Source organism: Pelobates fuscus, chromosome 5 (genome assembly GCF_036172605.1).
Source record: "Pelobates fuscus isolate aPelFus1 chromosome 5, aPelFus1.pri, whole genome shotgun sequence".
Taxonomy (NCBI): domain Eukaryota; kingdom Metazoa; phylum Chordata; class Amphibia; order Anura; family Pelobatidae; genus Pelobates; species Pelobates fuscus.
In genome coordinates, this window is record NC_086321.1 from 202,601,375 (window position 1) to 202,673,463 (window position 72,089).

The following is a 72,089-nucleotide window of genomic DNA, read 5'->3' on the forward strand; positions in this document are numbered from 1 at the left end:
CAGTATGTTATAAAAAAAAGCAGACTTTTACCACTGAACAGTACTTAGATTAGATTTAGCTGACAGAATATTTTTCTATACCTACTGCAATATATTCACACACTATACCAGAAGCATTTACGTTTCAGCAAACATTTTTGCTATTATGCTCTTTAAGAATAATCTAGTTTATGATCATGGAAGATGTTTTATTTTGCAATTTGTTGTGCATGATACACCAGTATACAATACACAATAATAAGTCAATTTTTGGCTTTCTTGCTAACATTTGTATTTTTTCTAATTTCAAATACATGGTTAATAAATCTTAACAAACTGCATTTATGTTCACATTTTTTTTTTCTATATTAAAATATCCTTGGCTATTCCCAAGATAAGAGTGTGATAACTATTGGTCAGTCTAAGCATATTTCAGTATTGACTGGATTTATGCTTTCCATCTATAGTAAAAAAAAAAAGATGCCACAGGCATTGAGCACTGTGGCATATATGTATGGTGGCAATAAAAGGTTAAGCTGTCCTTTTGGTTCAAGTGAAGGAAAGTTAGTGAAAGTTCATGACCCCTGGTTAGGTTGTTGGGCAGAGTAGGACAAGTCGCTGGGCAGATTTTATGACACAGCTGTTGCTGGGGACAAGAGCTGGCTGGGGATTGGCTGCTGGCAGCGAGCGATCAAAAGAGCGGGAAGCCAGGTAAGCATAAAAGTGGCAGCTTGAGCGCACTCCTTGTCAGCGTTTTTTGAAGACAGAGAAGCACAGACGGACCCCCGCCCTCCCCTACTTGCTAACTTTCTTTATAACTATTGCCGTGGTTTTGGAAAGCATTGGGGCAAAGTCTTCCTCAGGTTCAAGTTCTGAGGAAGGATATGTGTTAAATGGTTATATATAAAAGGCTATGACTGACTGGCAATTAAGTGATGGTGAAAGTTAAATTTTTTTTTTTTTAAATAAAGTGAAACATTTTTTTTTTTTTAAATAAAGTGAAACATTTATGTAAATATGTTACTGTTATCAAGTTATGATCGTATGCCCCTTTTAATCTTTAACCCCTTAAGGACCAAACTTCTGGAATAAAAGGGAATCATGACATGTCACACATGTCATGTGTCCTTAAGGGGTTAAATAAACACCACGGCCAAGCCCGTTGAAACATAAACTGTATCTGTGTTTATTGTGTGGTCTAATTTATTCATGGGAAATATTGGCTACCATACATATAGAAACAAACATTCAAAATGAAAAAAATATTTGTATGCATAAATGTCATGTCTACAAAAAAATTGGAAGAATTACTAAAAAATATTTCAGTTCGGGGCTAGATTTGCCTGTCTGCAATGGATGTCTACACTTACAAATTAAAGATTTTTTATACATTAGGATAAATTATTATATTATTTTCATTTTGTTGTATGATAATTGTGTTATATATATCATTATTATGATTATGTTTTTAAATGTAATTTTTATTTATTTATCCAAAATCCAAATTCTGAATATCCAAACCAGTGCCAACTATTGTTTCTTGATTTTTGGCTTTGGCATTCATTTTTGTGATTATCTAGAATCCTGGCCCAAAGAGACTCTGATCACATTGTTGATTTTTGGCATTCTGTGCTCTCAACTCCCTTGAGGTATTCCATAAAGATCTAAAGCTCTAAGGTTTAGTAATATGTCTCCACAACTATATTGTTCTTAACTAGCTCTGTACTGTTATATTGGACAATTGTAATTCACAATATAAGCACTTACACATTTTTGCAAGTTATAATATTTCAGCTACTTTTGATTGAAAGAAGGTGGAGGAAGGCGGCTGAAGCTAGTAATGCTGGTGGACAATGATAAATGAAAATGCGATCAGATGCAAGCTTGTAAGGCTTACTCCTTATCCTTAGCGTGCAGAGCATATGTCATTGGAGCATGCGCCAGGACATATTTTGTAAGGATCATTTCTACTCTAACTACAATATGTACAAAACATTTATATTCCAATTATCATATTAAAACTTATAATCCACATTTTTTAAAAATGAAACAAAAAAATAACCATAATTTACAAAAATATTTATCTTCACTTTTAACAAACTAGCACATAAGCAAGTGCAAGTAGGGCCCCAAATGGGGGACAGCGTGGACAGTATGGATTTCTGAATTAGGGTTTACCAGGGCCTATGTTCTTCACTGCACAGGTAAGAGCATGAGCTCTTCTTCTACTACCTCAAAACCCAGGGCGGCCATCAGGGGGTGACAACCATGACAGCCGCCCGTGCCCGACGTGGAGCGTCGAAACTGCCGCAGGTGCATTTAGGGCCACCCGATGAGCCCTATATCTTCAGAACCCGGTCAGCGCTGCGGCCATGTAATAGCGTGACCGGGCCCCTTTGAATAAAATTGTGGCTGCACCGCAAGGGCTGCTGAGAGGAAGTGACGGCCGGTCACTTCCTCCCAGCTTACTCCGCCTGTGGGGAGAGACAGCCGATGATAGCAGAGGAGAGGCATCCGCTCCCATCATCCCCAGCCACCCTCCTGCAACTTAAAGGTAAGGAAGAGGAGGGTGGCTGACAAATGAGGTGTGTGTATATGTATGTGTCTGTATGTATGTATAATGTATGTATGTATGTATGTATATATCAGTATGTATGTCTGTGTGTATGTATGTCTGTATGCATGTGTATATCTATCTATCTATCTATCTATCTATCTATCAGTATGCATGTATGTCTGTGTATGTATGTCTGTGTATGTATGTGTGTGTGTGTATGTCAGTATGTATATATGTCAGTATGTATGTATGTCAGTATGTATGTATGTCAGTATGTATGTATGTCAGTATGTATGTATGTCTGTGTGTGTATGTATGTGTGTGTATGTCTGTGTGTGCATGTCTGTGTGTGTGTCAGTATGTATGTGTGTGTGTGTGTATGTATATATCTATCAGTATGTATGTGTGTATGTGTGTATGTCTGTGTGTATGTCAGTATGTATGTATGAATGTATATATCTATCAGTTTGTATGTGTGTATGTATGTCAGTATGCATGTATGTCTGTGTGTATGTCAGTATGTCTGTATGTATCTTTGTATGTATATATCTATCTATCAGTGTGTGTGTGTGTGTGTGTGTGTGTCTGCATGTATGTGTATGTATGCCATTATGTATGTATGTATGTCCGTATGTATTTATGTGTATGTATGTCAGTATGTATTTGTGTGTCAGTATGTGAGTATGTATGTATGTCAGTGTGTGTGTGTCTGTATGTCAGTGTGTGTGTGTGTGTGTGTATCTGCATCTCCTTATGCATGTGTATGTGTCTATATGTGTGTATGTCTGTTTCAGTATTTGTGTCTGTTAGTATGTGTGTCTGTGTCCTTTTGTGTCTGTGTGTGTAGTCCTGTGGGTGGGATTTGGAGGCGGGTCTTGGAGACGGGCGCCTAGGGGCCCAGGCCTTGAGCTGTGTTAGGGGCCCCACAGTTTCTGATGGTGGCCCTGTCAAAACCCATACTATATACTATAAGTTTGTTTTATTTACATGGATCAATAGAACAATTCCCAAAACAGTATTATATTTTGAGCTCATCTGCAGTTTTTGGAACATTGCAATATGGCTAACTAAAATGTATTTTACAATGCATAGATTTTCAGGCCAACCCAAAAATATTGAAACGCTGGTGAAGTTTGAGATCCTTTTATCTCCTTACTCTGTAATTTTGGTTATGGTATTATAGCTAGAATGTTTTCTATATCTAGAACATCAAGGGGTGTTTTATGCTAGTTGAGCAACTGAGTATAAGTTCTGCTGTAATTTCAGGAACCTTTTTGTACAGCTAGCTGCTTTTTGTATTTTACCAGACAGTGATTATCAGGTCATAAAACATACATTAAAATCTTTTAAACATCTTTTTATTTTGAAGATGCTGTGCTGGCAGAGTAATGAGTGTGAGGTTTTCGGATGCTGACTCAGGAAACTTGCAGCATAGCTCATTAGCATTTATTTTTGCATATTGGGCTTCGAGCACAACCTAGCATTGTTATTTGATTAATAACATTTTCAAAATGTGTGCAAGTATTGTGTGAATGTTATCAATGTGATCACAATCCTAGAATCGCAAACTATTTTCTTGCAATTAATACAGCCAAAGTCAGAAAATGTTATCTGTTAAAAAAAAAAAAATGAAAAAAATCTATTGTTCTTATTATTAATGCAATTTCAAGCTTGATAGGGCATCCTTGCCATGTTAACAAACAAAATGGCAATTTTGCTGACGTGATTACATCCCACATTGAAGTTAGCGACAGCAGTAGTCATGATAATAATAATAATAATATGTGATGACATGTGTGGCCTTAAAGGAACACTACACTGCCGAAATACAAAATACATACAAATCATTGTTTAGTATATATATATATATATATACACTAAATGAAAACTTGCATCAATTTAATTAAGCACTTTTTCACTGGTCATTTATCTAAAAACAGCTTGCAAAACATGCAGTTCTCTTGTATCCAGCCTTTGCAAACCCTCCCCTTCTTCCCCAGCCCAGACTTCCGTTAAGTGTCCAATCACAGACTACCCAATGTAGCTCAATGAGAAGTCTTTGCAAGGCAGGTGCTCTGAGCAATTGCTGCCTCCACTGAGCTAGCCAAACCAGGAATTAACAGGACCTGTTGTCTGCTTGATAGTCAGTGGGGATGCAACTAGGTTCATTTATTAAAGTGACATTTTCTACAGAAATCTGCACTTTTTATAAAATGAAAAATGGGACACATTCCTCATACATAAAGCGTTTTAGCAAACAAAAGTGCTCCAGGGATCATGCTCCATTTAGCCATTGCTATTGATGTGTCTGTAAGGTTTTTATAAAACGTTTATAGTGGTATAGAGGACTTTTGTTGATGTCACTGTTATATTGTTACAGTGTTTATGTGCCCTTTAATTGTTTAAAAAGGAACTGCCACTTCTAGAGGAGTGACAGTTTCTTGTATCTTCACCCCAGTAATCACTACTTCAGCATTTACTGGGGTGAATAGAGCAGCAGAAATAAGTTTAAGAAAATAATTGGCTAAGTATGCATGCTAATATCTTAAGAAAGAGAAATGCATTTTAACAGTGTTTAACCAATATAAATTGGTTGTTCTATAAGTGAGAAGGTGACCCCTTTAACTGATTAATTAGGGGTAGTTATTAAAGTTTTTTTGTTTTCGTTGCTTATAAATATCTTCATGTCACGGCGTGGGTTCATGGTGTTCGTTCTGTTCATGCACAAAACTTTGCAAAATGTTCAGGGTGTTGCTTAATTAGCTGAAATTTTTTTTTGTAGTTTACTACTTAGCTAAACAGTGTTTTCAGAAGTTTAACAAAATCCTTTTTCGTGTTGAAGTTGAAAAGTGCATAATGGTTCTGAAAATATGACAACAACTCTGCTGGGTCAGGCAGATGAATTTCTTTTGCATTTGGAGGATCATCTTGATCCCTGCTTAAGTTTCACGGCTGATTGCCTTCTTGGTGGCCTTGGCTTGTTGCTGCTGTCCTAGTCATCTGTCATACTAAACAATCTGCAGTTACTCCAATATCTCTGGTTCCTTGAAATTAAACATTTAAAGCAAGAATGTATGGAGAATTACATTTCACCTTTCTCTGCTCTACTGTGAGGAAATAACAATAACAAAGTTTGAAACAGAGTGGAATAACTAGAAGGATAATGAAAAAAAAGGGGTCAAGGAAATGCTAATTCTTAAAAGGTTTTAATGGAAAAATAAATTGAATAAACGTTCTGTTAGGTAATGAAATCAGCTATTATTTGCAGGTAACATAAGATGTTTTTATATAAACACATTTTCTTGAGCACTTACGATTCAGAAACACTGCAGCATCCTTTGGGTAAAATATATGTGCAAATTAAGGCGTATGAAGTGAATAATGATGAAGCTGAACTATCTAAACAAATATATTTGAGAATTATTTAAAAACAAGCTTTGTTGAGGAGGAGCACCTTGAACAGGTAATAGGAAGGGGGAGGAAGGATAAATAGTAGGTACATATTAAGGTTTTTAGATATCACCGATGGGTCGGGAGGGAGTGACTGGGGCTGCCTCAGAGGGATCCAGAGAAGATCCAAATACACTATAGATGTACCTAATACTATCATCAAACACCCCAAATTATTCCATAGGCTTATCCTATGCATTGCAAGAACATCCCTGCAACCTTGAAAATCCTGATGGCATGCAACTATAGCACTGACAGTTGTATCCATTAATGCTAAGGGACTAAACAACTCCAATAACTTAACGGTTGGTGAGACGTCAACACTGCATCACTTCCTACTTCACACGTTCCTGTAAGGGGCTAGACTGATCAATGTTTTGAAGGTGCAACACTCTAATACCTGGGACTAGACATTCTACTCACATGACACCTACTCCATGATTGATCTCCTACTGGTCAATCCCAAAATGATGCAAATAATAGTCAACTCTGAGATTAAACAGATAACTTGGACAGATCATGCCAACATAGCATGTACTATGTGCCCACAACAAGGAAATTCCTCATGGACACGGAGGATGAAAACCTCCGTACTTAGGGCTAAGCAAGTGGTAGAGGAGGCCACTAAGGTTCCCATTTTGAACAAAATGGGAACAAGGGGCTGTTAGGCTCTACTGTGTGGTCAGCACATAAGGCCATAATTAGAGGTAATTTTATAGCAGTAGCATCCCACAAAAAGAAAGGAAAGACAAAGCAGCTGTTGGACTTTCAGGCTTTTATCAAATTCAAGGGTATGGGACCTTTAACAAATTAAGGGGTCTTTACAAAATTATGAGGCAACTTAACCTATATGCAGCACCGGGAATGGGATAGGGGAGGGTGGGGAATGTTTTGGAAGCAGCTTGTAAAGTCTCGATTTGTGTGAGCCTCCAAGAGCAGATGTTTAAGTTAATGATGCACTTGTACACAACTCCAGTGAAGTTGTGTCGAATGGGAAAGGTACCAAACATACGAATGTTGGAGAGGATGTGGGCAGAATGGCACATATTTACACATGTGGTGGGAATACCCAAAAGTGAGAAAGTACAGGGAAATGGTTTACATGCTGCTATTTCAGGTATTTCTTCAAATGTTTAATCTGGACCCCTGAACTTACCTCCTCTTTAGGCCCATTGATGGTCTCCCATTCTTTGAAACGTATTTAACATGATAATGCTAACAGCTTGTTGAGTATTGGCTTCAGGATGGAGAGATAGTGTCCAAACCCTACAATATTCAAAAGTGAAAAAAAGAGGACAACCATATGATGGATACATTTACAGTTATAGTCTGAAACTGTATGGATAGATATCAAAAAGTTTGTTCTCCCTGAGAGTAATACCTGGGCTATGGGAATGGGCAGGGTGAGATGAAGGGGCACCCTGCAGGGGGTGACCATAAGCGATACAAAGGCCAGGAACGTAGTCTCAAGTTTACAAGGAATTCTCTGTTACTCATTTTATATTGTTTTTCACAAGATGTCTTCTATATACTAGTTTTGAGCAAGAAAATACTGAAGTGAATTGTATTAATAAACTAGTGTTAACTAAAGAAAGCATTTTGTGATGTAATTTGCTATAAAATAATGTTTAAAAAAGGGGGGCCAAAATGTCTGTTTTGAATATGATACTGATGTTAATACACAATGCCTATTTGAATAAACAAGAAATGTAAAAAAACAAATAAACAAGCTTTGTGACTACAGGATAGGATAGGGCCTTGTGATTATGTTTACGAATCGTGACAGTATAGAAAAGAGATGTTCGCCTGGTTTATCAAAGTAAGTGCATAGAAATGGGATCAAATCAAAGGTAAATTTTTTGTCTATTCAATCAAAACATTAGCGACACTAAAAAACATATTTTCCATTCACTTAAAATATTTAGTTGATGCATATTTAAGAATTAAGTGAGATAAACAACTGACAGAGTTCATCTGGGTCATGGACACAAAAATGTTTTGCCAAAATTAAGCCTGACAGACAGTGAAGATATATATATTTTTTAAATGTAATAGGTTTTATTCTGGAACAATGCGGAAAAGCATTTTCACCTGACCGGTTCTATCATCTCTGTGCAGCAATTCACAACATCCTGGCAGAAGAAATTCTGTATGAAATGAAATGATGTTTCTATCAGTTTACCGGTACTTTTCACGGTTAGGAGTAGAATGGTAAATAGTTTTGCACATTGAAGGTAGAATAAAAAAATGTCAAGTAACACAAATGAACTATGCAAGACTTCAACGGTAAACCATTGATCACAGTTGCTTGTGTGCTATAAAGAATACAATATCAACAACTCCTAGTTTCATTTACTTAGAATGCTGGGCAGGTATAAGGGGTATTTAATCAATTAAATAAAACCACTTGTTCTTATATGTGTTACCTAGTTTTTCAGTGAATGAAAAACCACCTGCATTATAATGTTTTCTACAAGAAAATTCTGAGCAAATGTGCAGGTAATAGAATATGACTAATAGGAGATCTAATCACCAATGAGAATTGGAATAGAAGAATCTCAGGGAAAACAACATAGAAAAACATTTAGAAGGAGGCATCCATCTTATTTTTTCATTTCAATTTTATAAAATGCTATGCAAATCCACCCTGGGGTGGACATTCACATCCATGACTCTATGTTCTCATTGGCTGAGAAAATGATATCATAGAAGGTTACATTAGAATGAAGAATGTCCTGCAGAGTTGAGAGACCTGAAACAGATGGGAATGCCTTAGAAACAGATGACAATGCTGTGATTCCATTTACTGAATATCACCAGGGTTATTCACTAAAGTGACAATTGTTTGGATTTCTAACTGGAAGAAGAAAAGAAAGGGGAAAAAAAGGCAGCACACAAAAATCACAGAAACCAATCTAAAAAGAAAGAGTTTTGGCGTGTTTGGTGTGCACCAAAGGGTGTATGTATTGGACAAAAGTAAAATATCCAATGAATAAATAATAAAATTTATATATGGGAAAGAACATAGAATGCTTGATTGTAATATCTATGAACAAAATACATATGAGAAAAAAGAATGTAAATATGATAGAGAAACATTGTGCAACAGCAGTACACTTATAATAAATGTGCCACTGTCGATCTTATAAACTCTACCCAGGTATTAAAAGAGAACTCCAGCATACTGTAATGGTCCAGATCAGGGGTAGGCAACCTATGGAACATGTGCCATGCACGGCCCGTGAGGTGCTTTTGCACGGAACTCAAGGCTGCTAGAGCCAGGCTCTGTCCTATCAGGAGTCCCAGTGAAGCTTCAGATAACTGCTAATACGAAAAGGTGGTGAAGGACAATCCTCAATTTATGCATTGCAGCACGTAGAAGAAGGGATCTCAGATCAATTCCTCCCAGCACTTGTGAATGGGCATCCACACTATAGTAGAGCAGCCCTCGACAGCTATCGCAGCTCCTGCCCTTGACATGTATATGGAAGCCACACGCATTGCTAGATATACACAGAGTTGTGGAATAACCTTCCCCTCATACAAATAATAGCAGCCCACATAGCAACACAACACAATCTCAACCCCACTGACCATCCATATACATGCACACAACCCCACATGCAGTCTCTGACACGCAATACGCCAAACAGCCCCAACACATACACACTACAAAACACACATTTTGATATATCCATCCACACACACACACACACATTTCCACAATTAGCCCCCATACACACCTCAATTTAAAAAAAAAAATAGGACCGGCACGCTACGGGACATCACAATCTTATTTCGGCACAGTGCGGCTAAAAGGTTGCCTACCCCTGGTCTAGATACTAGTTCAATACAGCAGAAAGCACAACCTAGTCTCAAGCTAAAACCAATTACCCAGGCTACCGTTCCCTCCCACACAGGCATAGAAAGGGTAAAGCCCAAAGTATCAACTCCGGTCTGTCTCTTTCAATAGCTTCAATCATTGTGTCTGTAAAAATCCAGCTTGGAATTAAAGACTATTTTATTGCTTCTTGTTTTTTCACTCTATTGGTCAGTTGTCACATAGTCTGTGAATAAAATAAACATTTATTAGCTGTCTCCTAACCATCAGCTAGCCTTTTTTTTTGCTACCCTTTGATTGGACTTGAGATTCAGCCCACATTTTGTAAAGACCACATGTTTATCATGTGAAACCAAGATGCTTATTTGATCCACTCCCCAAAAATATTCTTCTCTCTTTTCCATCCCCCTTTTTTTCTTGTGAAGGAATAGCACTGAAAATCAAGAACCACCTGAATGCTCACATTAGTCAGTTCTCAAGATTCTGGTATTTGATACACAAATAAAACATACTTTATTTTTGCCATTTTCGTGTGCAAATGGATTGCCTGGGCTTCTGTGATAAGCTGATTTGTTTCCCATGATATGCTTTTCTGCGTTTTGTATTGAAAATGCTTGTGTTTTGCTACTTCCTGCAGTTTCATCTCTTCTTACTGACTCTTCATCGAGATGTACTATAACATAGTTCAGAGAAGGATCCTCTTTTGTATTTAGTGCATTAATTAATAATTGACTGAATTCAAGCTTTCAGGAAGACTTGACAAAATTAGAATCACTTTGTCTTCTTCATTAAACTCTCATTACAGGCTGGTTGATGGCCCTGCCAGGAGTTACACCACTGGCAGCAAAGTGCTATGTGCAATATTTCAAACTGAAATGCTGCAAATACAGACTCTAAGCAACATGCCCACTTCAAATCTCTGACGTGGTAATGGTGCTTGGAGTAATCCTTTAAAGATTGCTGCATGTACCCCACAAGAAGCACCAAACATAGATAGCACCTGTTGGCCTCCCTTGCTCGATATATTGCATATTTTGAGACAAATCTAAATTACTTATATAAACTGTTCTCAGAGAAAAAGGCATATGGGTTCTATTTATTAAACTGCAATTTCGAATCAACTGACTTAAATAATTTATCCCGATATTGCAAAAAATGCTAAATCAGGTATTTTGCTAAACTTAGTTCATATTTTCTTAAATAAATAAAATCACTGTATAATAAACAACTCACTGTATAGTCAGTAAGCTCTGAAGAGTGCTTCCTTTTACAATTTGTTTTATGATCAGTGAGCTGTAGTGATGTACCGAACTGTTCGCTGGCGAATAGCTCCCGGCGAACATAGCGTGTTCACGTTCGCCACGGCGGGCGAACACATGCGCGGTTCGATCCGCCCCCTATTCGTCATCATTGAGTAAACTTTGACCCTGTGCCTCACAGTCAGCAGACACATTCCAGCCAATCAGCAGCAGACCTTCCCTTCCAGACCCTCCCACCTCCTGTACAGCATCCATTTTAGATTCATTCTGAAGCTGCATTCTTAGATAGAGGAGGGAAAGTGTAGCTGCTGCTCATTTGATAGGGAAATGTATAGCTAGGCTAGTGTATTCAGTGTCCACTACAGTCCTGAAGGACTCATCTGATCTCTGCTGTAAGGACAGCACCCCAAAAAGCCCTTTTTAGGGCTAGAACATCAGTCTGCTTTTTTTTCCTGTGTAATCTAATTGCAGTTGCCTGCCCGCCAGCTTCTGTGTCAGGCTCACAGTGGATACTGTGCCCACTTGCCCAGTGCCAGCACTCATATCTGGTGTCACAATAGCTTGCATTTAAAAACAAAAATAGTTTTCACTGTAATAGATTGAATAGCAGTTAGTTGTCTGCAAGCGTCTGTGTGTCAGGCCTACAGCGTGTACTCTGCCAACCTCTGCCAGTGCACAGTGCCACTCATATCTGGTGTCACAACAGCGTGCATTTAAAAAAAAATGTTTTTTCACTGTAATAGATTGAATAGCAGTTAGTTGTCTGCAAGCGTCTGTGTGTCAGGCCAACAGCGTGTACTCTACCAACCTCTGCCAGTGCACATTGCCACTCAAATCTGGTGTCACAATAGCGTGCATTTAAAACCCAAAAAACTTTTTTCACTGTTATAGATTGAATAGCAGTTAGTTGTCTTCAAGCGGTGTGTCAGGCCTACAGCGTGTACTCTGCCAACCTCTGCCAGTGCACATTGCCACTCTTATCTGGTGTCGCAATAGATTGCATTTAAAAACCCAAAAACTTTTTTCACTGTTATAGATTGAATAGCAGTTAGTTGTCTGCAAGCGGGTGTCAGGCCTACAGCGTGTACTCTGCCAACCTCTGCCAGTGCACATTGCCACTCATATCTGGTGTCACAACAGCGTGCATTTAAAAAAAAATGTTTTTTCACTGTAATAGATTGAATAGCAGTTAGTTGTCTGCAAGCGTCTGTGTGTCAGGCCTACAGCGTGTACTCTGCCAACCTCTGCCAGTGCACAGTGCCACTCATATCTGGTGTCACAACAGCGTGCATTTAAAAAAAAATGTTTTTTCACTGTAATAGATTGAATAGCAGTTAGTTGTCTGCAAGCGTCTGTGTGTCAGGCCAACAGCGTGTACTCTACCAACCTCTGCCAGTGCACATTGCCACTCAAATCTGGTGTCACAATAGCGTGCATTTAAAACCAACAAAAACTTTTTTCACTGTTATAGATTGAATAGCAGTTAGTTGTCTTCAAGCGGGTGTGTCAGGCCTAAAGCGTGTACTCTGCCAACCTCTGCCAGTGCACATTGCCACTCTTATCTGGTGTCGCAATAGATTGCATTTAAAAACCCAAAAACTTTTTTCACTGTTATAGATTGAATAGCAGTTAGTTGTCTTCAAGCGGGTGTCAGGCCAACAGCGTGTACTCTGCCAACCTCTGCCAGTGCACATTGCCACTCATATCTGGTTTCACAATAGCGTGCATTTAAAACCCAAAAACTTTTTTCACTGTTATAGATTGAATAGCAGTTACTTGTCTTCAAGCGGGTGTGTCAGGCCTACAGCGTGTACTCTGCCAACCTCTGCCAGTGCACATTGCCACTCATATCTGGTGTCACAATAGCGTGCATTTAAAACCAAACAACTTTTTTCACTGTTATAGATTGAATAGCAGTTACTTGTCTTCAAGCGGTGTCACAATACCGTGCATTTAATACCAAAAAACTTTTTTCACTGTTATAGATTGAATAGCAGTTAGTTGTCTTCAAGCGGGTGTCAGGCCAACAGCGTGTACTCTGCCAACCTCTGCCAGTGCACATTGCCACTCAAATCTGGTTTCACAATAGCGTGCATTTAAAACCAAAAATTTTTTTTCACTGTTACAGATTGAATAGCAGTTAGTTGTCTTCAAGTGGGTGTGTCAGGCCTACAGCGTGTACTCTGCCAACCTCTGCCAGTGCACATTGCCATTCATATCTGGTGTCACAATAGCGTGCATTTAAAACCAAACAACTTTTGACAGGTGGTGCCGGAACTGCCGAGGAGAGCGGTCGCAGAAAACTAGAGCTCCAGACACAACACGACAGTAAACTGCTTAAACTAAACAAAAATTAACCACTGACCCCCCCAAAAGGCTGCAGAGACCCCCCCAAAGCAATATGGGAAATAAAAACAATAAACCGGGGCCAGCAAAACCTACCTCTGGGCTGACGATCGGAGATATGTGGAGGCAAGCACGAGGCCCGACGGAGCCCAATATGGCGGCCCTCCATGGCGGCTGCTCTGATTTTTCTGATGATCTCTCCGGAGACGCAGAGGATGACTACCTACCAGCCCCATCCATGCCACAGAGGGCCAGACTCCAAGGGACAGGTACCGACGCTGAATTGGTGACCACAGGGGTACTGATAGCCCTACTGGCAGATCTTCAAAAGAATATACTGACTGATGTACATGCCCTCAGGGGAGAAATACAGGGCCTGACAGGCCGCATCAACACGCTGGAGACGTCCTCACAGAGCCACCAGCAGAACCTGTCATCCTTACAAAAGGCAGTACAGGACTTACAACGGCAGAACCGGCTCTATGAACGCCGATTTGCGGCACAAGAGGACACCAGAAGAAGGCAAAACCTGAAAGTTAGGGGGCTGCCAGACGAAATATCGGAGTCCGAACTACCGCATGTTATTCGGCGCATGATAGCAGCCATATTGCCGCATGGACAGCCTGAAGCCATCACCCCCGTGGACATATTTCGGATCCCTAAACCCCCCAGGGCACCACCTTCAGCCCCAAAAGACACCATAGTCACGTTCCGCACTGGGAGAGATAAATCTGTGATCCTCATGGCCCTACGGGGCAAAACCCCGCTACAGTTTGACAACAGGGGACTGACCTTCTTTGCCGATCTGTCTAACGGCACCTTGGCCTTGCGTAGGTCGCTTCGACCACTCACCTCCCTGCTCCACCAAAACGGAATCAGCTACAAATGGCAGAACCCCAGGACTCTCAGCGTACAACAAGGAAAGGACTCCCACCTGATCCACGACATCCAGGACGCACCAGACCTTCTGCGGACTCTCGGCATCCCACAGGACTCCCTCACCCAAGAAGGACTTCCTCACCTGACCACATCAGATCATAATTGGGACCTGACAAAAATCAACCCGCTCATCCCGAGAGGCTCAACCCCTGTGTCCTACGCTGCGGTCACTACCTAATACTCGTGACACACCGAGGACTGTATAATCCTTAGAAACTGCTAGAATGACACCCCAGCAGACACCCCTGAGACACCTACAAGAAACACCGATTTCTCCTTGGACTTGTAATGTATATGCCTGTTTTACAGAATGGCGCCCCCCACCCTAGGGCACAGCGGGGCCTTGACCCTCCCAGACCTCACGAGACCCATAGACAGACCCATTTCCACATGAGGAGCCATATAATAGCTTTACTACCTCTCTAACACCTACCAGCAGGGACCAGCAATAACTCACTCACGCACACCCACTTCACAAACGACCAGACATGGACGAGCACCATTCAAGGAGCTGCCGGGGGACACGAAAAATACACACTACCACACACCACGCCACACCTGACCACACATTCACACTAGATCACCCAACTTATACACCTCAACACACCTCCAGAAACCAGCCTGCCTCGCAGCAATAGGGTACTGACCAAGGGAGGACACGACGCACACACAAGTCCCAGGCTAGCGTCAGCTAAGATAGGTACGGTCCCCCCTCACACACCCTCAAGACTTACACAATGTTTGGCACAGCGCTTATCCCCGAGCGAACCATGACAGACCTTTCACGACAGCTGGTGGACCTGCAAGCTACTATTCCCTAACCTCCCACACTGAATAGCACAACACAACTAAATTGCTTATACAATGTTTGAGATGTGCGACTGACTTGCCTACTCTCGTAAACAGTAAGGAAGTCTCACCATGCAGTCTATTTCTGTTAAGAGTTTTGTATATATGTATATATGTTTGTAATTTAGTTACCTAACTATCGTTTTGAGTAATGCGCAGAACAAGCGTACCCCTTTTCAGACCTTCCCTGATCTCATCCAACGTAATACCTAGACTAGCAGGTCTGATAGTTACCTTTAAACTTCACAATCTCTCACACACCTAGCATAACCTCAAGCGGTAACCACTGAGGTACTCTATTGTTTAATTAAAAGGAACGAAATCAGAAAATAGTAGGCAGCTTAAACTGTGCAATGTACACATGGTGCCAGGAAACTTAGGAAGTGCTCACAATAATCCCTAGTATGCCGCCGCTCTGTCATTACTACCTGGTCACTGCTAGTATTCAGGACTCTATCTCAACTCTTTAGTTCTCGTAAATGCATTATGTTAGGAAAGTACCTCAGATTTGTATGCAACGATATCGGAAAACTATGTTAAAACTATCGGCTGGTGACCGCCGATGAGGTGACACGGGCCCTGTTTATATTCTTACTAACCGCACGGTACTAATCCTTGCACTGACACCATGTCACCCCTCGCAGAGTTACCATAGTTGACTATAGATGCCTCCCTCACGAAGCTAGCAATGTATAGGTATATCGCATGTAAACTCACAGCATAGCTCCGCTAGCTGCCGGGTACGACACACAACGTCACTACCCAATGTTACAAAATCCGCAAGTGTAATGTTTACCACCAAGTACCTCATCGGGCTTCCCCTAATTGTCAAGCCCATTTCGATGCACTTCCACTAGCTCTAAGGCAGGTAACTGGTACATCCGTTGATAAAATTGTGAACTAATTTAACTGTTCTGTTGGAGCTTAATGGGCACATATTTCTAACTGCGTCCGCTTGCCATGTAATATGCTCCTGCACAGTTATCGCAGGTTTGATATTAATCCATTATACTCCCGCCTATTACCATAGCGGCTACAAGCTGAGAAGCTCCATGTAAATCAAACCTAATGAAGCCCTGTTTTAAGATTCGGAAATTGCAATAGGGCCACCAGAAAAATCCAGGCCACACGGTAATGTTGCATCAATGATAGAGGTCGGCCCGTTCACATATACCACTAACCGTTTTAGTCGTTATGTTTCATGTTTTATACCTGTCTCTCCTCAATGGTAAAACTTAAGAATGTTACTTACATCAACGAACCATCTGGTCTTACCATGATCTGTTATAAGAGTTTAACAATTTAAAAATATAAAATTGTGCATGCATATCTGATCCACCCCATTGTTATATATGTTGCAAAATGGCCTGAGGATTGCCGTCGGGGTACCTCAGGTTTATGGTTTACTTTTTTTTTAAACGCACTACAAAAATAAAGAATATAAAAAAAAAAAAAACTTTTTTCACTGTTATGGATTGAATAGCAGTTACTTGTCTTCAAGCGAGTGTGTCAGGCCTACAGCGTGTACTCTGCCAACCTCTGCCAGTGCACATTGCCACTCTTATCTGGTGTCGCAATAGATTGCATTTAAAAACCCAAAAACTTTTTTCACTGTTATAGATTGAATAGCAGTTAGTTGTCTGCAAGCGGGTGTCAGGCCTACAGCGTGTACTCTGCCAACCTCTGCCAGTGCACATTGCCACTCATATCTGGTGTCACGATAGCGTGCATTTAAAACCAAAAAACTTTTTTCACTGTTATAGATTGAATAGCAGTTACTTGTCTTCAAACGGGTGTGTCAGGCCTACAGCGTGTACTCTGCCAACCTCTGCCAGTGCACATTGCCTCTCTTATCTGGTGTCGCAATAGATTGCATTTAAAAACCCAAAACCTTTTTTTACTGTTATAGATTTAATAGCAGTTAGTTGTCTTCAAGCGGGTGTCAGGCCTACAGCATGTACTCTGCCAACCTCTGCCACTGCACAGTGCCACTCATATCCGGTCTCACAGTAGCTTGCACGCATAGTACCACTAATCCAAAAAAAATGACAGGCAGAGGCAGGCCACCCCGTAGGGGCCGTCATGGTCGTGGTGCTGTGATTCCCTTTTGCCCTAGAATAATGCCCAGTTTTCAGAGGCCACGTACCCTGAACTTGAAAAGTTCTGAGGACATAGTTGACTGGCTAACACAGGACACCCAATCTTCTACAGCGTCCGCTAGGAACCTTGACGCACCATCCTCCTCCAGCTTAGCTTCGGGCACCTCTCAAGATACCACTCATCCGCCTGCTGCCACCACCAACACTAGCACCACAGCCACTTCACTTTATCTGTCAGAGGAGTTATTTACACATCCGTTTGAAGAAATGAGTGATAGGCAAACCATTATTGCCAGAGGATGTAGATAACAGGGAGATGTCTCAGTCAGGCAGCATTTCACACATTGACGTACGGTGTGACGATGATGATGTTGTACCTGCTGCTGCTTCCTTTGCTGAGTTGTCAGATACAAGTGAAGCGGTTGATGATGACGATGCGTCCATGGATGTCACGTGGGTGACCACTCGGCAAGAAGAAGAACAGGGCGAAAGTTCAAATAGGGAGAAAGAGAGGAGGAGGAGACGAGTCGGAAGCAGGGGGAGGTCATCTCAAGGAGCTAGTGGCACAGTCAGACAGCATGCATCGGCACCCGGGGTCAGCCCGACAGCATGCCAATCAACTCATGCTGTGTCCAACACCAGAATGCCGTCATTGCAGAGCTCAGCAGTGTGGAATTTTTTTGTGTGTCTGCCTCTGACAACAGCAATGCCATTTGCAACCTGTGCCAAAAGAAACTGAGTCGTGGGAAGTCCAACACCCACCTAGGTACAACTGCTTTGCGTAGGCACATGATCGCACAACACGCCTATGGGATCAACACATGAGTACAAGCAGCACACAAACTCAAAGCCGCCATCCTCCTCCTGGTCCAGCATCTTCAGCCACATCAACCACTGCTGTCCTCCTTGCCCCCTCTCAACCATCCGCCACTCCGTCTCTCGCCTTGAGCAGTTCCCGCTCATCTGCCCACAGTCAGGTGTCTGTCAAGGACATGTTTGAGCGTAAGAAGCCAATGTCAGAAAGTCACCCCCTTGCCCAGCTTCTGACAGCTGGCTTGTCTCAACTATTAGCCCGCCAGCTTTTACCATACAAGCTGGTGGAGTCTGAGGCGTTCAAAAAATTTGTAGCTATTGGGACACCACAGTGGAAGGTAATCGGACAAAATTTATTTTCACAAAAGGCAATCCCAAACCTGTACTCGATTGTGCAAAAGGAAGTAATGGCATGTCTGGCACACAGTGTTGGGGCAAGGGTCCATCTGACAACTGATAGCTGGTCTGCAAAGCATGGTCAGGGCAGGTATATCACCTACACTGCGCATTGGGTAAACCTGCTGACGGCTGCCAAGCATGGAATGCGTGGCTCTGCAGAGGAGTTGGTGACACCGCCATGACTTGCAGGCAGGCCTGCTGCAACCTCCTCTACTCCTCCTACTCCATCCTCTTCCATAACCTCCTCGGCTGAGTCCTCTTCTGCTGCTTCGTCTTGCTCCACTTCAATGGCACCCCCCAGCTCCCCAGGTACTATTCCACATCCCGGATACGGCAGTGTCACCCCATCTTGGGTTTGACTTGCTTGAAAGCAGAGAGTCACACCGGACAAGCACTCTTGTCCGCCCTGAACGCACAGGTGGAAAAGTGGCTGACTCCGCAGCAACTGGATATCGGCAAAGTGGTTTGTGACAACGGAACAAATTTGTTGGTGTCATTGAAGTTGGGCAAGTTGACACCTGTGCCATGCATGGCACATGTGTGTAATCTGATCATACAACACTTTGTGCATAAGTACACAGGCTTACAGGACGTCCTGAAGCAGGCCAGGAAGGTGTGTGGCCATTTCAGGCATTCCTACAGGGCCATGGCGCACTTTGCAGATATCCAGCGGCGAAGCAACATGCCATTGAGGCGCTTGATTTGCGACAGCCCTACACGTCGGAATTCAACACTCCTAATGTTTGACCGCCTGCTCCAACAAGAAAAGCTGTTAATGAATATTTGTATGACCGGGGTGCTAGGACAGCCTCTGGGGAGCTGGGAATTTTTTTGTTGGCGGCATTGAAGTTGGGCAAGTTGACACCTGTGCCGTGCATGGCACATGTGTGTAATCTGATCATACAACACTTTGTGCACAAGTACACAGGCTTACAGGACGTCCTGAAGCAGGCCAGGAAGGTGTGTGGCCATTTCAGGCATTCCTACAGGGCCATGGCGCACTTTGCAGATATCCAGTGGCGAAACAACATGCCATTGAGGCGCTTGTTTTGCGACAGCCAGACACGTATTCAACACTCCTAATGTTCTACCGCCTGCTCCAACAAGAAAAAGCCATTAATAAATATTTGTATGACCGGGGTGCTAGGACAGCCTCTGGGGAGCTGGGAATTTTTTTGCAACATTACTGAACGCACATGCGCAATGCCTGTAGGCTCATGCGTCTTTTTGAGGAGGTGACAAACCTAGTCAGTCGCACCGAAGGCACCATCAACGACATCATACCATTTGTTTTCTTCCTGGAGCATGCCCTGCAAAGTGTGCTGGATCAGGCCGTAGATGAGCGTGAAGAGGAAGAGTTGTGGTCACCATCACCACCAGAAACAGCCTTATCAGCATCGCTTGCTGGACCTGCGGCAACGCTGGAAGAGGATTGTGAGGAAGAAGAGTCAGAGGAGGAATGTGGCTTTGAGGAGGAGGAGGAAGACCAACCACAACAGGCATCCCAGGGTGCTTGTTGTCACCTATCTGGTACCCGTGGTGTTGTACGTGGCTGGGGGGAAGAACATACCTTCATTGAGATCACTGAGGAGGAGGAGGAGGAACTGGAAATGAGTAGCTCGGCATCCAACCTTGTGCAAATGGGGACTTTCATGCTGTCGTGCCTGTTGAGGGTCCCTCGTATAAAAAGGCTGAAGGAGAACGAACTGTACTGGGTGTCCACGCTACTAGACCCCCGGTATAAGCAGAAAGTGGATGAAATGTTACCAAATTACAACAAGTTGGAAAGGATGCAGCATTTGCTAAATAAATTAAAAACTATGCTTTACACAGTGTATAAGGGTGATGTCACAGCACAACGGGAATCTAACAGGGGAAGAGGTGAAAGTAATCCTCCTCCTCCCACGACCACGCCGGCAAGGACAGGACGCTTTAAACACGTGTTGTTGATGGAGGACATGCGGAGCTTTTTAAGTCCTACGCATCGCCACAGCCCTTCAGGATTCACCCTCAGAGAATGACTCGACCGTCAGGTAGCAGACTACCTCGCCTTAACTGCAGATATCGACACTCTGAGGAGCGATGAACCCCTTGACTACTGGGTGTGCAGGCTTGACCTGTGGCCTGAGCTATCCCAATTTGTGATAGAACTTCTGGCCTGTCAGAAAGGACCTTCAGTGCAGCAGGAGGTATTCTCACTGAGAAGAGAAGTCGCCTAGGTCAAAAAAGTCTAGATTACCTCACCTTTATTCAGATGAATGAGGGATGGATCCCGAAGGGACTGACAGTGGGCGATACATTCGACTAAAAAAGGCCTGATGAGATGAGCTGCCTTGGGCTAAAAATGGTGAACCTTTGTAGGGGGAACAGTCCCTATTCTGCTCTGTGTCAGTGTGTATCAGGGTCCCTGAGGACAGGTGTCAATCCATATCTGCCAAGTGACCCTATGTAGGGGGAACAGTCCTTATTCTGCTCTGTGTCAGTGTGTATCAGGGATCTTTAGGATAGGTGTCAATCCATATCTGCCAAGTGACCCTATGTAGGGGGAACAGTCCCTATTCTGCTCTGTGTCAGTGTGTATCAGGGTCCCTGAGGACAGGTGTCAATCCATATCTGCCAAGTGACCCTATGTAGAGGGAACAGTCCCTATTCTGCTCTGTGTCAGTGTGTATCAGGGATCCTTAGGATAGGTGTCAATCCATATCTGCCAAGTGACCCTATGTAGGGGTAACAGTCCCTATTCTGCTCTATGTCAGTGTGTATCAGGGTCCCTGAGGACAGGTGTCAATCCATATCTGCCAAGTGACAATATGTAGGTGGAACAGTCCCTATTCTGCTCTGTGTCAGTGTGTATTATGGTCCCTGAGGACAGGTGTCAATCCATATCTGCCATGTGACCCTATATAGGGGGAACAGTCCCTATTCTGCTCTGTGTCAGTGTGTATCAGGGTCCCTGAGGACAGGTGTCAATCCATATCTGCCAAGTGACAATATATAGGGGGAACAGTCCCTATTCTGCTCTGTGTCAGTGTGTCTCAGGGTCTCTGAGGACAGGTGTCAATCCATATCTGCCAAGTGACCCTATGTAGGAGGAACAGTTCCTATTCTGCTCTGTGTCAGTGTGTATCAGGGTCCCTGAGGACAGGTGTCAATCCATATCTGCCAAGTGACCCTATGTAGGGGGAATAGTCCCTATTCTGCTATGTGTCAGTGTGTATCAGGGTCTCTGAGGACAGGTGTCAATCCATATCTGCAAAGTGACCGTATGTAGGGGGAACAGGGCCTATTCTGCTCTGTGTCAGTGTGTATCATGGATCCTAAGGACATGTGTCAATCCATATCTGCCAAGTGACCCTATGTAGGGGGAACAGTCCCTATTCTGCTATGTGTCAGTGTGTATCAGGGTCTCTGAGGACAGGTGTCAATCCATATATGCAAAGTGACCCTAAGTAGGGGGAACAGTGCCTATTCTGCTCTGTGTCAGTGTGTATCAGGGATCCTTAGGATAGGTGTCAATCCATATCTGCCAAGTGACCCTATGTAGGGGGAACAGTCCCTATTCTGCTCTGTGTCAGAGTGTATCAGGGTCCCTGAGGACAGGTGTCAATCCATATCTGCCAAGTGACGCAATGTAGGGGGAACAGTCCCTATTCTGCTCTGTGTCAGTGGGTATCAGGGTCCCTGAGGTCAGGTGTCAATCCATATCTGCCAAGTGACCCTATGTAGGAGGAACAGTCCCTATTCTGCTCTGTGTCAGTGTGTATCAGGGTCCCTGAGGACAGGTGTCAATCCATATCTGCCAAGTGACCCTATGTAGGGGTCCCTATTCTGCTCTGTGTCAGTGTGTATCAGGGTCCCTGAGGACAAATGTCAATCCATATCTGCCAAGTGACCCTATGTAGGGGGAACAGTCCCTATTCTGCTCTGTGTCAGTGTGTATCAGGGATCCTTAGGATAGGTGTCAATCCATATCTGCCAAGTGACCCTATGTCGGGGGAACAGTCCCTATTATGCTCTGTGTCAGTGTGTATCAGGGTCCCTGAGGTCAGGTGTCAATCCATATCTGCCAAGTGACCCTATGTAGGAGGAACAGTCCCTATTCTGCTCTGTGTCAGTGTGTATCAGGGCCCCTGAGGACAGGTGTCAATCCATATCTGCCAAGTGACCTTATGTAGGGGGAACAGTCCCTATTCTGCTCTGTGTCAGTGTGTATCAGGGATCCTTAGGATAGGTGTCAATCCATATCTGCCAAGTGACCCTATGTAGGGGTAACAGTCCCTATTCTGCTCTATGTCAGTGTGTATCAGGGTCCCTGAGGACAGGTGTCAATCCATATCTGCCAAGTGACAATATGTAGGTGGAACAGTCCCTATTCTGCTCTGTGTCAGTGTGTATCATGGTCCCTGAGGACAGGTGTCAATCCATATCTGCCACGTGACCCTATATAGGGGGAACAGTCCCTATTCTGCTCTGTGTCAGTGTGTATCAGGGTCCCTGAGGACAGGTGTCAATCCATATCTGCCAAGTGACAATATATAGGGGGAACAGTCCCTATTCTGCTCTGTGTCAGTGTGTATCAGGGTCTCTGAGGACAGGTGTCAATCCATATCTGCCAAGTGACCCTATGTAGGAGGAACAGTTCCTATTCTGCTCTGTGTCAGTGTGTATCAGGGTCCCTGAGGACATGTGTCAATCCATATCTGCCAAGTGACCCTATGTAGGAAGAACAGTCCCTATTCTGCTATGTGTCAGTGTGTATCAGGGTCTCTGAGGACAGGTGTCAATCCATATCTGCAAAGTGACCCTAAGTAGGGGGAACAGTGCCTATTCTGCTCTTTGTCAGTGTGTATCAGGGATCCTTAGGATAGGTGTCAATCCATATCTGCCAAGTGACCCTATGTAGGGGGAACAGTCCCTATTCTGCTCTGTGTCAGAGTGTATCAGGGTCCCTGAGGACAGGTGTCAATCCATATCTGCCAAGTGACGCAATGTAGGGGGAACAGTCCCTATTCTGCTCTGTGTCAGTGGGTATCAGGGTCCCTGAGGACAGGTGTCAATCCATATCTGCCAAGTGACCCTATGTAGGGGGGGCAGTCCCTATTCTGCTCTGTGTCAGTGTGTATCAGGGTCCCTGAGGTCAGGTGTCAATCCATATCTGCCAAGTGACCCTATGTAGGAGGAACAGTCCCTATTCTGCTCTGTGTCAGTGTGTATCAGGGTCCCTGAGGACAGGTGTCAATCCATATCTGCCAAGTGACCCTATGTAGGGGGAACAGTCCCTATTCTGCTCTGTGTCAGAGTGTATCAGGGTCCCTGAGGACAGGTGTCAATCCATATCTGCCAAGTGACGCAATGTAGGGGGAACAGTCCCTATTCTGCTCTGTGTCAGTGGGTATCAGGGTCCCTGAGGACAGGTGTCAATCCATATCTGCCAAGTGACCCTATGTAGGGGGGACAGTCCCTATTCTGCTCTGTGTCAGTGTGTATCAGGGTCCCTGAGGTCAGGTGTCAATCCATATCTGCCAAGTGACCCTATGTAGGAGGAACAGTCCCTATTCTGCTCTGTGTCAGTGTGTATCAGGGTCCCTGAGGACAAGTGTCAATCCATATCTGCCAAGTGACCCTATGTAGGGGTCCCTATTCTGCTCTGTGTCAGTGTGTATCAGGGTCCCTGAGGACAGATGTCAATCCATATCTGCCAAGTGACCCTATGTAGGGGGAACAGTCCCTATTCTGCTCTGTGTCAGTGTGTATCAGGGATCCTTAGGATAGGTGTCAATCCATATCTGCCAAGTGACCCTATGTCGGGGGAACAGTCCCTATTCTGCTCTGTGTCAGTGTGTATCAGGGTCCCTGAGGTCAGGTGTCAATCCATATCTGCCAAGTGACCCTATGTAGGAGGAACAGTCCCTATTCTGCTCTGTGTCAGTGTGTATCAGGGTCCCTGAGGACAGGTGTCAATCCATATCTGCCAAGTGACCCTATGTAGGGGTCCCTATTCTGCTCTGTGTCAGTGTGTATCAGGGTCTCTGAGGACAGGTGTCAATCCATATCTGCCAAGTGACCCTATGTAGGGGGAACAGTGCCTATTCTGCTCTGTGTCAGTGTGTTTCAGGGATCCTTAGGATAGGTGTCAATCCATATCTGCCAAGTGACCCTATGTAGGGGGAACAGTCCCTATTCTGCTCTGTGTCAGAGTGTATCAGGGTCCCTGAGGACAGGTGTCAATCCATATCTGCCAAGTGACCCTATGTAGGGGGGACAGTCCCTATTCTGCTCTGTGTCAGTGGGTATCAGGGTCCCTGAGGACAGGTGTCAATCAATATCTGCCAAGTGACCCTATGTAGGGGGAACAGTCCCTTTTCTGCTCTGTGTCAGTGTGTATCAGGGTCCATGAGGACAGGTGTCAATCCATATCTGCCAAGTGACCCTATGTAGGGGGAACAGTCCCTATTCTGCTCTGTGTCAGTGTGTATCAGGGTCCATGAGGACAGGTGTCATTCCATATCTGCCAAGTGACCCTATGTAGGGGGAACAGTCCCTATTCTGCTCTGTGTCAGTGTGTATCAGAGTCCCTGAGGACAGGTGTCAATCCATATCTGCCAAGTTGCCCTATGTAGGGGGAACAGTCCCTATTCTGCTCTTTGTCAGTGGGTATCAGGGTCCCTGAGGACAGGTGTCAATCCATATCTGCCAAGTGACCCTATGTAGGGGGAACAGTCCCTATTCTGCTCTGTGTCAATGTGTATCAGGGTCCATGAGGACAGGTGTCAATCCATATCTGCCAAGTGACCCTATGTAGGGGGAACAGTCCCTATTCTGCTCTGTGTCAGTGTGTATCAGGGTCCATGAGGACAGGTGTCAATCCATATCTGCCAAGTGACCCTATGTAGGGGGAACAGTCCATATTCTGCTCTGTGTCAGTGTGTATCAGGGTCCCTGAGGACAGGTGTCAATCCATATCTGCCAAGTGACCCTATGTAGGGGGAACAGTCCCTATTCTGCCTGGTGTCAGTGTGTATCAGGGTCCATGAGGACAGGTGTCAATCCATATCTGCCAAGTGACCCTATGTAGGGGGAACAGTCCATATTCTGCTCTGTGTCAGTGTTTATCAGGGTCTCTGAGGACAGGTGTCAATCCATATGTCAAGGTGTCAATATGTCATATGTCAGGTGTCAAAACAACAGCACATAGAGAGACAAAACAATATAAGAACAGCCAGGTGCAAACCATATAAGCACTCCCTCAAGTGCTTTAACCCCTTAAGGACCGCTGACGGTTCAGGACCGTCAGCGGTAAAATGTGCGTTTGGACCGCTGACGGTCCTGAACCGTCATAACGGTCAGGGGCTACTTACCTGATCGCCGTCGGTCCCACGGCGGCGATCAGTGCTCCTCCCGGTCCAGGGGGACTGCCTGTCTGCCCGGGCAGTCCCCCCTTTGGCAGATCAGGACCCCACGGCCATGTGATCACTCGATCACATGACCGCAATAGGGGTCCATGTGTCTGCCTGCAGGGGGACTGTCTGTGCTGACAGGCAGTCTCCCTGCAAGTGTAAAATCAAAAATAAAGTGTAAAAAAAAAACAATCAGTGTAAAAAAAATAATAATATGTGTATATATATATGATATATATACATGTATTATATCTATATATACCTATATATAATATATGTATATATATCATATATATATAATGTCATACTAAGTGTATTTTTATATTTATATATACGTATATTAATATAAAAATACACTTATATTTATATTACACACGAATATATACAATATATATAATAACTATATATATGGTATATATATATTATTATAAAATACAAATAATATGTTAATAAAAATAAACAACAAAAAATAAAAATAATTTTTAATAATTAAAAAAAAATTATATATATATATGCAATTTTATTCTAACAATATTTTGATATTGATATATATATATTTATATCAAAATACACTTAGAATGTAATGATATATATATATCTATGTATAAATAAATAAATAAAAATAATACGAAATATACATATGTCCACATACATAATTACATAAATAATTTCATAAATATACACGTAGACGTCAAATATATAAATATGTATATATATTAAAATTCTACATGCATATTTATGTAATATTTTTACCTAATTAAGTAATTTTAATGATTGCAATTTGAGGGACCTGCCTGCCAACCCAGGCCAAAAGTCCAGATAATTTAATTTCTAGCACTGTGTTTAACCCTGTAACTTTCTATGACACCCTAAATCCTGTACATGGGGGTACTGTTTTACTCGGGAGACTTCGCTGAACACAAATATTAGTGTTTCAAAACAGTAAAACATATCACAGCGATGATATTGTCAGTGAAAGTGAAGTTTTTTGCATTTTTCACACACAAACAGCTCTTTCACTGAGGATATTATTGCTGTGATATATTTTACTGTTCTGCTACACTAATATTTGTGTTCAGCGAAGTTTACTGAGTATAACAGTACCCCACATGTAGAGGTTTTATAGTGTTTGTGAAAGTTACAGGGTCAAATATAAGGCTTGATTTTACTTTTTTTTTTTTTATTGAAATTTATCAGATTGGTTAGGTTGCCTTTGAGAGCGTATGGTAGCCAAGGAAGGAGAATTAGCCCCATGATGGCATACCATTTGCAAAAGAAGACAACCCAAGGTATTGCAAATGAGGTATGTTCAGCCTTTTTTAGTAGCCACTTAGTCACAAACACCGGCCAAAGTTAGCGTTTTTTGCATTTTTAACACACAAACAAATATAAATGCTAACTTTGGCCAGTGTTTGTGACTAGGTGGCTACTAAAAAAAGACTGGACATACCCCATTTTGAATACACTGGGTTGTCTACTTTAAAAAATATGTACATGTTAGGTGTGTTTCGGGGATTTATGACAGATAACGGTGTAACAATGTCACTATTGATACATTTAAAATATATATATATTGAAACCGCAATTTCCTACTTGTATTTATAGGCCTATAACTTGCAAAAAAAAGCAATAAAGCATGTAAACACTGGGTGTTTTTAAACTCGGGACAACATTTTTAATCTATTTAGCAGTTTTTTTCATTAGCTTTTGTAGATAAGTAAAAGATTTTTCAAGTAAAAGTCCAAAAACATGTTTTTTTTTATATTTTTCACCATATTTTATTATTTTTTTTAAATACAATATATGACATAATATAAATACTGGTATGTAAAGAAAGCCCTTCTTGTCGTGAAAAAAACAATATATAACTTGTATGGGAACCGTAAATGAGAGAGCGGAAAATTACAACTAAACACAAACACCACAAAAGTGTTAAAACTGCTCTGGTCCTTAACGTACAAACATCGCAAAAACAGGCCGGTCCTGAAGGGGTTAAATATTCAATATAGAATATAGAATATAGAATGCACACCATAACAATCTCAAAAAAAAATTACATTTTATTGTGTACAAAAAAGTACCAGAATGGAAACATATAAGAAAAAATGAATATAAACAAAGTAACAGAAGTAAAGGCAGATACAATAAAATAATAGTAATAAATGACCACAAAAATCCTTACAAGCCTCAGACAGAAACAAGCCTCAGACAAAAATCCTTACAAGCCTCAGACAGAAACCAACCCCCCCCCCCCCCCCCCCAAACACCCCAACGTTTTGGCACCAACTGGCTGCCTTTATCCCTTGATCAAGGGATCAAGGGATAAAGGCAGCCAGTTGGTGCCAAAACGTTGGGGGGTTTGGTGACTCGTGTTTCTGTCTGAGGCTTGTAAGGATTTTTGTGGCAATTTATTACTATTATTTTATTGTATCTGCCTTTACTTCTGTTACTTTGTTTATATTCATTTTTTCTTATATGTTTACATTCTGGTACTTTTTTGTACACAATAAAATTTTAATATTTTTTTGAGATTGTTATGGTGTGCATTCTATATTCTATATACATATGTCAGGTGTCAATCCATATCCATTGTGATTTAGGAATGTTAGGTGATTCATGCCCTTTATGGATTAAAACGAGACTCAGCATCAACTGTGTAATTTTCCATGGGAGTTTTGCCATGGATCCCCCTCCGGCATGCCACAGTCCAGGTGTTAGTCCCCTTGAAGCAACTTTTCCATCATTATTGTGGCCAGAAAGAGTCCCTGTGGGTTTTAAATTTGCCTGCCCATTGAAGTCTATAGCGGTTCTCCCGGTTCTCCGGTTCGCGAACGTTTGCGGAAGTTCGCGTTCGCCGTTCGCAAACCGAAAATGTTATGTTCGCGACATCACTAGTGAGCTGTGAAAAGAATTGCAATCTCGCTTTGCAAAATAGATTTAATGGAAGAATACAATAATCCAAGCAGTTAATGGTTACATTTTACTTCAAAATGATACGTTTACATAAAATCAAAAAGAAAAATCCCAACTTTGATAATATATTTTCTTTAAATACAATTTTCACTGATAAAGATAGTATGATTATACTGTTGACAGCTGTTTAAAATACTATTACTGTTCACGAGCAGTCAAAGCAAGGTTCAACATATCAACAAGCTGAATGGTATGGGACAAGACTCGTTCTTTAAAATAGTCTATGTCACTCAATCCACAACAGAGACAGAGGTGGCAAATGAAATGAAGATAAGTCACTCCCCTGTGCTACATAGGACTTATAACTGAACATCCTTTCCCCTCTAATCCTCATTTACTAAGCAGACTCAGGAGTTAAGCAAGACAAAGAGCTCAAAACGTAAGATTAATATCTCTTACTTAAACCAAATCATTATTATATTTGCTTTAAAATATTGTCTTTCTTTTTATTGAATAATACCATGCAGATATCATGTATACAATCTTCAGAAATATTACATCTTGTGACTCTTTGGGGAAAAAATAACTGTTAATCCTATAAGTCCTCAAGTCATGTCCACAATTAGTCTAGCACTCTACGGGTTTACATTTGGCAGCATTTTAAAGAATTAAAATGTTTCAGGGGTATTTTTTTCACATCTCAAGGTAAAGCCTCTACACTAAAAATAGTTTTTCGCTTTTATGTTATTTAGTTATCAGCATCACCAATGGGGTTTGTTCACTAAACATTGGCTTGAGGTGAACTGGCAACCAAACTGCAAAACATAGATGAAAATTGCAAAACTGAGAGTTCTCGTAACTCAGAATCATGTTTAAGCAAATAAGCCCACTTTGATTGAAGCACGGGTGACTTCCTACTAGCCACGTATAAATAAAATGAATTGTTTTATGTATTTGATGTTTATTTATATATATTGTGTTAACCCATTTCTTGCAAGAAGGGCATTTAATGTTTTGCATGAATTATTAGCCCCTTTGAGTATAAGGGGTTAAAAGTAAAATAGAGCTGAAAATGGACCTCCTGAGACTTTGTATTTCATTCTTTTTTTTTCTTCACTCTCTGACAACTACTTGTCCTCATATCCTTCATGCTTATATGTCTAATTAAAGGGAAAAAAGCTGTAAAGATGCGATTTAGGCATTCCAAATGAATATACATAGGAGTAAAATGAATTTTAAAGTTTTGGCAATAACAATTCCAGATTTATCTTTATACTGTAGCTAAACAGACTTGAATGTTATTCTCCAATAGCTCTTGCCCTGCAGATGGATTACAGAAAGGCTAGCCTGTTATTATATAATGAGAATATATATTCTCTACGCATGATGAGACAAGCTGTTCTTTTCTTCTATATTAAACAAGATCTGCTTAATGATTGATATTAGTGTCTATACACGGGTTGCATTTCACTTTATAAAAGACATGTGTTTGTATTTTGCATCACCCGGCATAATAAATTATCTCTACGTGGTTTGTGGCATCTGTATTGTAAATGGAGGGATTGTCTGTCTGTCTGTATGGAGAGAAAGATGACTATATCTCTGTACAGTAATGGGATTCTGTCTCTCCGTATAGTGATAAATAATATGATGTATTGAGTAGCATAACTGGCGTGTGAAAGTTTGAGCAATTTCACGCTTGAAAACCGTATTTCCATAACAAACAAAAGAAAGACACAAATCCTCAAGTCCCTTTCGTATATGTCTAGTGTGGCTGATATCTCGAAAATACACACTATTTGTCTGCCTGCTCTTGAAAGACTTCTTTAATATCGGTTTAATTCTCAGTACAGTAATTGTAAATACACACAAAGTGACAGTACGTGGGGAAAGTACATATTGAACTGTTAGGTTAACCAATGGGTCATTTAAATCCAATATTTTCATTTAAGCTAGTCATTTTAAACTGGCCCTTCAAACAATATAACCACTACAGGTCACTGTATGGCTACAGTGCTTGAAGGTTATAAGTTAAACTTCTTTTTAATTTTTTGACACTTACCATGAAGACCCTTCTGATTAACAGAACCCACTTAATATTTTCTGTAATATACACGCCCTCTTTAACTCACTGCACATTTGATAAGGGACCGTGAAAATGCTGTGGCAGCACTCCCTCTTTTCTGTGGTCTTGGGGACCACTGCATCACTCCTGGCTAATTTATAACAACTGTACTCTGCCTAAGCATCAGTCAGGTCAATTTAATAATTGAGGACATAGACAAATTCAGATGGATACATTGTTTCATTTAATCAATTTATGTGATAGCACATATTGTGCATTTTATACAGACTGAAGCCTCCTAATGATCCAGATGGTTTCAGCCAAATATGCTCCTTCTTAGGATAAGTAATACTTTTATAATCATCAATATTGTGGTGCTAATGCTGGCACCATTATAACCTCCGTGAATACACATGCATGTAACATGCATGGTGAAAATGTACATGTGATAGCTTTTCTTATGGCAAACTCTTGTTTTTACCCTTACTTTCAGAGCATTGTAGCTCTGTTTAAACTGTTAATAAAAATGTATACGTACACTATATATTTTTGGTACAGTAAAACAATACATGCAGCATGCATTATGGAACAACAATTTCAATTTTTTTATACGTTCTCTTACATCTAGTTTGAAACTTCAGTTTCCATTTATTTGTACATAAACTTTTCAATACTCAACTGCATTAATGGTTATTACATAAAATGAAATTTATTATTTATATCCTCTACATCTGGCCTGCATAATTAATAATGCCTGACCAGTTTTAGAGCTACCTTAAAACTGTAGGGGAATTAAATTGATGGGACTCTGATTAACATAATCTAAGTCTATCAGTGTAAGACTATTATGAGTTAAAAAAAAGTCATAAACATCTATACAATCCTAAATTCAGTGGCTGTAAAAATGCCTACTATTTTTAACAAAGAATACATAGACAACTGGCATGGTCATGAACATGATTTACATGGGCTTGGGAAATTATCTCAAGAGCCTGTCCCCCAGCTGACATATCTCACAAGGCTTGTTTCTAGACATAGTTACATTCCATGCTTTCCATAGGATGTAAGGACATCTATACAACATTGTATCTATAATAGCCAACTTATTTTTCTTTCATTTTCCTCATCTTTAATAACTTTAGAACTGTCCTATTAGCATTAGTTAATATTGCATTGGGGGTAATTTAAAAAAAAATGATGGTTTCCTTTATATTCCTGGTTCTTTGTTTTGTGGCCCACAGCATTTTATATTGTTCAAATAAAGTGAATATAAACTACACAAGACAACCTTTATTATGCTTGTGCATGGTGGACAAAATTAGTTTGGCCCAACCACTATGTCTGAAAACGCAAAAATAGGTCACTAGAATTTAGTCCACTCCATGGTAGGGTTCAGCAGAATTTCCTTACAGAAAAAAAATCAGGAATGGGTATCTTGTTTGCTAATACCTTTGCCCTAAAACGACCACTATAGGAACCCAGACCACTTTACCTCAATGAAGTGGTCTTGGTGCCAGGTCCCCCTAGTTTTAACCCTGCAGCTGAAAACATAGCATTTTCAGAGAAACTGCTATGTTTACACTGCAGAGTTAATCCAGCCTCTAGTGGCTGTCTCCCTGATAGCTACTAGGGCCTGCTTCCACGATTTATACGGAGTAAATTGCACTTATTTGATGCTGGACGTCCTCACGGAGTCCAGTGTCAACAAAGATCCCCATAGGAAAGCATGGAGTAATGCTTTCTTATGGGCCGGTTGGAATGCGCACGCGCCTCTGGCCGCACATGCACATTCGGCTCCACTCGGAAGCTGACGTCGATGGAGTAGGAGAAGTCACTAGTGCCGAGGGAGCCCGGCGCTGGATTAAGGTAAGCAAAGAAATGGTTAATTAATCTTGTATTCGCTGCGGAACAGGGCCCTAGTCACCTAAACGGGGACTAGGGCTCTATGGCGTTAGGAATACATATTTGTATTCCTAACGCTTTAGGGTTCCTTTAATACTACTAATAGTGTTGCTGGCAGCAGTGGAAGCAGTGATGGTGGAGGGAAGAGCAGCAATTATGGCTGAGAAAGTTGTTTAGACTCTCAGGGGCTATGGTACTATTGCTAATGGAAGATTGTGAAGCATGACTCCTTCCTCTACCCTCCATTAATCACTTCTTTAAATTAGGGCATAATATTGATTGAACGGGGAGCTGTTTTTTCTTATTTTCTTTACATGTGGGCTATGTATGATTGTGTATTGTTTAAATTAACACAACTTTATTCAACAAAAACAGGTGTTTGTAAGGCAAAATGGTGTGTTGTTTGGTGGACTTACTACTGAAACCGTATTGTGTTTGACATTACACTCACACAGCACACACTGGACTAAAAACACACAGAAAAAAAGGTCTAGTTATTTCCTTCTTGTTTAGCTCAGTGGAGCTAAGCTCAAGAAGCAAGCTCAGAGCATCTGCATTGCAAAGACTTCTCATTTAGCTGTAGCTGGAAGTTGTGATTGGACAGGCACAGAAAGTCACGGCTGGGTTAGAAATGGAGGACTTGAATAGGCTTCAAACAAGAGAAATGCAGCTTTTGCAGGCTTTTGTCGGATCTATAAAAAAATACTAATTAAATACATGAATGTTTTCATTGATGGTACATATACTAAACAGTAATTTTGTTGTATTTTGTTAGTGGAGTCAGTTTAACAAAAATAAAAACTTAAAAAAAAACCTCTACATTGGTGATTCCAAGTTGGTGTTATGTGACACTGGTTAGCAGTAGGACACTACACTAACCGTAACCATCAGTGTCTCACTAGGATGAATGGAGCAGGCTAACTACCTCTCAAACTTTGTTTATGGCAGTAACTAGACAATAAGATTTAGATGTTATGATGAATAACATATTCCCTAAAAAAAAAAAAGAAATATTCTACTAACAGTTAACAACAAAGAAAAAAATGTAAATTGGTAATGGTAACCTAGGCTCACACTATGAAACACGACGCAATTTAAATCTCCTATCATTCAATGTTGTTTTAATGACAGAAGCTAAATGTTACATACAGCAGTGAGCAAAACTTAGTCTCACACAAAAATCAATGCTACAGGCTATCTTCTACTCCCACACAGGCACAGCAAGGATAAAAAAGACAGTATCACGGCTTGTTTATATTCCTCAGTAGCTGCAGTCAAAGTGTCTGGAAGAATCTTGTTTGGAAGTATATATTATTTTACTGCTACTCCTTTTTTAACTCTATTGGTTAGTTGTTACTTGATCTGTGGATAAAATCAATATTTACTGGCTGTCCCCTGAGCAGGCCGTCTTTAATGCAGGGCAAACAGAGCAGCTGCCCTGGGCCAGTTACTTCTGGTGGGCCCAAAGCAGCTGCCCTGGGGTCCCTGCTGCACGCAAAAAAAATATTTTTCTGCCCACCGGTGGTGCGGCTGCACCGGAAGGCCACATACTAAGGGGGCCCATGGTTATTTCTCAAAAGGGGCTCAGTCGGGCGCTGTAGCCCTTTAACACAGCTGTGAGTCACTTCCTCCCAGAGAGAGTGAAGCTGCAAGAAAGGAAGGAGGAGGCCGCCAGGAGAGGGCACTGATGTGGAGTGCCAGAGCCACTCACTCCCAACTACCTCAGCCTGCCATTGGATCTCAGGGAAGCCACCCTCCTGTACTAATGAGGTAAGAAACTGGAGGGTTGCTTTAAAAATTTAAAGTTTGCATGTTTGTCAGAATGGATGTCTATCTGTGTGTCAGTATGTCTCTGTGTGTTTATGTCTGTGTGTATCAGTGTTTGTCAGTATATGTGTCTGTCAGTATGTCTGCCAGTGTGTGTTCTTATGTCAGTATGTCTGTCAGTGTGTCTGTGTGAATCAGGATGCCTGTTAGTGTTTGTGTCAGTATGTCTGTCAGTGAGTATCTACATGTTGTCAGTATGTGTATCTGTGTGTGTGTGTCAGTGTGTATATAGGTGTATCTGTATTTAGTCAGTATACAGTACACCCCTCACAATGTTTTAAATATTTTATTATATATTTTCATGTGACAACACTGAAGAAATGACTCTGCTACAATGTAAAGTAGTAAGTGTACAGCCTGTATAACAGTGTAAATTTGCTGTCCTCTCAAACTAACTCAATATACAGCCATAATGTCTACCATTGGCAACTCATTGACGTGCAAATCAATTTATAACTTTTTTGACATGCGTTTTTCTGGATTTTTGTTTGTTATTCTGTCTCTCACTGTTAAAATACACATACCATTAAAATTATAGATTGATAATTTCTCAGTGGACAAACGTTCAAAATCAGCAGGGGATCAAATACTTTTTTTCCTCACTGTAGAGGGTTAAAGGGTTACTCCAACCACCATGACCCCTTAAGTGATTTGAAGTGGTCATGGTGGCATGAGTCTGGATGTACAGTGATTCAGCTTGAAACAATGCTCATTCTGAGTACTTGGCATCTCTGTGCTAGGGGCTAGTGGCATCCCCAGCACATGTGATTTTGCCAGTGTCAACTCTGTACATCAGCGTGCACACAGCATGCTGCTGACAAATGTAAAAATCGTCCCCTTACAGCCAGAGAGCCTGCAAGGGGAAGCTAACTTTCCCCCCTCCCTCCCTGTGGGTGCACTCTCCTACCTTTTTTAATTATCAACTGATAAAAAGTAGAAGTCATAAATAATGGAATTACTTAAACATTCTTGAACCATACATATAAAATGTAATAACACTTAAATATGAACCGTGAATGTAAATAATGATGAACTATGTCAGCTGTGATTTTAACTTTAACAGTCATTCCCTGTAACATATTGGTAGCATTACTTATTATATCCTTAAGTAAAAAGGTAAGCCTGTCAGAGACGCCTGTCAATATGCCCATTATTCTTAGGTAGTGTGTCAACAGTGGCAGGTTTTGTTAAAATTGGCTACAGCACAATCAATGTTTATCCAGTTGCCGGGTGACTGGGTCAAAGACTGGATGGATGCCTGGGACCGACAGCTTTGTAAATTTGAAGACAAGCAGTTACCAAATTAAGGTACTGTCTGACTGAGCAAGGTTGTCTACACTAATCATTGCTACATGTTCTTCTTTATATTATTGTGACTATGTGACATCACGGGATGTGGTGAAGCTGGCACTTATTAAAAGAATAGATAATAATAAAGAACTACAATGTTTTTTGCAATTTGTTCTAGTAGTAATGTATTTCAAAATAAAAAGTATTTTTAGATTGCACAATCAGAGTTATTATCGCAAAATGGCTAACCTCATTAAGTTACCTCATGCTTCATAGAAAATTTGGATTTTTGTAGTCTATTCATATGCTGCATTCTATATTCTCTGTTGTTGCTATTGCTAAGTTAGTACATATTCCCTTGTACATATTTTTCTATCCCTTTCTTCTAATAAAAATTCATAAAAAACAAAACAAAACAAAAACATGATAACCGGAGTGTGCATGTTTCATCCCTATTTATAACAACAATACAATTCAATTTGCTATATTGAGTTTTGGTGGTTAAAGCACAAATTAGAAAAATTAGGTGCAATGATTAGCATTGTAACTGTTTTACCTTGCCATCCATTGAAATCAAAATGATTCTATATGTTAGTTAATGCCATGTATAGTGTCTGCGAATTTTAGTAACAATAACCTACATTTTCTAAATTGTTTTTCAAGTCAATACAATACAAGTCAATTTACTGATTAGTGAATAAATCCCTCACTCTAACTTTACATGAGTATTTATTGAAATCTTTATACACCATGCCTATTAATTATTATGCTTTAGTAAATAAATGTACTTAAATAAGGATTTTTTTTTTCCTGATGTATTGGGAGTTTGCACTTTCCTTTTGTGAGTTGGCAATTGCAACCAATCTATTGTTAATGTTACCGGCCAGCTTGGAAAACTGTTGTTAGAATTTCTTGTGTTCTTCACTTTGAGAAATGCTAAAAGTTACAGTAGCAGCTATTTACCAGTCACTGTGAAATTTTGAAACAGCCACATGTTGAAACTTCATTGATTTTAAACAGTACCAGCTTGTTGGTAACTGATTGCGACAAGCACAGGAACGAGCTGATGGTGTTAAAGATGGGGTTGCTCCTGAGCAGTGAGAGATTACTATGAATCAGCAAAGGTCTCCCGATCCCAGCCTATTCAGCGATGAGGCAGGTAGGAGTAGGTAACATTAACACTACATGATGTTTTCTCAACATTCTAAGAGGCTTTTTTGTTTGTTTGTTTTGTTTTTAAACTGCCAAATTCTTTTCTGTCTGCTCATTGGTGGAGATTTATCAAAGTGTTCTCAAAACGGTCTCTTTCAAGTGGCTCAAAATTCTGTTCACATTTATAAAACATTTTTAAATGTAGTCTAGTATAATAACAGCTTGCACCATAATTATGTCCCACTAATATCGTACACATGTTCTGCCTCGTTTTCTATACCAAGATAAAAGCAGACTAAAAACTCGCCATTTAATAGACTACTTTACTTGTGATTAAATAAAGGCATAAAAAAATGAATAAATTAAATATGCTGTAGAAAAAGTAACAAAAAAAAGAAAATTATGCAAAAGGCACGAAAGTAAAATAAATAGTGCAACAAACAACATGATGATAAAAAAATTATTGCATTTTGCACAGTGGAATTTGTGATCAAGTATAGTTATTATGACTGAGGAGGGGAGAATAATTCTCAAAAGCTTGTGTTTTAAATATTATGTAAGTCCAATAAAAAGGTATCATAACATACTGTAATACTCTGGTTGATTTGGGGCATCTTGTCTGCTGGACTAATATGGATGATCCAATTGATTGTGTGTGTTATGCCTGGAGTTGTGGGAAGAATTTTTTTGCAGCCTGTATCTACCTCTCAGCTTCCTCCTGATGTTCTGCCATTTTGGTACCTAGCTGCTAGGTTCCCACAATCAACTTCCAGTTTGCGGGCTTCCCAGCTTAGGATGGCATTCGATATTGTACATATGGCTTTCATTCGGCCATGCTGCATAATCAATCTTTTTCAATACATTCGGCCTTCATTCATGCACCTTACATAGTCACTGTGTTTCAGTACTTTGTTTAGCCACGCTACATATTCTCTGTGCTTCGGTACTTTCAGCCTATGTTCGGCCACTCTACATATTTAGTGAGGTTCAGTACATCTGGCCTACTTTCAGTCACACTACTTATTTACTGTGTTTCAGTACATTTAGCCATGCTACATTTGCAATCTGCTTCCATACATTCAGCCCACATTTGGCCATGTTATACATTCACTGTGGTTCAGAGGATTTATGCCTACATTTGACCATGCTACATATTCACTGTGGAGCACTTATGGTATTCACACAGTGGACGTGATACCTTATATGAACATGAAATACCTTAATGAAAGAGCTTTAAATAGAACCCCTTGATATAAAATAGTGCTGTATACTTTTAAAAAAATTAAAAGAAAACAATAGTGTAAAAACAAAACAAAAAAAACAATACATATGAAGAAGTGACAATTGCACGCTTACATGCTGCAGAGCTCTGTTAGCTTGCTCTCAGTTTTCTACATTCTGCACTGGGTTACGGTGTCATTTTAGCCAATCTTACCAATTAATTACATCTTTAAGTCATTGCTGTTACCTTCCTAATGACCTGGGAAGTTTCGGTTGTATTTACAGTTCCTTTATCAATCAAGGTACAAGAATGTTTACTCATTAGGAGGCGTTGTTTTATATAATTACAAGTTTAGGTAGTTTCATTTTTTGCCTCAATTTTTTCAGGCCTACCCTGTTTGTTGGTTTCGGCACACCACAAGTGACTTGCTATTACTGGTATAGCTCACACTGTATGGTATGCCTCAGATGTTTTGAGGTTTAGTAGATTTTAAACCTTGCTTCTAATGTTTAATATCATGCAAACAAAATGGACAAAAACAACAACAAACAAAATCAAACTGTTTATTTACAAGAAGATTAATTATTATTGTTCCAGAGGGATCAAGAATGCATAGTTATGATGCAAACAAGGTAAGCAGAATGGAACATTGTCATCTGCAATGAAGTGGTTACAGTTTATTGATGCTCATAATGCATACAGAATTATAGCAAATAATAATTATGTGTAAACTATGACAATTATTAACAATGACATTTTCTTGCAGGTCATTATCAGTATTATCACATAAAACAGATTAATCATCCAGTTAGTCCAATTAAGCACTGTATTACTACCACGTCTCATTTTAATTAGGCACTTCTGCATTTTTTAAAGGTCATCCTGGAAAAATAAACATGCACTTTTCAAACATTAAACACATAAAACCTTGTAATTTTACATGACTTGTTTGACAGTTACAAGCTATTTTGACCTTAATGTGACACTTTTGAAATTCATATACCATTGGCACAAAACTCAGCATGTTGACTATTTCATTACACTCTGGCTTGTAAGTCTAACTATGGCAGCTAATAAAATATTTAAAGGTGAAATACTTGATACCGTCGTCTTAAAACTACATATTTCTGCCGTACATTGGTTTTAACAAGGGCTTAATGCTTTAAGTGTGAATTCTTAGCTACTGTTTTTAAACCATAGATGCATGCTACTTGTGTGACTTAAATTTCACACAAGAACGATACTATTTCAGGGGTATTACGTTTTATATGTTTCATTACATAATCTGTTAAATGATATACTAGTGTGTGAAGTCTGTATGTAGTAAATACTCAATAGGTCAGGAATAAAAATACAACCAGACACAAAAAAAATTCAGACAGACTAAAACAAAATGGATACCATTAAAAACGGTGCAATAAGGATACAAGGGTACAAAAAATGTAATAATCTCATGTTATGGCTCCTTATTAATCTACAAGAGAAACAACATTTTTAAATGTGTAAATTGTTATACAATCAATGTTAAAAACAAGCTGCTCCATTAAAAATATCCAATAGAAGCAGCATTAGGAGTGCTGTCATCTGCCCCTTGCAACTCCTGGGATTCTTTCTTGACCTGCTTTGTACTCTTGCACTCTGCTTGATTATTGTTTCATTTAGTTTCTATGTTCAAGTGTGTGTTTTTTTCTCTTGTAGACAATGAATAACAAACGTACCACTAGTCGCCGTGAGATTTTGTCACATGATGCTGATGGACTCAAAAACTTTTGGGAGAAGAAAATTGAAAAACAAACGGTTGCATACAAGTATGAAGATGCCAGAAGGAACAAAAGTGCTCTTTCAAAGTGAGTAAGAAAAATAAGCAAATACCAATAATAAATAAATAAACATGTCAAACTGATTGATGTTGGCTAAATTAACTGACAACAGTAGCTGAAAGTTAGAAATTGTATATTTATGTTTTACATACTAGATAAATACAACATACACTTTAACGGGACACTCTACTCACCAAAACAACTTTAGCTGGTAGTTTTGGTGTATAGATCATGCCCTTGCAGTCTCACAGCCAAGTTTTCTGCCATTTAAAATTTGAATTACCTTGTTAATGCAGATAGCCACACCTCTCCTGCATGTGACATACACTGTCTCTACACACTTCTTGTAAAGAGATAACTAATCTAAACATCATTTATTGCAAAGTGTGTTTATTTTAGAATTTTCTGCTCTTTTAATACTCTGCTAAAGACTGCTGAAGCATAGTGCATGTGCTTAATATTCAATTAAAAACAGGAAATACGAACTTCTAAAGTAAGCAAACTGTGCTGTAAAATGTGATTAAAAATGAATCCTTTTTTTTTTTTATGTTTACTGTGTGAATTCCAGCCAGAGGAGGTGTGGCCAGAGCTGCAAAAACAGAAACAAACAAAAAACAAGGTTTAACTGCTAAATGGCAGAGAATTGAGCAGTGAGACTGCAGGGACATGATCTATACATTAAAACCGCTTTATTAACCTAAAGTTATTTTGTATTGTTTTAGCTCTGTCTTATATACCTGGTTTAATGCCACAAGTTCGGTGGTGAGTCCATAGAACAACATTCACTTTTTTTTTTTATATAAATTCTTTATTTTTGTAGTGCGTAATCTTTGAACAGACGCGTGCGAGGTACCCCAAAGGCAATCCTCCTGCGTATTGTAAACAGTTGAACATAAAGGTACATGGTAGAGCTAGCACATTTTTATATAAGGATAGGTTAGGTGATAAACATTTTAGGTTTTCATTGCTTAGGTTGTTCTCATAATACTATGTAACTTATTAAAACAGGCTAGGTACATGTTGGCTAATTACCTTCGTCATAATGAGTTACCTCTTCGTTTGGTGACAGTAGTTTAAGGTTAATATTTATATAGCTTGTCACCGCTTTAGTTTCCAAACTTTAGTATGATTAATCTTAGATTAGCTTGAGTGAGGGATCTGCATTCCGTACAGTGTCAGCCTGTCTAAACAATCATAACATAACATATGGTAAGCAAATCATTTAAATCACACTTCGAACTTTGTTAGACTATTCAGTGCAGCTTAGAGAGGGATATGATGTTCTATTCATGGTGCCTCCTGTGCTGCCTGTCAGGAGGGTCTTGTACATGCTAAGCGGTGTTACCCCTCAGTGTAGTTGAGAAATCGTTTCGAGGTGGTGATTGTTTGGCCCAGAGCTTTTAAAGGACCACGGGTGTCAGCCCATGCTGCGTGTGAGGTTGCCGCACCGGTCGGCAGGTATGCCCCCTGAGTGTAGTGCCGTGGGGTGTGAGTAGTTTGGGTGCAGCTATTTGTGCTGTCGTGTGATTGCCTGTGTGTGCTTGATATGTGCCTATTCCGCGTTGTGTTTTTTTAGTGGGTCTGTGCGTGCGGGTGGGTATTTGAGTTCACAGTGGGAAAGTCCCTTTGGTTACTTTAGGGTGCCGCTCTCTGCTCAGACAATGCCTCTTCTTGGCTTCTGGCTGGTGGGGTTGCATTCCGCGGGGTGCTGTGTTCCGGTGGCTCGTCGTTGGTACCTCGGGTATTTGAGAATTCCCACTCCCGGAGGCCGTAATGATGAGCCCGCACATGCGAGGTATGGGTCCTCTCTGCTTGGGGGTGGTAGGGTGACCGGGTGTGGTGGTACTGGCTGTGATGGCGTCTCAGTTGTAGCGATGGCATTCGAGCCAGGTACTTCCCTCCGGTGGTCTGCAGCCTTGGTGGGCCCTCTGAGTGCATCAGTGAATCAGTGTTGTGAGGGTTGATCAGTGGAGTCCTGCTCATTTTTCTCCCCATTTGTCCTTGAGTGGTGATGGTGGTTTGTGCCTTGGGCTGCTCAGAGTTGTCCGCCGTCATCGCCCTGGAGCTTGTTATTGTGATGAGAAATGGTGGTGCTGGCTGGTCTCTACTGTGTGCAGCATCCTTATGCTGGTGGGTCGTGCACATTGCTGGCGTGTGGTGGCCATCTTGAGGGGCGCTGCCCCGCGGATTTTCTGTGGCAGGGCGGCCGTTGGAGCCCAAGTTGGCGCTGCAGTAGCTGCCCGTGGGGACCGGGATGACCCACCCGGTCCGGGGGGGGGGGGGTAAGCGAGACGCCATTTGGAGACCCAGGAGGGCGGCAGTCCCATCCCAGCTCAAGCTCCAGCAAGCTTCGGGCCCTGTCGGGTTACAATGGATGCCATGCAGGGTCTTGGGAGGCATCTCCGTGTACCCCAGCAGCTGGAGGTCACTGTGAGCACCGATATTGACCAGTGGTAGATTTTGGCTCCTAGTTAGCGCTGATTATAAGGCCCTGAAGCGGAAGCTCAGACATCCCATCGGCGGTCAGGCCCCGCCCCCAACATTCACTTTTTATTCCTTCTTTGATCTATAGGGAGATCACTTTGGAACTTTGAGCCTTAACTCAGTACTTATTTAATTCATACACCTCTCTACCTTTATATTTGCCACAATAGTTTCCACTTACCTATTCTATAGAAGAATCTAGTAGTGCTTAATAAACAAAATTAATTGTAGATTATGCTAGCTTTAGTGTACCTATAATCTTAATTTTATTAATGACAGGAGGCGAGTAAGTCTCTCTTTACTAGAACTCCACAGCAGCACAGAAAAAACAACCAATCAGAAAAAAGTTAGATACTATAAAACTCCCCTCCCCATGCATCATTTCCTCTTTCAAGCTGCGACAAACCAGAATAAAAGGCAGAGAACATCATGGGGAAGAAATAAAGTCCTAGATACGATGAATATAACGATGTCCACCATCCGAGAGAGTAACTGTCAAACTTGATAGTGTTGAAGGACTGTAAACTGAAACGAGAGAAAAACAGAATCGAACGGGTTGATTATCCAATGAAATGTACTCTGAAGAAATATGTAGGTACCTAATGTAGTGACCAAAATTAACCTTAATATGTACATATCCCAACCCTACATGTGAAAAAACACAGACATAAGAAACAAGCGACAGGTAGCAGAGACAACAAACAGAGTTGCATACGTACCTGATAATCTAAAGCATAACAATAAACAAGGGAGGGACAAGAATGGGTGGGAAATACTCGCCTCCTGTCATTAATAAAATTAAGATTATAGGTACACTAAAGCTAGCATAATCTACAATTTTATAACATGACAGGAGGCTTCGTATTTGCTGTTTCAACGCTCAGTTCACCAATCCAACGCTGTTTGTGTCGCTGGTATCCATTCCAGGAAATATCGGAGTAATCCTAATTGGACATTCCAAGTGCGATAAATGACAGCAGACGGATCAAAGACTTAGGGTCGTGAGAAGAAACTGCCACATGTCTCAACTCATGATCCGTAAGGCGGCTCTTCCGAACGTGCCAGGGTAATTCGGCGATGCACCCTTGCAGGTAGATCTCCAATCTCAAGGAATGCGCCTAAGTCCGCCTACAAAATCGCAAAAGAAAAACTGAGGAGGATCTTCCGTTCCTTCCTGTCCCACCCGGTGAGATGTCTCATCCGAGGATAAATTCATAATGCAGGCAATAGTGTGGCCAGACCAGCCGTATTCTAAGTGATACCAATATTCCAAATGGACGGTGTAATCCTCGGACGCAGTAGAGAAAAGACTCCAAAAGACGTCCATTCAGGGATCCGAACTGAACTTGTGTGGAGGAAACGGTGGTCGACTACTCCGGGAATAGTGAATCCCAGAAATCTTCAAAGGAATGGGAAAAGCAAACCGGAACGCAGGTTTCCATCCAGAAATGCCCTCGTCCAAGAGTGAAAGATGTCTGTGTAGGAGTCGGGGCACACCAAGTACCTCCATAAAGTCTCGGAGGTCTCCTCGACGGTAGTTGAAAAATAGGTTAGCGCGAATCACACAAAACGGCTCCCGTGGGGGATAAATAGAGCATAGACGGAGGGTCCTCTATCTCCGAACCATGTTCACCAGGTACGTGCTCCGAGGAGACGGGGCAGTCCTGCCATCTATCCCAAGATCATAATGACCGGGGAAGTCAAGACAACTGGGGTTTCCGGTCTTACCATGTGATCCATACGTACGGTTTTACCTTCAGACCGGGTAATAGGCCTCCCATAATATTGTTACCCGAGCAAGGCAGTGCCTGTTTGCTCCATGAAGGTCTCCGTATCTCCTGACCTCTTGACATGGGAGAAACTGTCTGCGCAGTTTGTTCGTAATGGTCTGAATATCCAAACAAAAAGCAATCTCTGTATCAAATGGCGCAGAATATGCCAAAAACCTGCACTCTCATAATACCGGCGAGCCATCCGTTAGCCGTACCATCTCCAGGAGAGTGTGTAATTAAGTGTGAGACTCCCCCCGTTATACCTCTGAGTATTTCTTGCATGATTCACAGCGGTCCGGATCCAGTAGATCCATTACAGGAGATAGAATAGAGGGATCTAGTCTAAACATTCAATTCTTGCAAGATCAGGCAGTCCTCTAGAATGAAGTCAGTAGCGTGGATGTCAGCTCTAATTGAACGCAGGAGGGACGCCCCTCTATGTAGTCATCAATGTCATGCACAGGTACAAGCCAGTGTGATGAGCAGATGGCCGGTACTGTAGAGCGCCGAGTGCATGAGAGAGCCGCGCTCTCTACTACTGTGATCGCATACCGCAAGAGTGTCCGGCTGTTAGCCTGAGCGGGCCGCGCCCGTTAGTAACCAACAGCAGAGTCTACATCCGTGACCGGTTCTCTCTATGATAATGGGTCCTCCCAACCTGTCCTCTGTATCCAGCCCAAAATCTGGTTGAGGACGAGTGAGGGGCTGCGCCCTCTAATAACGAATCAGTATCCGGTTCTGTATGAGAGTCTTCGCCCTCTGTTCCTGAAAGTAAATATACTCGGATCGAGGTGATGGAGGGCCGCACCCTCCCGTGGTGCAAACTAGAGTCCCTAGAGATTCAGGGTGGTCAAACTGTAGGGCGCACCAATTATTAACATCAGCATAAGGCTGAGGACAATCTATAGAAACAACGGTGGAAAAAACTATCAACCGACTAACCAGATCCCGTGCGCGCGCGCGGGGTCCAGGTAGACCGTTGGTAGCCTGAGGAAAGCTGGAGACGTTCTCCGCAATCCACGAGTGCCCGAGAGGTCGGAAGAGGTCAAGCCAGGCCTCACGACGACCCGAGCGAAAAGGAAAAGGGAAGTCATGAAAAACCAAAAAAGGCAACAATTAATGTAGACAAGAGAAAATACACCAATTCTATCCGGATAGAAGGCAAACAGCAGGCCGGAAGGTAAGAAAAGTAAGTCCCACTGGACAGGGTCAGGAGCTAACCCAACGCAGGAAAAAACTACTGAACCTATAAGGAGTCCGGGAGGCAGATACGGAGTAGCTGGTAAAGACAAGGAAAAAACCTGCTTACTCCTGTAGGAGTCTGAGTACCGGTCCTTGCCTGTGCGAAATCCTCTTCGGAGATGTGCCGTCGCCGGTTTGGAGTAAACCCTGGATGCGTCCGGGTCTTCATAAGAAGAACTTTGCCCTGCAGACATGAGGTTTAGGGCCTTCACCCTTCCCACCATATTCAGATGGCCGTACACTGGTGTCCTCTTGGATAGTATGGCAATGGTGTTTGTCTGGACACCTGCCTATCTCCATGTCACTGGTGGGCACTGGGTTTTCCTCAGTGATATTCCCCCAGGCCTGTGACCAAAAGGGGTTTGGTACCAATAGTGCAGGCCCGTCAGTAGGGCGCAGGCCAAATGAATGGACACAGAATAGATATCCCGGCAAATATGCACAGACATAGCAGGCCGTTTTAATGGGCACAGACATAGCAGGCCGTTTAAATGGGCACAGACATAGCAGGCCATTTTAATGGGCACAGACACAGCAGGTCGTTTTAATGGGCACAGTCACAGCAGGTCGTTTTAAAGGGCACAGACACCGCAGGTCGTTTTAATGGGCACAGACACAGCAGGCCGTTTAAATGGGCACGGACACAGCAGGCCGTTTGAATGAGCACAGACACAGCAGGCCGTTTTAATGGGCACAGACACAGCAGGTCGTTTAATGGGCACAGACATAGCAGGCCGTTCTTATGGGCACAGACATAGCAGGCCGTTCTTATGGGCACAGACATAGCAGGCCGTTCTTATGGGCACAGACATAGCAGGCCATTCTTATGGGCACAGGCATAGCAGACCATTCTTATGGGCACAGACATAGCAGGCCATTCTTATGGGCCCAGACATAGCAGGCCATTCTTATGGGCACAGACATAGCAGGCCATTCTTATGGGCACAGACATAGCAGGCCATTCTTATGGGCACAGACATAGCAGGCCATTCTTATGGGCACAGACATAGCAGGCCATTCTTATGGGCACAGACAAAGCAGGCCATTCTTATGGGCACAGACAAAGCAGGCCATTCTTATGGGCACAGACATAGCAGGCCAATCAATGGGTTGTGAATTACCACGATATTATTATTGCCATGTATTTATATAGCGCCTTCCAATTCCGTAGCGCTTTACAATGGGTACTAAATGAGCGACGGGGACCTCTGCGTCCGGGTAGAGGTCCCTAAAAATTGCAGATCCACAGGGCAACTTGTGACATGGGACCCTTAGACACCAAACCTATTAGACAGTGTAATGCCGTGTGGGTAACCTGAACCGGGACTGGCAGCCCCTAAATGCCCAGCAGGCAAACAGTGGTATTCCAGCTCTAGTGGGTAGAAGCGGGAGTTGTTCCAGTGACCCTCATGTCCATGAATGTAAGATACGCTGAGCGATACTTACCTTAAACTGTGAATCGGTAAGCACATGCCCACACGGGACCGTTTGAAATTTTTTAGCATCATTATAGGTTACCATCATCATATCACCTGAAGGCTATTGTAACCCTGGACACTCCCAGGAGCAGGGCTAAGTAGCCAACTCAATGGCTCTCCCCAAGAACCTGACTAAATCGTATAGTAACAGCGTAGACTGGTCTCCCATACCAGGTAGTCAGAGCCCGGTCCAGTCATGTCTATATGTGCCATGGACAGGATATCCAAACCAGAGTAGACTCATCTGAGTCCTCATAACTGGGCCAGAAAAAAATATATACTGAGAAGCACACGAATAGCAGAACTCGCAGAAAAACAGTGATATACACTGTAGCAAACTCACAGCGATCTGTGACGTAGACTGTCAGGAAAGACTCACAGTAATTTGTGATATACACTGTCCGCGCAACTGTCAGCAATCCGTGATATACACTGACAGCTAAACCCACAGTAATCTGAGTGACATAATAGGTCCTGGTGTACCATGCAATAATGGGCCAGACGTAGGCCTCTGGTACAGTAGATATGGTGCATGCAGGGTACCGGCCCCCATAGGAAGTAAGCGTATGAAGTACGCCTACAGTGGCAAACTAAGGTCTGTGTCACAGACAGAGCAGTATATGGTATACTGCCTATAGGCATGTACTCCCAGTAAAAAATCTAAATATACACAACTCAACATCTATACACACACCTGCACACACACACAAATCTACATAAATACATAAATACAAGTACATACACCCACATATACATCTACCTGGATATAATATCTCAAGGGAAAAAGTCTACATTGTCCCCTAAACCGAAGGGGCAAGCACAAACTGCATGTAGTCAGTTAATGAGAGAAATAAACTGACATGCAGCAGGAAAACTGAACTGGGTGGAGGCAGACCTCCAACGAGCAAATTAATGAATTGTACCGATGGGGGGGGGGGGATGCGAGTGGTTGCACTCCCTCCCGGTCGGACTCTCACCCGCCCGGTCGGACACACGAGGTCCGCGGGCGGAGGCGGCCGTGGCGAGCGGCCACGTGGGAAAAGAAGATCCGGCCGCTGGGCACTAGGGGAAGCGCACGCGAGTACCCCTGCGGCCGGCAAAGTACATGGGACCGCCGGAGATGAAATCCGCGGTCCCGGAGCTCGGGGGTCGAAGGAGGCAGATGTAGTAAGCCTCCTGAAGCCCCCGAGCGGCGCACACACCGCCAGGAAAAGGCGGAAAAACATTGCATGAGAAAAACGGGCATACACAATCCAAGGGAAAACGGGCAGGGGGGGCACAAGTCCAAGAAAAAAAGCAGTAAGGACCCCAATGACCCCCCACAAATATATAGGAAACTACAGCGAAGTTGCAGGGGACAAAGAAATCACACAAGATATAAAACATCATGATGGAACAAATCCAGCAAGGGCAGAAAAAATAAATTAATAAATACCTAAGAATAAAATCTCACAAGAAAATAAATAAATAGATTACTGAAGATAAATATATCTCTGACTAAATTAAACAAGTGCAATCTACAAAATAGTAAAATAGAGTCTAAAATACTGAATATAAGCAATAAAATCCCAAAGCCACCCACAATAAGCAGGAGGCAGTGGTACTCTGACCTGTACTGATGCGGAGCAGCAAAGAAAGAGGAAATGATGCATGGGGAGGGGAGTTTTATAGTACCTAACTTTTTTCTGATTGGTTGTTTTTTCTGTGCTGCTGTGGAGTTCTAGTAAAGAGAGACTTAAGCAAATACGAAGCCTCCTGTCATGTTTTAAAATTATAATTTCTTATAATAGTTCCTGTTGGTATTTTCGGTAGCTGCATTAGTGGAAAATGTGTCCTTAAAGGGACACTGTAGGTACTTTAACAACTTCATCTTTTTCTCGACTCGTATACCATAACATACTGTGATATCACAGTGCCATTACGGTCGGCCATAGATAATCATTGAATGCAATTGTAGGCACATCACAAGCTCCTCTATGAAAATTGGACTGGCCCATCATGCTGGAGGCACACCTCCAGGATGACACAACCCAAAGAGAAGGAGCTGGAGAAAGTGAGTTATTTAGTTTAATTATGTTTTTATTTGAATTATTTTACACAGAAGGCGGGCCTAATTGATAAGTGTCATCAGTGGTTGTAGCTTTAGGAACTCAGATAGGTGTTCCTAATGCTACAGTGTTCCTTTAAACAATTTGCACTATTCAAAGGGATATTCTTTTCTAGAAAGAATTAAAGGGACACTATAGTCACCAGAACAACTACATCTTATTGAATTTGTTCTGGTGAGTAGAATCATTACCTTTTCAGAGAGAATACAGCCTAGTGATAACTTCACTGGCCACTCCTCAGATGGCTGTTAGAGATCCTTCCTGGGTCATGGCTGCCTAAAATGCATCCAAACATTCAGTGTCTCCTCCCTCTGCATGCAGACACTGAGCTTTCCTCATAGAGATTCATTGATTCAATGTATCTCTATGAGGAGATGCTGATTGGCCAGGGCTGTGTTTGAATCATGCTGGCTCTGTCCCTGACCTGCCTCTTTGTCAGTCTCAGCCAATCCTATGGGGAAACATTGTGATTGGCTCAGGCTACCACTTCTGATGATGTCAGCAGACTGCTTGTTTTTCTGAGTCAAACAGCATGCAGAGTTACAGCTTCAGGCTTGAATACAGTAAGATTTATGCTATATTTATGGAAGCATGAGGGGCCCAGGGGGGCTAGATGGTGGTTTTAACACTAGACAGACACACACACATACACACACACACAGAAACCCATACATACAGACATGCATACAGACACATGTAGAGACACACTTACACTCACAAACTCACAGACACACTCAGACACACATATACTTACAGACACATACATATTCGCATACACACATACACTTACAGACACACACACACATACACACACTGAGACACACATACACTTACACACACACACACACAGACACTTAGACATACACACTCACAGACAAACACATACACACACTCAGACACACACACATACACACACACACACATACACATTCAGACATACTCACAGATACATACACACTCAGACAAACACATACACACACTCAGACACACACAAATACACTCACAGACAAACACATACACACACTCAGACACGCACATACACATTGAGACAGACACACATACGCACACTGAGACACACATACACTTAGACACACACATACACTCAGACATACACACACTCAGACACACACACACTCATCAGACATACACATACACACACAAATTATTAATAATTAATGTCCACACAGCCTCCCTACTTGGAGAGCTAGTATGGACCTGTCCCTGGGGTCCAGTGGGGGTTCAGTGCAGTGGGCGGCAGAGTTTCTGTCACACGCGGCGAGGGAGCTGTGTTCTCTCTAATCTGCTCCCTCGCGGGCTGTCATATTCCGGCAGGATGTCATATTCAGGCTCCCGGCATCATCAAACGGCCCGCGAGGGAGCAGATCAGAGAGAACACAGCTCCCTCGGCATGTGTAACAGGAACTCTGCTGCCCGCCGGGGGGGTCCATTAGCTGTCCAGCTGTTTTGGCAGCACAAAGAGTTCCTACATGACATTAGGCAAGTGGTGATCTTAATGTACCATGTAAATCTTGGATGCCTTACATTTTATATATACATATTTGAAAGGACCAGTGGCGTACCTACCACGGTCACAGGGGTCGCGGCTGCGACCGTGCCCCTCACGGCAAGGGGCCCGGCTGCAGCCACGACCCCTGCAACTGCGGGCCACTGAGATGCCGCCCCCTCCGTGTTCCCCCTGTCAAAGGGGGGCGGCATCTCAGTGGCTTCCTTTGTCAATTGCTCTGTGGTTTAGGTCTGAAGACAATTTCAGTGGTGAACAAGGATCATCATAAGCACTCTGACAGGTCTGTGGATACGCAGTCCAATACGAATGCACTGTGTGCTCTGACACCTTTCTATCATGACCAGCATTACATTCAGTAATTTCAGCTAGAGTAGCTTTTCTGCAAGACTGGGCCAGACAAGTTTGCCTTCCCTCTCCATATGCATCTATGAGCCTTGGTCGTCCATGACCCTGACACTGGCTTACCGGTTGTCCTTTCTTGCACCACTTTTGAAAGGTACTAACCTCCATAATAGTTTCATATTTTCCATGTCTTCATTTTCTTTCCATATACATCTAGAAGAGTTGTATACGGAAAACAAATGGCTAGATTATTTTTCTTATTTTTTATTTATTTAAATAGCATTTCTATAAACATCCTTTCGCTCTATGCAAGAGTGTTTATAACCTTCCAACATCTCATTCCTTCAAGTATGTTTAGTAGCATCCATAGTACCATGCTCCATATTTGTAGATTTATCTAGACCCACATTTGAATCAATTTTGATAAAGATGCTGTAACATAATAGTTTTGTACTTATTAAGCATAAATGACTTTGAAAATGTCCCCAGTTCAGCTATTCTGTCTCTAAATTTGAAATTCACTTTGAATTCTCATTTAAGTAAATAACCCTTATGGTGTTGATATACAGTCAGACTAGAGGCTGAAGATAAATTAATTATATACGAAGTGTCATTTGAAGAGAGACTTACCTGTCAGAGCTCTGTTATTAGTTGGCTTACACGCCAAGCAATTACAGTGCTCCTACTGAGATTACAAGGTGGGAAAGGCTTTCACTGGAACCTTTACTAATTGGCATTGTAGCAGAGTCGCATCTGTTATAATATCATTTTTTGCACAACAAAAAAAAAATGTGTATACTTGTATATATTTTTCTTTTAATCTTTTACTATTTTTAAATGAACTTAATGTTTTTATTTTAACCCATAAGTCTCTAAATTGTATTAAAGAAAAGAATTACTTTTCTCACCGCCAACTAATTTAGGTTACTTTTATTTATTTATCATTTGCTTTTATTCCAATCTTCACATACCTTCTTTGTTTTAAATTCTTCTCTTATTTTTTTATATTTTAATTAAAACAACAAATATGTTTGCAATGGTCTCCCTTTCAATTTTATTATTTTTTTCCTAAAGATTTACAATTTTATAATAAGAAAAAAAAGTATGATGGCAGTTTACATCACGAAACTGTAGGATAGGAGAAGGAAATTGTAAACAAAATCTCTCTATTATTAAACGTATAGTTCATCATGTTAGTATGTTAGCACGAGCATTTTGTACGGCTCCAAGTAATAATAGGAAAACCTATGAACTAGTCTCTGTATAAACTAAAGTTTATCATCCTGTGCTTCTGGGCATATACTCATTTTTCCATAAACATTTGCTGGGCAGGTGTATATGGGATAAGATCAGACCCCATAAATCAAAATAAGGGCTCCAGATTGGCAGATTGTGGTATACCTGAAGCCACATTGTGCAATGTATAGTTATAGTTATATATGTCCATACCTCCAATAATTGGGAGGTATAAATCAGGCAAATTGTGCAGGCATAAAGGGGTGTGCCAGTTACACCACTTGCATTAAAACAGGGGATCATTTCTAACCACACAGAATACCGTACATATACATATAACCGTATGAGTCTGTGCAGGAATGAGCTTATGTAGCTGTGATAGGAAGGTGCTAGAGATCCTTGAGACTGCGTATGGAAGGGATGTGGGTAGGAGGATGAGGGAGATTGATACAATTAAAGGAGAAAGAAATATATGGGGGAGGAGGGTGATATAAGGAACAAAGTGTATACATTTCCATTTCGGAAAATGCAGGTATGGATATATAAGGAAGTGTGTGTATTAATTGTCCATGTGATGAATACAGTGTGTAGAGGCACGGCTTAAAATGTTAAGTCCTGTGCTACTAGCCAGGCCTAAAAGTTACTTGCCAGAGCCTGGAGGATCCATGCCATACTTACCAGAGGTAATTACTACTCATTGCCACTGCCTAGTAGACATGTTGAGCTCTGTGTATATATAAAAGCATAAATGAGGAAGAATATATTTGACATGCACATGTGTATAGAATGAATGTATGGACCTATGAGAGGCTGCATTTTTTTTTGTATTTATTAGGATATTTGTGTACAAGGAATAAAATATGTTTTCCTATTCATGAGGGAAAAAAGGTAATGAATGTTATATATACACCTTATCTAAAAGATTGATCTTCTTCCACCACATATGTAATGCTAGTTTTTTTTTTTTTTTATCATGCTCCAAATTAGTTCCAGGTCTCAAAATAAACAGCTAAATTTCATTTTAAGACAAAGATCTGTTTGATTAGGTACATTCATTTATATTACAAGCTACAGACATTGTTGACTTGATGAAGACAGAGCTTGGAACTCTCTGTAACGCAGTGACTTGCAGGTTCACATCTTGTGTATGCCATAATTAACAAACACGAGAAACTTGATGACACACTAGCTATATGATATCCATTGGTATGAAGGTTTTTGGCAATCTTCACATACATTACATTGCAGTGACAAGACGTCTAGTCACATCTTGCATACGATAGATTTATGATACCCTTCATGTCACATGCTGTACGTTTGTTTTATTTTGTTTTTTAAATCCAGCTCGATGACATGTAGTATCTTTCAATTAACCATGTCAAGCAAAATGTAAAATAAAAGCATGCATTTATTTCTATGCCATATTATTATTTACATATTATAATTTATCTAGCTTTAAGAGGCCATATCATTTTTTACAATTTGTTTCTTAATTCTGACAGTTTTATATCGTCTAGGACTTGCAATAAGTAACATTCCTAGGACAAACTATGCATACCAACAGCTTAGCATGCATCGAGAGATAGTAGCCTAGGCCCGCATTAATTATATTATTATTATTATTATGTTATTTATATAGCGCCGTCAGATTCCGCAAGCGCTTTACAATGGGTGGACGAACAGACATGTAGTTGTAACCAGACAAGTTGGACACACAGGAACAGAGGGGTTTAGGGCCCTGCTCAATGAGCTTACATGTTAGAGGGAGTGGGGTAAAATGACACAAAAGGTAAAGATAGTATTAGACTAATGACAGTTGCAGAAGAGGAATCAGTCGGGAGCTATTAACAGTTTAATTGATACGCTTTTATGAAGAAGTGGGTTTTTAACGATTTTTTGAAGGAGTGGAGAATGTGTGAGCCTCTAACGGAGAAGGGATTATTTATCTATTATGATATCTATATTTCAGAATTATATCTATATTTCATAATATATTGACACTGCAGAAAGTTCTTGAAAAGCAAATATAAACACTGGGAAATATAAACACTGGGAAAACAACTAACAGTCTGTCTGACTGGCCCCCAGCAAGCATGACTATCCAGAGAACGCTGTCTAATGAAGTGCTAATGACGTGCACACGCTGTGCTGCCCGATGACAAGTCCCTGGTGTAGAGCCCCAGATGAAGGCACAGTTTTTCAGCGCTGAAAAGCTAGTCACTTACTTTTTCTTTGGCCTTATGCCTGAATTTATTTTGTGTCTATGGGATCCGTGACTACAAGGGTAGTGTACCTTAGAATGATGCAAACTTTTTTTTTCTTAGTTTTCTTGTTTCTATTAGTTCAGCAATTAGGGACAGCATACTCAGCATGGTATGTAGGAGCCTTGTGTCTCTCTGATATAGCACTATCCTTTTTACAATTTTTCTATGCATATTTTATGGCTCTTCTTTGAGGGAACTGTTTTGGTATGTAGGAGTCTTTTACCCTGAGGTAATAAATGCTAGTTTGTTGCTTGCTATCCTATGGTTTGGTATGTAAGTGTCCTGTGGCTCTGAGGCATAACATGAGCCTTTATTAGGATTATTTTCTAAACTGACAGGGAGATCTTAGACAATTATTCACTCAGTTTTGGTTAACATCTAAGCTTGTTCTAATTAACTTGAGTTGCCTCTGAGGGACTTACACTTTGAGTACAAAACCTTGTAACATTGTTTTTGCAAACTTTAGTTCCTCAAAGGGTCAGACTGAAGGGTGTTATTATTTAAGTATTTTTCCCTACACTTTATAGGTGAAAACAGTGTCTATTTATCCTAAGATTTGCGACAATATCCCTATGAAGATATACATGCTTAATAATAAATTGCTCTACATTATTATAATATATACCACACTGGATGTATGCTGACCACTTTCATTTATTAACATTTTTAGTAGATATGTCCTCCACACTCAAGCTCCAAATAGAGGATATTCTCAATAGAAGCAGAAATGTGGTAGTCTTTTGCCCAACCTTTACCTTTTTAGCTTTAATACTTGATATATTGATATTGATAATATGTGATTGCACTATTATTATTATCTAATCACTTAAGTTATTTGTTAAGTTAGGAAGCACAAGCACCATAACTAACATATTGAGCTAATTAAATCAGGGATTCTCCAGTTTCATCCCCAAAATGGGGATAATATATATTTACCAGGTCCCTGGTGTCCCCAGTTGCAGGACACTAGGGAACAAAATTCAGACATCGGGACAGGAATTTGAAATCATAACTTTACCACTGAAACCGGGACTGTTGAGAGGACTGAAATTATATAAAACTATGTTTATCCCCTCATCTTTCTCCATCTCTGTCTATTGGCTGTGTGTTTCTCTCCTCCCTTCTATTGCTCCCACCTCTGAATTGCTATTTGCGGTGGCATTGAAATCTATGCATTGCTTATTTCAAACAGAACTGTGAGTGATGAAGATAACATCACACTTACTTCTGCCCTGTGGTTAGTAAGAGTTAGGTATATCAAGAACAGTTATTTATGAAATAAAAATGAACTTTAGCAATAGACATATAATCCCACCACCAGCAGGTAAAATCAGGACAGATGATTATTAATTGACATTAGGCAACAGACAGGAGATAAATAGGATGCAAATTATTAGAAAATTAAAATTAAAATAATGCACAGTATAGAGTTGTAAACACTCAATAGAACTTGTCACATCTTGCAGTAAGATGAAACAGGAAATGGGTATGAAACTTCCTCGACCTGAGATGCTTAAAGAACACTGAAAATGTTAGCATTAATAGAAGATTTTTGATGTGTGTTCTTTTGGTGCTCAGCAATCATTGCTATACAAGCTCACAAACCAAAAAAGGAACACAAGATAACACATTTATTTTTGGACATTTGGATATTTTTGGATATTTGTGATACCGAAGTTCATAATATCAGATCTACCATGGTCCAACACTTTTTTGTTGTTGTTTTTTTTGTCACTTAAAAATGATGTCTAATGGATAGTAAGGCCTGTGTATGGGCTCACTAGATCTATGATTTACACCAGTACAATGTGATTTATAAGCAGGATAATGGTGTTTCAGAATTTAATTTCTTCATGTGGCGCAGTACCATCTCAGTGAGATATTCCAGCCAGCAAGCCTCCCATTATTTTGCAGAGATGGCAGAAAAAATATGAACCCCATTGCAAACTGACAATTGTGATGTCCAAAACCACATGATATGTGTTTTGGTCTGCATGTTATTAATTCACCTATGCATTGAGGTTTATTGAGCAAACAGTGGAACAATGTACCCAGGACAGTAACATGGGTGATTTTCTACAACGTGGCTAATTTCTTAACTCTTCACTTTTTACTGAATAGACACTTTACTACTTCTCACATATGGTGTTTATATACTAAGTAATGTTTTAAATTTTGCAGACTTAGAGAAGAATGGAGACAGCGACTGGAACATAGAATTAATATGTTGCAGTCTCTCCAAGAAGAACAGAGGAGACAACTTTATGCAACACCAAAGGAGTCTTTCCATCCCAAAGCAAATACCGCAGCCTAAAGCATGAGCAAAGAAATCTGATGTCAAGAATAGTGCATTATTAAAGCAAAGAAAATCTTGCAAACACTGTAAAACTTAATTAATGATTCTGAGTAATGCGGCTACTTGTATTTAATATTTTTGCATAATCTTTGAGTGAAGTGACTGATGTTGGTTAGCATTTCAGATAATGAGGAAATTAATTTATTTTTTTATTATGTATTTTATTATTGTGCATATTAATTAGTTCATTGGTATTGTTGCCCATTGTACACATTAAAGTTCCAGTGTTAAGAATTAAATACATTACATTAGATATCCTCAAAAATGCATATTTATAAGGTGTGTGCTGTTCTTTTTGTCATTAAAAAACAAATTGAGCACGTCTAAAGAGTGTTCGTAAATTTCATATTTTAGACATGAATTATTTCCTTCTGCAAGCCTCACATATCAGGAAATAAGGAGTGAAGCCCTGGGCCTTTCTGTTTTGTAGTCTTTGGCTAGTCATTGTTCTCATTTAATGTTGCTGCCCCTACAGCAAAGGAGAGCTGTAGATTTGGTGTAAGAATTCTAAACATGCATGGCTTCTAGCTGAGAAGAAGTTGTTGGTTTTTAAATTGAAATAAACATGTTTCAAAACCCAAATAAACTTACAGAGGTTATTTTAAACTTAATATTTTGAGTCGGAATAGGCAAATTAATACATATTTATGTAGATGTAAGAAATAACTCACTTGGATAAGTACAGTGGTAGACATTTCAACCAGGTTTAAAACAATGAACAGCATATTTATCCACATTATCCCTCCACACACATACAAACACACACACATACACACACTGTATATATTGGGAATTATTAAATGGGACACAGATCTAAAGAATTGTTGCTGGCAATGCCCAAAAGGAGTGGTACCACCAAGAAATTATATAGAGATATAGAGGTGTTAAAGAATGGGGGGATGTTGCCAAAAGGAACAAGTCATTGCCGGAACTACAGGAGTTGACTGGGCCCCGATGTTCCACTTGTCAAAGAGAGCCCAGGAGTAGGCCAGCTGGCCACTTTAGAATGCTCCCAAAGCTGGTGTTTATTCAATATGGAAGAGTAGACTCCTGCATACCTGAATGGCAACTGCCTACTTACCCAACATATAGCAGTGGGGAGAGAGCATGCAGGCGGTGAGAGAGCACTGATGTTCTTGCTCTCTCAGTTCCTCACTCTGCGATGCTGGATTCTGGATATGAGGTCACTCTGGCCCAGGTGTCACTAAACAGTGTGTGAGGAAGCAGTGCTGGAAGAGCAGGATGATTACAGGTGCCACAGGACCCCATGGAGAAGAATCCCAGAACCAATAGAAAGGACCCACACCAGCTCTCCCAAAGATGACACAGGATGGGCCTAAAAAATAAGATAAAACCACAATAAATAAAAATTATTTGTGAGTGTGTCTGCAAGAATGTGTAAATGTGTGAGTGTGTCTGTCAGTATGTTAGTGAATGTGTCTGTCACTGAATGTGTGCCTATAATACAAACTAAAGAACAGTGCACACAAAAAAATGTCATTTCTAAATTCTATAAGGCTATTTAAAATCACGTATATCAGTAAACAAATATTGGGATTCAGTTCCACCATATAGCCATATTATGTTAAGGACACCACTACTTCACAGTACCCCAATATCAGTGGGTCCTACACTAATTCCAACATGGGAGACAAATCAAATAGTGCTAATGCTAAATAAGCTGACGTATAATTAAATAATCTGTTGTAAGAGCATTGTGAAAATATATATTTATATAATGCAAAATTAATGTGATAAATGTAATTTAAAAAATGCAGTGTCAAAACTAAACAATTAAAGTGATTAATTAAAGTGATTAAATTAAACTTTGAAGTATATACTCACAATGCAAATTATATATCTGCTCGATAAAAAATAAAATTAATGTGACATTACTCTCCAAAACCTCCTCAAAAAGATACCTGCAGTCCCCTCCAAAGGGGCTTCTGAAGCTGGGAGGCTGGGCTGAGTGTGTGTGTCTATCAGTATGTGTCTGCCAGTGTGTGTGTGTATCACTCAGTGGGTGTGTTTCAAATCAGTGAGAGTGTGTCTGTCATTTAGAGTGTATGTCAGTGTGTCTGTCAGTGAGTGTGTGTCTGCCAGTGAATGTGCCTCTCTGTCAGTAAGTGTCTCTTAGTAAGTATTTCTCTCAGTCAGTGTGTGTATTTGTCAGTAAATGTGTCTGTCAGTGGGTGTTTTTTTAAATCAGTGAGAGTGTGTGGCTATCATTCAGTGTGTGTCTGCCATTGTGTGTCAAATCAGTGTGTGCGTGTCTGTCAGTGAAAGTGTGTGTCTGTCAGTGATAGTGTGTGGCTGTCAATGAGTTTGTGTGTCTGATTACAAAAACAGGTGGAGCTTATAGATGGAGATGTATGTTGCCATAGAAACATGCATGTTTGGACTGAACATTTATAAAGGGGATGAGTAAGTAAGATGCCAATGTTCACCTGGGGGCCCCAAAACATAATTATGCACCCAGACATCTGTGACCCTAGGATCGGTACAGTGACTTGCTTTCTATGGTCCTAATTTAATATTTTATATAACTTTTGTTTCCCCCGCAAATTCACTTGTTTTTATATGTTATACATCATTGACCTGCACCTGTAAACTATTAAGACTCTTACTGCATGTTACCATCAGAGATCCGAATGACCCCCTACCAAATGCGACAAAACCATCTGGCTGCAAAATCTGGACATAGTTCAACTATTTAACAATGTACTGAATTTTAAGTTTGCAATTATTATTATAATGGAGCTTTTAAACCATGCGGCAGCTGTGGGCATTTCTGTTAAATGTGCTGCACATCCGCTGAAAAACTGAATGGTGCCTGTGAGATAACAGGGGGTGGACATAGTCCTCCCTCTATGCTTGCATCCATGGGGGGACATTTAAAAAAGTAAAGGGAGCTGGACAGCTTACTGTAGGTTGTACCTATCTGTGAGGACAACCATCTACCCCCACATTAACCCATGGTCAGCAAGTGAAGGATATTATAAGATTCAGGGCAGAGGACCTAGTGTCCTCTCAGTGCCCCCATCCATTGGCGGCAAGTGGAGGCCCTGATACTACTAATCAAGGGGGAGAACCAAACATTTCCGGGGCTGCCACCAATGACCATACGGTGGGAGCCCTAATAATACTAATCAAGGGGGTGTCCGTCCATAGGGTTCCCTACCCATTGGCGGCAGGTGGGATCCTTAATGATAATCAGCAGGGGATTAATGCCATTGCCCATATGTCAAATAGTGGTATGTCCCCATGGGTGGCAGGGGCTGCCCAATCCCCTGGCTATGCCTCAATTAAAATAAATAACCCTACATACCCCTCATCATCCTAATAATAGTGAAGGGGAGGCAAAAGGTGATACCGGTGAAAAAAGTTAACTTGCTATCAGCAGTCTTCTTTCTTCTATTTCTTTTTATCTTCAGTTCCCCCAAAAATCCAAATTAAAATCCATCATTCCTGACACAACTAATGAAACTTTTTAAAAAAAAAACAGAAACAAATTGTAAAACACGATGTTTCCATTTTGTTGCACGACTTGCTTTTTATGGTCCTAATTCCTACACAATTTTTCCCCCAGCAAATTCACTAGTTTGTATAATTGTAATACATCATTGCCCTGTACCTGAAGACTGTTAAGTCTCTTGTTACCATCAGAGATCTGAATGATCATTTACCGCCATAAAATTAATCCATCTGCACGCATAGAGGGCTCTCCAAAGGTTGAGCTCTGATAGCAGGGAAAACCCTTATATAGACTTTCCCACTGTATGTAATCTATTGCAAAGCATCTGTCAATGCACTGACAGTCAAGTCTTGAGAGAAGTCTCACTTCCCAATTTTGATTATAATTTTTTTTACCTTTTTAATGTGGCGGCAGGCTAACAAGCACTGGGTTTTTTAACTATTTGCTAGCTGGCTATTAGTGGTGCTAGGAGGCGAATAGTACTTAAAATTATCATCTGCTTCATCTTGCTGGAGGTATTCGGTGAGGATGCTTTGCGAATCTTCTAAATCCTATAATTTTTAGCAAAAACACAGAAGTTAACTTGGACACCAAATGCATGTGGGCAATTGTTGCAGATTTGCTTGGGGAGATCAAATTCCGTCCGCATTTGGCTTTAGTAAATATGAGAATTGCAAATGTGAAATTTAGCCATTTTACTGAATTTTCTCCATCTGGATAAAATCTGGTATTTTGCGAATAACTCAGTGAGGTTTTGGTATCTGTTCACTAAATATTGAACTGAACACTGAATAAATTGCTAAATTAAAGCTAAAAGAGAAAACTGTGGCTATGATTGTATTTTTCTTTCAAAGCAAATTTTCCTGTATGAAGTTTGCAATTCAGTTTTTAATTAATTAAAACAAGGTGTTTATTTAATAAACATCCTACTATCCTAAATGTTAGTTTTCAACCCATCATAATTCAGAGAATAATCTCCTTATTATATTTGATTCTTTTGCAGTTGCTTTCTTTGAAACCATCACTTAAACATAACGAAACATTCTCTTGATGTGAAAATGTGTTTTCTGAGCTATTTTCAACTTGAAACATTTACCAGACCTGCAAAGCTTATATTCCCCAGAGTACTTGAGATGCCGGCAAGGTGAAGACTTTTACCTATATAAAATAACGTTGAAATCTTCCTTTTAACTCAGAACATTTGTGAAATGTGTATGCTGCAGGCTTATATTAAAAAAATATGTTACCCTGCAGGATGCATTTTCAATAGACAGTCATAGGTATGTGAGTGAAGGTCTGCTCATCCTAATGATCAGGGATCTTCAATATCCTGCACTACAGGTGTTGCAGACTATGACTCATCATGCAGAGCCAGCAAAGTGATAACTTAGTCCTATAAGAGTCATAGGCTACAACAGCAGGAGAACCAGAGGCTACCTATCCAAATGATAAGCACTACGAGTGACAGAGATGTGTGCACAACACAGTAATGCATATATTTCTGAAATCCAATGACTAAATTGTTTCCTACAGCTATATACAAGGATTTTGAAACATAAGTTAAACTTTTCTAATTTTTGGGGGGGATGTTATTTGGTAGAGAATGTTTATAAAAAAAATAGAAAAGGCATATATAGTTTTACAATAACAGAATGATGGTTTAGATGGATACATCTGTACAGGAAGTTATGAGATGTGGGTATTGTTTTAGGTAATCTACCATGTATTAAGGTAACAGAAATACTTACTTTAAAAAAAAAAAAAAAAAAAAAAACATGTTTTTGGTGGTTACTAGAGACTTTACTAAATAAAAACCTTTGAAAATCACAGCAATATTACATTGTGAGAAGTGCCCTTCGCCACTTGTGCCTGGAGAGGACTAATGGCTAGCCTTTTACCATGTGACTATGGCCTCTGGGAGTTATTGCCATTTAAAAGCCTTTATTTATGGCTATTGTATTTTGGAGACTGTTTCTGGCCCTTTAAATGGTATTGCTTCAATTCTGCACTTGTGAAGTGGCACTTCGGATACAGCCGAAGTGCCGAAGTAGTCGAAGTGGCCGCCATTCGACAAACAAACACGTGGCGGCAGCCATTTTAATTTAACCAAACGTGGTCAGCTGTGTTTTGCCATCGAGTTCATGGAACTAAAATCATATACTCAACGCCACGGAAGTTTTACCTTCTTTGGAACTTCACACTTCGAATGGAGTCGAAAGGCGTTCGACAATACAAACGCCACAGTAACATTGTGGATTTGCACGAACGGCCCCGTCCGTGCATTCGAATGGTATTCGAACTGTAGTAAATGAACCGACCGCACATCCAAAATCAATGGAACTGTTTTGGGCAGGAAAGCCATGCTGCGGTCAGTCAAATAAGACTTACAGATAACTCCCGAACGGCTGAACGGATTTGCATGATTTTTGTATATGTTTGTTCCCTAATTATGCTGTTTAAGAAAATACATTTTATGTGAATGTGATGTATAATTTTAAAGTTATAGAAATTGTGTAAAACATGTATTTTTCGCTTGGAGATAATTGAGCTGATACAGGAATTAGCCCAATTATCTCCCAAGCAGAGGGGAGGAATTTACTGTAATGAATGGGAGTGTATAATCGTGTGTCTGTATATGATTGGTTGTTACGTTTGTGTTTTCAGTACCCAACAATGTCCACGTGGGTGGTAACCTTGTGGGGAAATGTGTATAAAAGAAGCAATAAAGCCTCAGTGCATTCTGTTAATGTTTGACCCTCAACATGTAGTCTTGTCTCGTGATTGGAGGGGAACTGCTATAATCACACTTGGGATTGCTATACTTTGTATACTCCCTTGAGCTCTAATCACTTAGCTCTTTTAAGAGCTGTTCCTGATATGATCTCCTGGAGGAGAGGTCTTTTCCACACGGTCCTGGAGGGCAGAAGCTGATCCAGGGTGGAAGGAAGACGGCGAGATTCCAGTTAAGCTATGGCGGTTGTGGAATCTGCGGTGGTTGCGGTGTCCGGTGCGGTGCTTGTGGTCCTCGGCGCAAGCTAGGCAGCGTCCATCAACGGAAGGTACTCGGTTGGAGTACAAGTGATCTGTTACAGACATCAAATGCATTTAATGTAGGGTTGCCAACTGGCCTGTATTTTACCGGCACAGACGGTATTTTAGGCTGTCTGGCCAGTGCCAGTATTGCAAAAATGTGTGGAAAGAGGCTGGGATAGGAATTTACATCATCTCCCTGCCTCTCTCTACTGACGGAATCTGCACAGTCGCAGTACAAGAGTACAGCAACTTCAGCTAGCAGCACCCAGCCAGTAGAAAGACTGCATATGCGGTAAGTAAAGGATGGGGGAGACAAGGGAGAGGACAGGCTGCAAGGAGACACATGGGTAGACAATGAGAGTAACAGGTGGGGTAAACAGGTTCAGAGAGACACAGATCATGGGATATGTGGAGAGAAACACATATTTTGGGGCTTAACAGGTGGAGAGAAACACAGACTATGAACAGGTGGGGAGAGACACAGATTTAGGTTAACAGGTGAAGAGAGAGACACATATGCAGGTTAACAGATGGAGAGACACAGATGGGGGGTTTGGACAGGTGGTGAAACACAAATAGAGTTTGGACAGGTGGATGGGGGCTTGGACAGTATGAGAGATACAAATGGGGGTTTGGACAGGTAAAGAGAAACAGATGGAGGGGGTTGGGCAGGTTGAGAGACACAGATGGGAGTTGATAAATGAGGAGAGATACAGATGGGAGTTGAAGAGAGAATGCGGAGGGCAGTAAACATTGGAGACATAAAAAAAGAGGTGTTGACAATGACTTCCTTTAAAATGCATTACTGAATTAAAGGAAAAATGTTTTATTTCCCACTATTTAGTAGATATAGCTCCACACAAAAAAATAAATAATATTGTCAAACTCCTGATGTCTGACTCCTGTTAACTGTTGCCTAATTTCTAATACCTGGCTCTAATGTCTGACACCTGATTCCTAATGCCTGATACCTAACTCCTGATGCCCCTGAGGTCTACTGCCTAACTCCTGATGCCTGAGTGTGATGCTCCACACATGATGCCTAACTCCTGATGCTTGATGCCTGACTCCTGATATCTGATTTCTGATACCCAATAATTGACTCTTGATATGTGATGGCTAAGTCTTGATACTTGACTTCTGATGCCTGACACCTGATGTAGAATGATGTTTCAGTGGATGACTAATGGAGTTTAGGAGAAAGGAGGATCGAATGATAATGTTTTGGAGTAGAAAGGAAGGATGATAAAAAAAAATGTACACTGTAGATATATTTGTGAATGTTAACCCCACAAAAATCATACCAGTCTTTAATTTCCAGGTGAAAATCTCATTCTTTATTTATTGGCTTGTGCTCCAAAAATAAACTTGTTTTGTTGTATTATTTGACTTTATACTAATGCTTCCTCAGCTTTCTGGCAAACCCCTTGCCAAATTAAAATTGGTCTTTTCTGTTCACAAAAATAGAGAACAAAATAATTTCATGGTTCCAAAATCACAGTGATCACTCTACACACAGAAAAAAAACCTAAGTGCTGCACTTGAAGAACTTAATTTAGATCATTTTTGTTCTAAAGCTACACTTTCAGACATTTCCACAATGGGATGTAGGAAGATGATAAAAGGAAAGAAATGATACATTTAAAAAAATAATGATTGTATTTCCTGAATAAGACTGCACTTAAAATGTCCTTGCTTTTAAATGGGTGGTAAGACATTTAGAGAAAATATGCAATGTTGTTTTTTAGTCAATATGCACCACTAACCGATATCAATGATTCATGCTAAGAAAAATTAGAAATGATTGTATAGATAGTACTTGTTTCCTGTGGTGGCTGTTTTAACTGTTCCGCAATTTTCTCTTCTTTTATTTTATTTATTCTTAAATATGCATTTCTAAAAAATGAATGTGTTACACAACCTTTATATTACAAAATTAGCATTAACAGTGCTTGATAAATGTCACTTTATAACATTGATATTAGACTGATGCATATAAATTATGGGATGTTCAAGCCTGTATGTCTAACAATAAAACCGAAAGCCTATTTTAAACATATCCCTGTAATTGTTTATTTATTCAATTTAGATCTTTACAAAGTCATTTGAATTCAAATGCTGCATGTTTGATTTTCTTGGAGTTTATTCTAAAAAGACAAATTCAGTGCAACAAGACAGATTTAATTACTTGTTACTGAAGAGCTTTTTCCCTGGACCTGCTAATGAAAATGATGGAACTAATATTTTCCAAGCAATAAATATCGGAGAACAATCTTAATCTTGCAGTATAGTATTATAGCACAGAGTTTTGAAGTGGAGACATTTGTACATTAAATTACTATTAACTATTAACGTCTGCTCCAGAACGATAGTAAATATTAATTCATGTTTTATTGATAAAAATGTGCTTCTACCAAATTTGAACCAAAATTCTTTGTTGTTTAGAAACTGTGCCTAGAAGATTGCAAGTGAATATGCAAGAAATAGTGATGGTACCTTTTATATATTTTGAAATAAATGTGAGTTGCTCTGTAGAAATATATGAGATCAGTTATATATTGTGTAAACTTATTTTCAGCCACTTTAAGGAGATTGACTTTTTGATGCAAATAGCCTTACACTAAGTATGTTCTTTTTTTACTGAATTTGCAACAAATGTTTAATTATGGTATATAAAAAAAAAACAGGATGACTGACAATAGGGTGCTTGTAGACTTCCCCCACTCAAGTTATCCACAAAGCGCACCTTACAGGAAACTTTAAGGCATTTAGCTGGCTGACTAGCAAATATTGCTCCAATCGAACATGCAGAACTAAAAGGGTTGTGACAGAAACAAAAATAAATTGGAATGTTGTAGTACAGGCATGGCCAAAAGGTAGGTAACTAGCTATTGTACGAGTATAATTTCTCATGACGGCTTATCCCAACCCTTCAACTGGCAAAGCTTTGAATCTTACTTCTTGTCTCAACCACCAAGTACCAGATAAATGGTTGCTCTCTTTCCAACCCAGAATGAAATCTTAGTTAGAAATCTAGGCATTATGTCTATTGCTGAAATAGTAAAATGCAAACAGTACATTGTATTACCAGTGCCGGATCACACTGGAAGGACTTTTACTACTGAATTGATTTACCTGTTAGTCAGTTTAGCGGTATGGTCCTTGGATTTTCACTGTGTTGCATTGCTGGTACTTCAGTTATTTATTTTGATTGTTTTTTGTTTATGTTGGTTTTTCATTTTAATTATCTGAATTAAACCAATTAGTCAAAAAAAATTCTCACTAACTCACTGTTGGTGGGTAGTTTTTCCTGCTTGATCATACAGGTACACTTAAATCCTGTATTCTTTATCCCTGTACTGTTCGTTGTCTATATTTATGATCAGTACTTTGCTTCTGTTCCATCAGGGACATACATGCATTCCAATGCCCAGTCTTCTTGATCCAGTTCTTGTCCATCCAAAACTAGAACTTCTCTGGTGGAAAGTGGTTGGCTTGCAACTAAAGTATTTTAGGACCATCATTAAACCTTACGCTCCTATCTTAGCTCCATCACTGTCTTACCTTCATATTGACTTAGGTTATATTGCAGAAAATAAAGGATTTGTATCAATCAATATGTTTTCATTAAAAATAAAATATAAAATATTAGGAGTACCATCAATATTTTCACAAGGATTTGCTACATATATATTGTGACGGACCGCTGGCACTCCGACCGAGTACATCCGCCAATCGATGCTCCTAGCGCTTGCCAAGCACTCCAAGCACTCCAACCGACACCATCAGCACTGCAGACCCCACTTCCAGTGATGCAGCTGCGCCGGGGTCTCGCCGTCTCTCACCCACCCTAGATCCAAGGCCAGGACCCAGCTTTCAGTGGGTAGACCTCTCCTATTCCAGAGAGCGTAGCAGGAACAAGAACAGCTCTTACATGAGCTTACCCTGGGGAGTATAGTGTGAATATAGCAATCCCCAGAGTGTAGTTATCCCATCCCCCAAGCATGAGCCAAGGTTTCAAAAAAGGGTCAAGTAGTTCTGTTTAATGCAAGCCAGCACTTACAATTTATACAATTCCCCATGCAAGAGGCACACCCCTGGACCTGATAGTACACAGGCATACAACCAATCAAAACAATACAACAATGTCTGACACTCCCATTAATTACAGCAAAATCCTCCCCTCTGCCTGTGATATAATTACTGAACACAATGGGCTAACATAATTATCACAGGCAGGAAAATATATAGTTTTACGTAATATTCATAACTTTAAAAGTATACATCACATTCACATTCACTGAACTAGCATACGCAGTATACAAACATATGTCAAAATCATACAAATTGGTCCAGTGGTTCAAAAGTTAGGTGGAAGTCCTTTTTGACCGACTGCAAGCGTGGCTTGGGTGTTATAAGCCAATTATGTCCATTCACAACAACAGCAAAAATACACAAAAATACATAATTCCTATCATAATTCCTATCATCCCCAGATAGCTTGGATCTGAGCGCTCAATATATCCGAACAGCGCTCAGATACTACGAACAAAGTTAAATAACCATGGGGTTTAAGTTTAGTAAGGGCTGATATAGAGATTGAGGAGGGACAAAGCAGCCAGTTTAAACTGGTCTGGCAGTGTCCCTGGGACAATGCCCTGCTGGAGAACAATGGGACAGGAAAAGGCACATTCTCCCATGGAATCAAAGGTGCAAAATTGTGCCAGTTCCAATTAAAGGGCCAGAACAGTCTTTTAAACACCAATAAGTTCAAATAGTGTTTTTAACTGGTAAAGTCTCCCAGGGGCCATAGTCACATGGCAAGAGGCCGGCAATTAGTTTTCTCCACTTCGTCACACATATTATAGTATTTACATATTTAAGGAAGTGGAATTCCAAGTGCCTGGTTTCAAAACAACCTCCAAGTGCATTACCACAGAAATATTATAAAAAAGAAATATAAACCATACTTCAGACATATTTGCCCTTTTTATAAATGTTACTTTTATATTTTACATGTATCATTTAATTAGTAGTAATTGTAAGTTACCTAGCATGCCTATGAGATCCTTATCTTTTGGTATTTTTGTCTACTGACAAGCCCACTTGTAAGAACATTTGATAAAATGCAAAAACATCACTTATCGCGCAACCAATCTGATTTGCATTATATTATTTTGTAGTGAATCCCTTGAGTATCCTTTTTGAATAAACTGCTCTTTAAGAATTTTTATTCAAAAAGGATACTCAAGGGATTCACTACAAAATAATATAATGCAAATCAGAGAATTTGATAGGAAGGAATTATTTAAATAAACGGTTCTTTAAGAATTTTTATTCAAAAAGGATACTCAAGGGATTCACTACAAAATAATATAATGCAAATCAGAGATTACGATAGGAAGGAATTACTTAAATATAAACCGAAACAAGAACAAAATAAAACAGATCAAGTTCCTATTATTTTAAAATTTAATAGAGATTTTTAATTACATTAAAACATGTTTTACCAAGAATTGGCATATTTTACAAGAAGACCCATAATTTTAAACACATTTTAACTACTAATTATTTATAAAAAGAAAATACCAATTTTATTAACCAAATGGCTCAGTCCAAAAGAGGTTTTTCTTACTGTGGAGATTGCAGAGGTTGCAAAATTAGAACTGCAAGTACAAAAAAAAATAGAGATTTTTTTTTCATGCCCATCTAACTAATCACAAATATACCATCAATTCCTTCTTGACATGTAATTCCAAAAATGTCATATATGTTTTCGTATGTCCATGTGGCGTTCAGTATGTCGGAAAAACATCTAGACAGCTGAAGGTCAGAATATGAGAACATATATATAACATAAATAGAGGATATAGCAACCCTAGCGTCTCCCAACACTGGGTTAGCTTTTATATTATTTTATCAATTTATTTTACAAGTTTCTTATAATATTCAGCGTTCATTTTTTTTTAATTATCATTTTTATTTTAATAATGCTTATTTTTTAACCCCTCATTGTTTATTATAATCATCTTTATGAGGACTGTGGGCATTTGCCCTTCCTATTAATGGAGCCGAAAACCAGCAATTCCGATCGTTTTTCTGTGGCCGATCATGTGATTGCCCGCTATACAGGAAATACGTCACAGGAAGTGACGCAGCGGTCCAATCACGATCAGGACGAACACATGATGATGCGCGTCTCAGATGTTACCGGAAGTGACGTATATGCCGTTTCCTTCAACGGTATATAAAGTGTTGTATGCTCATTTGACACCATACCTGCACCTGAGAAAGAACTATTATAGGTCGAAAGGCGTAGTGCTGTCTTTTATTTGTTATGCCAATATTGTGGCTATTTATTTCCACTTAAATAAAGTGTCTTTTACCCTACTTGTGCCAAAAATTCAGCTTTGCTGAGAATCTACAAGCTGACCAAGTGTGGGGAGACCATCTGGTGATTTTATCACATTCAGGTGACACCAGCCAGAGCCTGCTATATGAGGCTCTGGTAAATGTGAGTTGTTCTATGTAGCATTCCATGCTTTCTTATTTGTATTCGGAATGAATACACAGATCACAAGCTTCCTTAGCAAGCAATGTAAAACTAGACTTACAGTCCTTTCACACATAAGATGTGTTCTTAAAGTTAACTTCAGTCTTTCTCTTCTCTTAGCTTAACAAGCTATGTATCATACCCCAATTTATTATACTTTGAAATCTCATTTGAGCAATTACTTGTAGCTTTATACCCCCAATGTATAACTGATAAGTACTGTTAAATATGTCGGCACTATAACAATGCTCATTATAGTAATAAATATAATATTATAGACAACAAATGAAATAAACTGAAACATAAATAATCAACTCTTCTGCAAATCACATATTCAACATCTTATCTTTCAGTGACTGTGATTATTTAACAACAATTTTATATATATATATATATATATACACACACACACACACACACACACACACTAGTGAGGGTTGCTAAGAGTCACAGAGAGTGTGTGTGTGTGTGTGTGTGTCATCTCCCTATAACTTAAAAGTCATAGCTATTATTTGCAGATATGATTCACCTTCAGAGCATTGTAGCACATTAAACTTCTTATTCACACATAGTCTGCTGCCTATTCCCTTTAGATTTGTTTGATGTTTGAGAATTATAAAGGTGCAGCAGAGAATAGCTTCTGGTAACAAGTCTGAAGCACTAACAACATTAAGAATGAGCACCTAGTAATCCAGAGCTAAAGCCTCTTACACTCTGTTTATGAAATATGAATGCTTCTGCTCAAGTGATGACAGATAGTCAATTTTTTCCATGACTAATAGCTATACTGTAATAAGTAACAGACTGACACTTGTATGGAATGTCCCCTTCACTCTAGGAGACTACAACCACGTTCAGACATTTTGACACTTTAGACCATGAGATGGGAATTCACAGCTACCAGCTGAAAACCCGAACACAAAGGAAAATGGGCATTACAATAAGTCTTAACAATTCAAGTGTGGCATGTGTGCAATGCTTTGGAATATAGAAAGGATTTGAAAATAGATGCCCTATTCTAAGTCTGAAACCACAGAAGCATTCTAGCTATTTTCCCTCGGTAATCTTTACAAACAAATGAATTATTAGCACAAGTGTGTGGAATAAGTATGCCTCTTATTTATTTAGTGATGCTACCCAGCTTTTATTGGAAGTAATACAAGCTTACTGCAAATATCTGGGCACATTAGAGCTTGGTTGCTTCATCTAAGTGTTGCTTCTAAGTGTGTGTGTGGTTGGAGATATTCTGGAGAGTTTTACAGAAGCTTCAACTGTCTAAGAGTTGTGCTAAGAGTTTTCTTTTTTACTGTTACAGGTAAGATTCATCTGTAGGAAAAGGTTACTGATTGCACAAGGTTTGATTTCCTGTTGGTAATTATAAGGCATTTGATTTGATTAGGTAGCTACTTGCTATTGATTGCTGTGTAAATTAGCTATTGTTTGCTAATAAGCAGAGGCCTGCCCAGGTGTTAAACATTCCTAGTGGGAGGTGATTTTAGGAGTATATAAGGGCTGTTGTCATTAGCTTGGCTAATAGAGCTTGGTTGCTTCATCTAAGTGTTGCTTCTAAGTGTGTGTGTGGTTGGAGATATTCTGGAGAGTGTTGCTTCTAAGTGTCTGTGGTTGGAGATATTCTGGAGAGTGTTGCTTCTAAGTGTCTGTGGTTGGAGATATTCTGGAGAGTGTTGCTTCTAAGTGTGTGTGTGGTTGGAGATATTCTGGAGATAACCTGGAGGTAATCTGAGGTATTCAGGAGGATAAATAAAAAAAAAGGTAAAATGTGTTTGATTTAAATTATTCGCCTCATTGGAATGGCAGACTTAGTTCAGTGTAATAGTTGCTTTGCATTTGTTTCACGTTCCACTTTTTGGAGGTTTGGTTGTTGTTTAACCCCTTAAGGACACATGACATGTGTGACATGTCATGATTCCCTTTTATTCCAGAAGTTTGGTCCTTAAGGGGTTAATCTGTAGACAGTTCTCTATCTTGCGGCAGGAGATTGTATTTTTGAAGTCTGAGATTTGTAAATTATCTGGTAAACAAATTCAGGCTGGAACTGCTGCAAAGCCATTGCCGCAGAGACATACTAGGAATGGCAGATG

The 72,089-nt window shown here is 40.5% G+C and overlaps 1 protein-coding gene across 1 annotated transcript; it reads left to right on the forward strand.

Moving 5' to 3' along the window:
• Window positions 1-29,145: 29,145 nt before the first annotated feature.
• LOC134612745 (protein FAM240B-like) lies at window positions 29,146-57,254 on the forward strand. The gene is made up of 3 exons (XM_063457179.1): window positions 29,146-29,280; window positions 39,998-40,146; window positions 56,752-57,254. Exons 2-3 carry the CDS (start codon window positions 40,001-40,003, stop codon window positions 56,882-56,884), a joined length of 279 nt encoding a protein of 92 aa, XP_063313249.1. The 5' UTR covers window positions 29,146-29,280; window positions 39,998-40,000; the 3' UTR covers window positions 56,885-57,254.
• The last annotated feature ends 14,835 nt before the right edge of the window (window positions 57,255-72,089 follow it).

Bases quoted from the DNA above. Each gene is read 5' to 3' on its own strand.
- LOC134612745 (XM_063457179.1), top strand. From the start codon at position 40,001: ATGAATAACAAACGTACCACTAGTCGCCGTGAGATTTTGTCACATGAT. The intron at 40,147-56,751 runs GTGAGTAAGAAA...TAAATTTTGCAG, and splicing joins AACAAAAGTGCTCTTTCAAA to ACTTAGAGAAGAATGGAGAC.